The sequence below is a fragment of the Hoplias malabaricus genome, chromosome 2 (assembly GCF_029633855.1).
Source record: "Hoplias malabaricus isolate fHopMal1 chromosome 2, fHopMal1.hap1, whole genome shotgun sequence".
Taxonomy (NCBI): Eukaryota; Metazoa; Chordata; class Actinopteri; order Characiformes; family Erythrinidae; genus Hoplias; species Hoplias malabaricus.
The window spans coordinates 25,569,009-25,630,949 of NC_089801.1; the positions used below are offsets into that span (position 1 = coordinate 25,569,009).

Consider the following 61,941-nt stretch of genomic DNA (forward strand, 5'->3'; position numbering starts at 1 on the left):
GTCTATTCACATCAAACAGACATGGTCCTCAAATACTGCAGGAGTTTCTCATGAACTGTAACATCTGGTGGGAGCCTCTAACACACTAGATGTAAACAGGCATTGCGGATGACGGTGAAACCAGCTCAGCCCTCATTGGGTTATGGTCTTTCAGGAATGACTTTGATGTCATGTTTCACACCTGAGAGTCAGTGTCCACCTACACTATAGGATTTTGAACCATGTTAAAGATGGTTTATATTTACGGTTAACAACGGAGGCCCTTCTGACCACATTGGGAGAAGATCAAATGAGTAAAGATTGGATTATGGACTCCACACACTACAGGATAATCTAGAAATTTCGATATTCATGAGGAACAAATTGGTCATAATATCTACCAGATTATTGTGTAGTGTGGGTCAGACATTATGCCAAACTTAGAGGAAATAAGTCAGCTAGGTGAAGCAGTTCAGGTTGCATTTTTACTGGCGATGACAAAAAAGTTACAATGGGTTTTGTTATTGCCAGTTGCTGGCTAGAGTTAAGTTGCAGTCATAGTTGCTGGAATGTTGGCTTCAAAAATGTAGGCCATTTTAAAACACTATTTCATAAATCCCTTATTGCCTTGAGAGTACTGACCCCTTTACACATCTGCTTTGACGTCCACTTCATAACCATATATTCCAGCTTTGGATCTCACATGATGAATGCAATTGTCATTCTCACTCGGTCTCCTTGTCTTGGTGTTCCCTTAGACTCTCATTCTTTGTTTCTTTGACGGCATTTCCTTTCTCGGTTCCCCCCAAAATTTCACTACGTTCCCTTCCTCTCTTACTCCATCATTTTATTACTTTGGGACCTGTATTCAAAAAGAGTGAAGGAGGAGGGAAGAGAGAGAGAGAGGAAGACATTGATCAAAAGGCAGCTGATTTGTCGCTGGGTCTGGGCCCTCTTCTTGGATTCAGCAGGTTGTTTCAATTACAGTATTTTTTCCTTTTGCAGTTTTACCCTCCAGCACATGGTTGGGCTTAGACCCCCCAAAGCTGTCTCCATGGCAGCCAGAATTTACTGCAACACTGAAAAAGCTTTAATTACTCTTCATTTGGACACAAGATATTTTTTTTCTTGGTTTGTTTGAAAGGTACCATAAAGATGGAAGCACTCTTCTATAGCCCTGACCTTAATCTCTCTCTCTCTCTCTCTCTCTCTCTCTCTCTCTCTCTCTCTCTCTCTCTCTCTCTCTCTCCCACAGAGTTTCACGTGTTCCCTCTGCTAACATTACAGTGCCTGTTCATTTGGCTGGTTCCCTAAGAGTGAAGGCCTTGATGAGTTCAGTTCAGAGTGTTAGCAGAGAGAATACTCTGTGGAGCTGTTTACCTGCAGAGCTGCTGTTGCTGATCCACTCATGTCAGCACCACACACATTAACACATCACCATATCAGTGTCACTGCAGCGCTGAGAATGAGCAACCACCTAAATCATGCCCGCTTTCTGTCCATGGATGAACAGTACGACAGGGGCTAGCCAAGTATGCAGAGCAACATATGGACAACAGTCTGCAATTGTAGAACTACCATGCACCTATATGAGTACAAATATGGTCAGTGTAGGTGAAATAAGGTAAATATTTTAAATACAGACAACTTTTGCATGTTTTAGTGTTCACCGTTCCAATGATGGAATGATTAAAAATACTGCTCCATGTTATACATGTTCATTTGACAAATATTGGATAATCCGTTTTGCATCTGTTCTAGGATTCTTGCGGAAAAACTTCAATTGATGGAGTTGCATGGTAGAAATGAGTAGAGGGATGTAGGTAGAAATGTCCAGTTTTGACTGAGGACACAACAAATATGTTCTTTGGATTTGAGCAAAGCAGATGACAATTTCTTTTATCTCTTTAAACTGAGCTTTAAAAGACGCATCATTGAGATGATGTGCCGTATATTTACACTTCACTAATAGAGACCATTATATATACTTACCTGTACCTGCTGATACTCACCTGCAGATGGGTCATGTGAGAGGGAAAAGAGTACTAGTGTTGCCTGAGCTCCTTCTGGTTTCCCTCCTCCCAGTCTGTTACAGTCAGATCCGTCACTACACTAAAGAAAATATTCACATGCTCTTATTCTCTGCTGCACTCAACTCAACTAACTGCTTCCCTTTTACTGTTTTACTGTTTTCTGAGAGAATGGTGGCCCACTGATGGAAGATTGTTTGCTGGATTCTCCTGCAGACCAGACCAGACCAGCTGCTCACCTTATTATTATTATTATTATTATTATTATTATTATTATTATTATTATTATTATGTAGCATAATGACACTTCATTGGTGATCATTTAAAATTCAATCTATAGTTTGATCAGAGGAGGATGGGTCCCCTTTGTGAGTCTTGGTTCCTCCCAAGGTTTCTTCCTCCAGCCTCGAGGGAGTTTTTCCTTGCCACTGTCGCCTTCGGCTTGCTTGCATTGGGCTTTGATTTAAATGTTCTGTTTTGAAACTGTGAAGCTGCTTTGTGACAACGTCAGTTGTAAAAAGCGCTATACAAATAAATTTGATTTGATTTGATTTGATACTAGCCCCAGACACAGAGATTTACTTACCTGGTTGAATCCATCCTCCATTACAAGGAAGGGGGAATTAGAAACTGGATGGAGGAAAAATGTATTGGCAAATAAACATTGAAGTTGTGGAAGAATGTTAATCATGTCACCGTTATAACTGCATATTGTGAATATTGATTATTCATTGTTAATTATACTGATTATAAAGCCTAGGTACGTGAGATGTTTTGGTTTTTACCAGTGTTGGAAATTGTATATTCCAGGGGGAGGGGCTACCTGTATATATACCACACAGGGGTAAAGAAAAAGAAGAACCCTCTGTAGAAAGTAGCATGAGACAATGAACCAGCAACTTAGAATTCTAAATTTTGTGACTCGTATTTTCTCTGCTCATAGACTTTTTGTTTAGTTAATTTCAAGCTATAACGGAGTGCTCATGTATATAATGAACATAGCTGTAATGACGTTGTGCAAATAAAATTGAAAGGGTCTCAAAATCAACCTCTTGTGTTCCATCAAGCCGTCCTTACAGTGCTACAGATCCCTTGCCCGACTCTACCCATAAAGAACACGTTGTGGTGGATGAGGGGTGAGCTTTATCACAATCCTCCACAGACCAAATTTAACTGGTTCATGTAAATCTTTATTAGGGGAATATATTTACAAATGTATTTCCCAGCTTCACTGGTTTCTCCAGATGCATGTCTACGTCATGATATGCCCAGTTTCTCAGTTTGCTAATGGTCATTTTACACTTTTTCACAGTAGTCCAAATGCCATTTTCACTTGTTTTGGGCAGCCCTAAGTTAAACTATTCTTTTTTTGTTGTTGTTGTTCTTTAATATAATTGGATGGATAAATCTTTATGAAACTATCTATGTGCTAGAACAGAGAAGTTAGGGTATTATTCCTGGTTTGAATCTGGCTTTAATCGGTTATTACAAATGATACAGTGGTAATTTAGTGCCCAAGAACTTGACCTTTATTCATACACATCTTGAAAAATGTCTTCATCTGTTCATCTGGGGCATCTAAAACTGCCCTGCCTTTGACCCTTTGTCCCTGAGTTCATATGGAAAAGTGTTATAGGTTAGACAGGGTGTGGAGAGTGCTTATGCTCTTGATTTATGAGAGGGAAGCAGGACTTGAGTATGTCTGGAACATATGGTAACGGCGGATAAAGCGATTACAGACGAAAAATCAATGAATATAAGGCCATTCATTTTATGTTAAATGTTTCCTTATAGTCCCCATTGTAGACCTTATTGCTCACCAGCAGCTCAACACAGAATGAGAGTTAATGTGTGTCCATTTCTTATCTGCAAGAAGAATGACAACACAGGACCCCAGAAAGAAGCAATGTATTCATATATAGAAAAACAAAGGCTGTCAAAACACATTAATTAGTGTACACCATTCTTTAACTTACACAATAATACACACAGACCTTCAATTGTGCACACAGCTTGCATAATCCCCACTTAAGGCTTGAAGTAGAAGCAGCTGCATATAAGTTTGCACACTAGAGTATGAATCCACATATACTGAGAATTGGAATTTCTCGGAGCGCCATTAACCACATCACTTTATTCAAAACTAAAAATTTTACATGACCTCACTTAAGCCCTGGTGCCTAAATGCCATTAAATCCTCAAAGACGTGTTCTGAAATATAGTCTAAATCATTCCTAGAATAGTAAAGGCTATCGCTGCTGCAAAAAACCCTATAAACACATTTAAATATCTTTATCTCAGAGGAAATTAGATAAAAAAGATGTCTTACAGAAGCTCAGTAAGCTCAATAATTCATAAAAAAACATCTTTCCTAAAGATTCCTAAATGGTGTAGGCCTAGAATAGGTTTGACATCAGCTTGTCACACAGAGATGGCTTTATTTGTGCATGGACCTATTTAAATTATAAGGTAAAACCTTTTGTGTTTACCAATGATATTCATTGCATGCCTATCTTGAGCTTTTGATTTGTCCCTCAGTACCACAGACCTAATACCCTGGCTCTGGGAGACGTGCAAAAGCTCAGCATTCAGGTTTCTGTTATACTTTCATAAGATTTTGAATATGATTTTTCTTCTCAAACATCATCTGAGTGTCTGTGAGGCTTGTAAGAAAAATCTCCTTGCTTAACAGACTCTTTCACTAACATAACCTGATAAAAGTGTGACAAATTTATCTTTGTAACCTTTTATTACAAGATATTAGCTTCCCCAGAGGGGTTGGCTGTAATGAAAAACACCATGTGAAGGATTCAGCTCCCAAGTAATACAGGGAGGCCTACTCTGGGTTACCGAAAAACTCAAGAGCAAATAGTGATGAGGAAAATTAGTGGTTCAGGAAGTTTGTGCTGGGAACAGCTAGAACAAATGTACAGTACATGTAAACCGACAGGGCCTTACTGACTTATTGCCTACTGACCTTACTGCCTTACTTACATATTTATTCATGTTAAATCTGACGAAGAATAAGGTCAAGTTACAGAAAATTTCCTTAAGCCAAGGACCTTGTTTATGTAAAGTTTCAGTGCCATATTCTGTGTACTGAAGTAGCCTAGTAGTTAAGTCTAAATTTTATACAGACAACCACTGAATGCCAAATTAAAATTCCAAGTACAATTACAATTCAATATATTGCAACAGTATTTATTATCAGTTTTCACAGAGAACTGGATGAATTAAACATTACTAATATTGTAAATAAAAAGTTATTTTCTAATTTTAAAAATAAAACAGGAGGCTTTTGTAAAATATTAGAAATGCATGTCAAAATAAAGAGCTTAATTACTGGTCTGGGAAGTTATTCGTGACCATCAAGCTGATTGGCTATGTTTGCTGAAGGGTGGGAGTTTATCCATAATCAGCTCATTCACTCATTTAGATGAAGGGCTGGAATTTATCTGTAAACAGACACCTTGTTGAGGGTTCTGATTGGCTGAGTAGCGTTACATGTACAATGCAGGCGATTGGTCTGTGTGTTTCCTTGCCGAAACCTGTACCGTATAGTCTTGAATACTTATCTGTTTAAAACAAACACTCTGTTAAAAGTGGAATAGTTCTCAGTACTTTATCCTGCTTTAGGCCCAGGTCCAGATAGGACAGTGTCTGAACACTTGTTACCCCTGGACAAGAGGATGACAAACACACGCTGTACTGCAAAAGGTACTGTCTGTGACATTAAATCTACAAAGTGTCCAACAAGATAAATGTGTTTTAGAGATAGGACACAGTATAAACTCGAGCAGTGCTGCTGTGTCTGATCCACTAGCACCAGTGCAACAAATCGTGCACCAACACGTCATTGTCACTGTGTTATTGTCAGAATAATTCAGACTATATTCTCAGAACTTTATTCGTTGAATATTTTGACATTGTTCTCTCAATCAAAAAAAAACTTTTTCAATGCAGAGGCCCTAAATGTCCATCGAAGGACTCCTGCAGAACCACCACAAAGCAGGTTTGGGTGGTGGTCATTCTCAGTGCTGCAGTGACAATGATGTCAATGACGTGCCCCCGAGAAAAGGTAAAATGGGGTAATTAAATATGCACTGCATCAGATGGACTACAGTCTGCAATTGTAGAACTACAAAGAGACAATTTATGGTCAGTGGAACTGATACATTTACATAGAAATAATGAGGTCATTTTAACATTATGGCTGAAGAGTTTACGTTCAGTTCAAACTTATAGGGGGGAAAAGTCTACTCTGTATGTAGGACGTATATATATGAAGTTAGTGCCACTGTTTTCTAAAATGGCTCCCTGTTGCATTTAGGGACATAGTTAAGGGTCTCTCTCTCACTCTCTCTCTCTCTCTGTCTCTAAACAGACCTCTAATGTTATTGAAAGCTAGTGAGGGACTGATTGATTTAGTGATGTAATATACAGATGAGTATTTTTGGACCACAATAGCCACTCATCCCAGAGGTATTCCGTGGCTCTCTATTGTACCAGACAATACAGTTCCACTATTCCATAGCCTACTGCAGTGGGCTTTATATCTCTTTACCCAACACTTGACATTGGGCATAATCACATTAAGATTCTGCATGTGCATCTCTACCAGAGTCTCCCATTTTATTCCATGCTTTTTTACAGAGGTGATATAAAATGGTCAAATGCATATGAACATCTGTTTGCACAATGGTTGCATCCCTGTAGCTGAATTCATTTATTACAGGGGTTTTTGGACAAATAGTGTGTATAAAGCCCTAACTAAAACAAACATGAATGTACTTGTTCAAACCACCAAGTCGTTAGCTGTATCCAGACGAGACTTATTCATCCCAGAACTGTGCTGAAAGGGCTATATAATCTAATATTGGTGTAGCAATACATAATAAAAGGTGATGCCATGATGTCATTGTTTTCTGGCACAGTTTTTCAGTGCCTTTAGAAAATCCTGCATAATATCGCATTTAACTCACATGGAGTAATCAAGCCAGGCCATCTCTGTAATATCAAGTGCAAATTAATGGAATGATCCAGAACCCAGTGCTAATCTCGCTTTGTAGGCATTGGCTAATGGACGAACATGGTCCATGGTTCACGATTGTAATCAAGGGTTACAATCAAAGGATATGGGGTTTTCAAGCGCTCTGATTGGCCACACATGTTTCTCATAAAATCTGTAGTGAGACTATTATTCATTTTTCCAAAACACAATTTACCATACGGCCCCTTGTCTGTTGTTTCATACTGCAATGCTCTAACATGTCTAAAATATAAAGTTTTATGACATCTTTCAACATGGGCCATGTGAGGATGTTGTTCTTGCCATATCAGATAAAGCAACAAAGCCTGGAAGAAGTCTGTCTCAGGATAGATATATATTGTATAATAAGATAAGAGTCTGTGTGGTAAGTACAGCACTGCTTTATTAAGGTATTACAAATGAGGGTTAATACAGTACTTTGCGAAAGTCAGATTTCCAGATATATTTTATTTCCCATCAAAATAGCCAGGTTTATTTTTAATGGTCAGTAAGAAATCCTCTCCAGCAAAAATCAAATTTTACACTGATACCATGCCTCTGTTGTGTTGTTAATACACTTGAAGACATAACACAAGGGATAAAAGTAGTCAAAACCATCCCTGAGTATGTCCACTTTGAAACTGCAGTGTCCTAAAAAGCTAATTAAGACAGCTTGGATTTCTTACATCATATACCTAAGAAACCAATCCCATTTGAGCTGCAGGTGATCAGTTGAGGCGTAAGTGGTGACCTAGGCAGAAACTAATTGTGCATATGCATTGATCAGAGCAAATAAAGGCAGATTTATACACTGAACAATCACTGGATTATGAACACCTACCTAGTATCTAAACACATTGTCCATTTTATCAACTCCACTGACCACAGGAGCACTTTGTAGATCTACAATTACAGACTAGTCCATCAGTTTCTCTGTATACTTTCTTACCCCTATTTTACCCTGTTCTTCAATGGTCAGGACCCCCACAGAGCAGGTATGATTTGAGTGAGGGATCATTCCCAGCGCTGCAGTGACATGGACATGGTAGTGGTGTGTTAGTGTGTGTTTCACTGGTACAAGTGGATAAGACACAGCAATGCTTTTTGAGTTTATAAACACTGTGACCACTCACTGCCCACTGTAAGATGCACCTTTGTGATGTTCGTCTTCTCGTCCTTTGTCAGTGGACAAAGGCCATCCACAGAATGCTTTTGGTTGGCTCGACTATTCTCGGTCCAGCAGTGACACTGAGGGCTTTAAAAACCCAAGCAGCACTGCTGTGTTCACATCAACCCAGTGTCACTGCAGAGCTGAGAAGGACCCCCAACCCAAATCATACATGCTCTGTGGTGGTCCTGACCATTGAATAGCAGGGTGAAATGGGGATAAAAAAAGAATACATAGAAAAAGGTGATTTCCAGTCTACTCCTGTATGGCCAGTGGAGCTGAGAACATGGGCAATGAGTGTAGCTGCAAGGTAGGTGTTCCTAATCTAGTGACTGTTCAGTGTATCTAAACACATTTTAAGGCAGTATGGGCCTATTTTATTGAAAATAACTTCCAAATATGACAATTTTTTTGACAATTTGGAACAGAATTGTAAAACCTGTTTTTCAAACTCAAGTCCAAACAAAGGAAATTTGATGTATATTTTTTTCAACTTGTGTAAGCAGTCAGTTTATAACAGCAGGCTACAATGGTTGAGACATTAGAAGTGCAGATCATTGGCTTTTATTAATCTTGGGTACCATTCCACTGCTGAGTAAACCTGCCAATTAGGCCATGGTCAGGGTCCAGTTTGACTTACCAGATTCTGCTCCCTGTCCGCGTTGTAGTGCTTAGTCGCAGCTAAATGTGGATCTAGAGCACAGTAAGTGTTGGGTAGCTGTGCTCTGAATGGGATGACCATATAATTAAAGGATTTCATGGTTGCAGCAAAGGGGCAAAAGGCCTGAGTTGCAGTCGTCTGGGTCTAAAAGCAGCTTGAATGCAAGCCTGAGGCAGAGGTTATTTAAGTCCAGCTGGGTGGGGTCTAAATATGACTTTCTCTCAATCAGATTTTGGAATGTGTTCCATGTGTTGTACTGATTCACAGCATTTACTTTTTGAGTGCTTTGATTGGTGTTGCAAGGTTTGTAGCAAAATTTGCTTTGTGAAATTCCACAATGAACTATATACTGTAAAAATAGCTTTACATACATAATTAATCCTAGTTTGAATATTTCCATTAAAACCAGATTTTTTTTAATATTCAGTTGTTATTGCTTTTCACACATTAACATCATAACACACACTTATTAGAGAACAAGTGGGGAAAGAAAGGAAAGAGGTCATAAAGAAGTGGCCATTCTCCCCATGCGTATAGTTCCCTGCAAATTTTATTATCATCTTCTCACAGGAGACATGTTCAGTCAGAGAATTTATCCACTTTCTAAAAAAAAGGATGTGTCCCACCTTTCAACACAAAAGATACTGCCACATTGCTGTTACAATTCCCATTGCTATAAGGGAAAACTCAATATTTTTAATATAGGGGATCTACGTTTTGTCTCCTCAAAGACACAGCCTTGGTGAAACAAGAATATCATGACTGATCCCATTTCCAAGACATGTTATCACTGTTTCCCAGAACCATAACAACACGACCACCTCCTTGTTTCTACGCTGACTGTCCGCGTTTACAGACTGTAGCCCATTTGTTACCCCTTTCACCCTGTTCTTAAGTGGTCAGAACCTCCAGAGGACCACCACAGACCAGGTATGATTTTCATAGTGGATAATTCTCAGCACTGTAGTGATTGATGTGGTGGCAGATGTGGTCCTCAGTGTCACTGCTGGACTGAGAATAGTACACCAATCAAAAATATCCAGCCAACATCATCCTGTGTCCACTGACAAAGGACTAGAGGACACCCAACACAAACGGTGCAGCAACAGATGAGTTACTGTCTCTGACTTTACATCTGCAAGATGGACCATTGAGGTAGGTGTGTCTAACAGAGTGGACAGTGAGTGGACCCATTGTTTAAAAACTCCAGCAACACTGCAATGTCTGATCCACTAGTACCAGAACAACATGCTAACAAATTACCACCACATCAATGTCACTGCAGCACTGAGAATGATCCATTACCCAAATCACACCTGCTCTGTGAGGGTCCTGATAATTGAAGAACGGAGAAAGGAGTCAAACAAGGTATGCTGAGCAAAAATGGACAACCAGTTCTACCTAGTTTCAAAGTCACTATGATTCTTCACTGACCTGTAATAGAAACTCTGTCATTTCTACTTGGGTCTCAGTGTTGCAGAAACTGCACAAGGTAACTTTTAAACAAGGTTAGAAAATAATTGGCTGGATTCACAACTGAGAGAAAGTGTGCTAATTGTATTTCTCCCAAATTTGGCTAACATTATGTGTTTAGTGGATCTAGTTAGTGAATTGTTCATTCATTCATTCATTGTCTGTAAGTGCTTATCCAGTTCATGGTCGTGGCGGGTCTGGACCCAGCCCAGAATCATTGGGCGCAAGGCAGGAACACACCCTGTTACACACACACACACATATTCACTCACACATTCACGTACACTTTTTGAGTTGCCAATAGTTAGTGAATTGGATTTAAATAAAAAATCAAGAAGCCCATTCAAATATTTAAATCTGCAGTACTATATTCTTAGAGTTTCATTGATGAACATGATTATTTTCCTGTGCTCAGATTCATACTGCATCCACAATTTTGGATCCACTGACTCAGAACGAGTTCAAAGATGATACAATACACAACCGTCTGGTACATGCAAAAACAAGTCTCTCGAGTTTTAAGCAAATGGCTTTCATTTGGGAAAGATGCTACAATTATGTCTGGCTACGTGGGTTCTTGGAGAACCCAAAGCACAGAGTGGATAGAGCGTCCCTGATGTTCTAATCCATGCTGTAAATCTGCGGCCTGCTGCCCTGGACAGAACTCTGGCATTCTGCACAAGAAGGCCTGGCTGACCCAACGGCACGAGCAGTCACATTCGTCAGTATGTTTTTCAACGACTCCCAGAGATGTATTAGCTGTTCTGGCTTTTTCATAGGCCTTGACAAAACCGCAGAATTTTAAAACCAAGTTGCTGGACAAGCCTTGCGTGAGATCACTGGGTAGATATTTAGAAGAGTCCAGGTCTTGAATACTGTCAAAAGGGATTTTATATCCAATACTGAATTGTGACATGTGACTTAAATATCACTGAACAAATCAAATTATGGAATAATAAGTCTACAAACACGCTTCAGTCGTATTTATGAATTTAAAACAGCTGTTGAATTAGGCCATTAAGGAGACGTGTCAGAGACAAGTGGCAATAATTAAAGCATTGTCTGACCAAACCCAGTAATATCCATGAGAACATTCTCCAGACTTCAGACAAAAGAGCCGGAGTCTGTGATTTTCTTAGTCAGGGACCTATGTGGCCTCTGTCTTTAACTGAAGACATTTGGTCAAAAGTCTGATGCGTCACTGTTATTCTTTAATAAGGAGGAAGGTAACTCATGGTTTTATTGGCCCATGTTATAGAGGCAGAGCTGACTCCAGTAAATCTCTTCATTAGCTGCTTATGTCATCCAGTTCTGAGTTCAACCCAGTTAACTTTTTTATTTATTTATTTTTTTTTAATGCAGTTTGCTTCTTGTCGGGGAGGGGAGGTATATTCTTAATGTACAATATACATATATCAACCATACTTTTATGACCACCTCCTTGTTCCACTGACCATACAGGAGCACTTTGTGCTCTGTTTATTTTAGTGTCCCTCTTTCACCCTGTTCTTCAATGTTCAGGACCACCACAGGGCTGGTATGATTGGGGTGGTGGATCATTCTCTGCACTGCAGTGACAGCGACATTTTGGTTATGTGTTAATGTGTGTTGTGCTGGTATGAGTTGATCAGACACAGGAGTGCTGCTGGAGTTTTTAAACACTGTGTCCACTCACTGTCCACTACCTACATTGTTAGTTCACGTTGTAGATGCAAAGTTAGAAACTTTAGATCAGTTTGTGTTGGTCATCCCTTAGTCCATCATATTTTGGTTGGTGGAATATTCTTAATCCAGCATTGACACTGAGCTAAAAACTCCAGCAGCACTGCTGTGTCTGATCCATTTTTACCAGCACAACATGCACTAACACACCAGCATCGTGTCTGTTCATATTTCGCTGGTATTAATATTGTTTGCTGAAACAGTATTGTTTTTGTCCGTGTTTACAATTGACTTCTTAATGTTCAGTGTTGTCTTCACACATCAAAACACATCCAAGCGACAAACACAGCATTTTATTTTGGTGCAGGATGCTTGAGTTGCTTGGTTGGCCTCTGTGTTTTGGTTCTCCTCCATGTTGCTTGAGTTTGAGGGAGTTTAAAAAAGTAGTGGACAGTATAAAACTGTCAATATGTGTTCACTTTTTCACTGTTCTGCTTCAAGGTTTTGTTCATGAATGTTTACTGTGAAGCTATGAAGCTTTTAAAGTTGTGGTGTTCTAAGGAGTTCTGTCTAATTTTTATCCTTTTTTGAGAACGTTCTGCTTAGAGAAAATTATGATTGGCTGAGAGGCGTGTCATTTACAGTGTTGCAAATAGTCAGCTATCAGTTGTATCAGAAATTTATCCATGCATCATTATATGAGCCAAGTATTAAGATTTTCCATTCCACGTGGGAGAGGGCCTTGCCGTTGGTTTTGAGTGACCTCACATGAACTGTAGCACGTTTTTTGAGGAGAATTCTCCCCGAAAGAGAAGCCAAGAGGCTTATTTGCATGCACAATCATATGGAACTAATAGAGTTTCTAAATTCTATGCAAATGGGGCTAAGGCAAGCAAGGTCATTGGCTCCACTTGAGAGACCACAGTGAACCTCCCTGTCCATTTGTATGATTTGTAACTGTGCTTAGACTGCACTTTTTTTTTCTTTTTTTTTTTTTTTGACGTTTCATATATTAACTCCAAAGGGAGGATTTCCTGCCTGCTTTTTTGAGGGTTTTTAACAAGTTGATATTCAAAATGCTCAAATGAAATTAAGTTTTTCCCCCTTCCCTTTTCTGTTCATGAGTAATAGGCCTGAAAATAATTAGGCTTCCTTTATGTCTCCTTCTCCACAGTCCTCTCGTGAAATTTGTTTGTGTCTTGGCCTGGAATTATTTGCAGTTTCTTTGTGCTCCATACATAAGTCATAAAGTGAGCATTACATTGCTTGATTAAAGACATATTAAAATGAACCAAAGCTATAAGTCCAGAGATCAGGGGATGTGCTTTGTTTTTGCCATTGGCAAAGCTGCAGGAACTTCATGTTCTCCCCACGTAGAGTTTGCCCAAACTTTTATAAATATATACATTTGCAAGTTTGCTTTGTGTGTTATTATTATAATTATTATTTCTATTATTATTATTATTATTATTACTTACATACAGACTCTTTGACTAGCTTGGTATGTTCTCCCTGTGTCTGCATAAGTTTCCTCTGAGTGATCTGGGTATTTCCCACAGGCAAAACAAACAAAAACATAGGTAGTGTAGGTCTGAGTGTGGGATGCCCTGTGAGCAACTAGCGCCCCAATATAGGGGTTCCCCCTGCGACTCTGAATTGGATAAGTAGTTACAGACAATGAATGAATGAATACACAAAACCTGGCATTTTATGGATTTTTATCCTTACGCAATTTCTTTTATTAGTAACACAGGTTTTCAATTGTAGACTAACCACCTTTATGCCAACTGTCTTTGGAAGAGTGTAAAGTCCCCCAACACTGGGCTGTGGAGCTGCAGTGGAACCATTTTCTTGAGTAACTAAGCAGTATTCAGTACTTTCAGAATGGGTTGGTGATCCACAACTAATCAGCTAATATCAGCCCATGACCTCAATAATGCTCATTAGCATGTGAACACAATCAAATCCTCACAGAAACATTTCTAATGCAGAAATAATGGGCAGTTCCTGCATCAAAGAGGGACAAATTGCTTATTAATGCCCTTCATTTTAGGATAAATACTGGAAGAGCAGGTCCACAAACCTTATTCGTCATTTTAGTGTTTGGATGTATAATGTTTTACTACATTAATAACATAATGGTGTGTTGGAATGCACCCTCACACATCCTTTTATATCCCCTTGGCTTTAATGGAGTATTACATATTCCATTGGTGTGTGTTTATGATGGATTAAGAGTGCTGTATTTTCCATGGCGTTTTTAATGTTTGAAGAGTGTTTGAGTACAGCAGGTTTACATTAGTTCAATCCACGTCTTGATTGATGTTGTTCTTGGAAACCTAGCTGCAAAGTGCCGTATTGGCTAAAGAATAATCATTTCTTATTTGGTATAAATTAGGGACCACCTACATTATTAACTCCTGTAATTAGATGCAGTGAACAGGACTTTCCATAGGACCTTGACGACTAAGTTTTCATTCTCTCTTCCTAGATTAGTGAGACCGACTTTCCTGATCAGTGCAGACATGTTCCAGCTTCTATCCCTCTGCGTCAATGTTTAATCTAAGCCTCCCCTCTTTTACATTTTCATTTGTAGCATTAGCTGTGTTATGGTAGATCCAGACTAAGGCTGCGACTAATTATTTTGAAATTAATAAGAGGGTCTTTATATTATCGTGCTTTCTTATTAGACATATATTTATTACTATACACCAAGGTCATTATTTTCATCAACATGTACTTAAAGCGGAATCATGTTTTATAAGAACCTTTAATGTGGGGGGGGGGGGGGTTGGGGGAGGAGTATACTACAGTATTAACTTTATTCAGGGGCCTAGCATAAATCCAGAAACATAGACCCAGACCCTTATTCCTCCTCCACTGTTGGCATTATGCATTCTGCCAGTGTTCTGCACTAAGGATTCTGCTAGATTTGTCCCTCTGACCCATCATTAAAGTGCTTCAGTGCACATTGATCTTTGTGGTTGAGCTACTGATGATTCTAGATGCTTCTGTTTTTCAAACATGGCTCTTACAGTAAGCCAGGGAATAAAAGGATAGGCATTTCACATATTGGCATCCAATGGTAGTGGCAACCTTTATAGTCAGAGATCTTCAATGAGGCCCATTCCGTCCTTCTGACAGTGTTTGTCTGCAGAAATTGCAGGTCCATGTGCTTTTATACACCTGTTAGCATTGGTTGTGGTTGAAACACCCGAACTGAAGTAACTGGTAAGTAGTGTCCATATACTTTTGGCCATATAGTGTAAAAATATAGTAAAAATGTATATTTTCTTTCTTTTCCCAAGAACAAAATGTATTGTGCAATAGTAATGTTCTCATCTGAATGAAATTAAAATCATAAAAAGGTCTTCTTATATGAATTATAAGAGTAAAGAACCAAACTTTAGCAACATCAGAGATAACTGACTTTTAAGGGTTAATAAGTTGGTCTTATTGGGCTTTTTTGAAAGAGCTTGATCCAAATGTTTAATTAAAACTGCATGTTCTCTTCCCTTTACAGGGCAGTCTTAATATAGAGGGGGTGCAATGAACTCATGCAATAAATCCTCCAGAAGCAGCTCAGAATTATATTCTGATCTGTAGTTAGGGTTTCCTTCTCTCTCTCTCTCTCTCTCTCTCTCTCTCTCTCTCTCTCTCTCTCTCACTGAATAATGAAGTCAGCCTCAATGGAGGGCAGGCCAGCCTGATGTGGCCAAAGCCCAAAACAACTCAGCCTACGAGCTGCAGTAGGCCACGGTGCAGGGGAAAACCCAAAAAAGCAAACTCCACAAACTCACAGACCATATGTTTATAAGCAGGCCTGGGGGAGGGTACTGCCCCTAATGAATATATGCACACAAAAGCACACACACAATGCTTCAAAATGACGGATACCTGGACAGGGCTTTTCAACCAGCCTTGTCTCAAGGTGAATTCGTACATATTTTACTAAAAGATCATTCTCAGGATTTGTACAGTGAGTATAAATTATAATTGTCACTCATAAAATGTGCACAAAATGTATTTCTGGATGTTCATGTGAATGTGTCTACCCTGCATAAAAAATCAGCCTTAAAACTTGCTCAAATCCTAACCCTAAACCCAGGGCTTGGAGTGGGTCAGAATGATCTGGAACAGCGTTACAGCAACACTGATTAATAACTAAACAAATCTGATTGATAGTTTCATACATAGCAATAAGAATGCCAGTTCATTTTCATGTACTGCAGCCATTGTTCCATCTGAGGATGCTCCCTCAAGAAACCCCTGCACTCAATGCAATTTTATTCAATTCTCATGTGTCCCTTCAGACCAGTACACCAGATCCCCAAAGAAATTAAATGAAATAAAATGTCTAAACATAACCGTAAATATATCCATAATGCTAAAACATAACCCTAAATTTGAAACTACACCATTTGGTGTAATACTCTCACTACAACGTACTTCCTTAATGTACTCGTAATTTTAATTAATAATGTGCTGAATATTGAACAAAATGCACTGCAATTGCATTGTTGCTAAGAAGTAGATAATGAAAGTTTTCAAATTCACTTGTGTTTCTTATTGCTACTTAGTGAACTCAATAGTGCCCTATAGCACAATACTAATGAATGAGTAGGGATCCATTTCGGTCACAGCCTGTATTGTTCAGATAAATGTGTATGTGTGAGTATGTATGTACAAATCAGATTCCAAAAAAGTTGGGACACTAAACAAATTGTGAATAAAAACTGAATGCAGTGATGTGGAGATGGCAAATGTCAACATTTCATTCGTAATAGAACATAGATGACAGATCAAAAGTTTAATCTGAGTAAATGTAACATTTTAAAGGAAAAATATGTTGATTCAAAATTTCAGTGTCAACAAATCCCCAAAAAGTTGGGACAAGTAGCAGTAAGTGGCAGGAAAAAGGAAACTGAGCATATAACGAACAGCTGGAAGACCAAATAACACTAATTAGTTCAATTGACAACATGATTGGGTATAAAAAGAGCTTTTCAGAGTGTCAGTGTCTCTCTGAAGCCAAGATAGTAAGAGGATCATCAATTCCACCATTGTTGCGCAGAAAGATAGTGCAGCAATACCAGAATGGTGTTACCCAGCATAAAATAGCAAAGACTTTTAAGTTATCAACCGTGCATAACATCATCAAAAGATTCAGAGAATCTGGAACAATTGCTGTGCGTAAGGGTCAAGGCCGTAAAACTCTACTGGATGCTCGTGATCTCCGGGCCCTTAAATGTCACTGCACCTCAAACAGGAATGCCACTGTCAAGGAAATAACAGAATGGGCTCAGGAACACTTCCAGAAAGCATTGTCAGTGAACACAATCCACTGTGCCATCCGCCGTTGCCAGCTGAAACTCTACAGTACAAAGAGGAAGACATTTCTAAGCAAGTTCCACAAGCTCAGACGTTTGCACTGGGCCAGGGGTCTTTTAAAATGGAGTGTGGCAAAATGGAAGACTGTTCTGTGGTCAGATGAGTCACGATTTGAAGTTCTTTATGGAACACTGGGACGCCATGTCATCCGGACCAGAGAGGGCAAGGATAACCCAAGTTCTTATCAACGCTCCGTTCAGAAGCCTCCATCACTGATGGCATGGGGTTGCATGAGTGCTTGTGGCATGGGCAGCTTGCATGTCTGGAAAGGCACCATTAATGCAGAGAACTATGTTCAGGTTCTAGAACAACATATTGCTCCTATCTAGACGTCATCTCTTTCAGGGAAGACCCTGCATTTTTCAACAAGATAATGCCAGACCACATTCTGCAGCGATCACAACATCATGGCTAAGTAGGAGAAGGATCCGGGGACTGAAATGACCAGCCTGCAGTCCAGATCTTTCACCTGTAGAGAACATTTGGCGCATCATAAAGAGGAAGGTGCGACAAAGAAGGCCCAAGACGATTGAACAGTTAGAGGCCTGTATTAGACATGAATGGGAGAGCATTCCTATTTCTAAACTTGAGAAACTGGTCTCCTCTGTCCCCAGACGTCTGAGTGTTGTAAGAAGAAGGGGGGATGCCACACAGTGGTAAAAAATGGCCTTGTCCCAACTTTTTTGGGATTTGTTGACGCCATGAAACTTTGAAACAACATATTTTTCCCTTAAAATGATACATTCTCTCAGTTTAAACTTTTGATCTGTGATTTGTGTTCTATTCTGAATAAAATATTACATGTTGGCACCTCCACAACATTGCATTCAGTTTTTATTCACAATTTGTTTAGTGTCCCAACTTTTTTGGAATCCGGTTTGTAGATTTAGTGCTACAAGTGGATGCAAGCTCGCTTAGTGAAAAACTCCAAATGATAATGATGTACAATGAATAACCTACAGATGTCAAATATCAGAAATATCTGTCTCTGTTTCTCTGCAGAATGGAACAACTGCCCATTCTGTTTATACACCGATCAACCATAACATTCCAGACCAACAGATCAACCAGATCACATTCAAGTTCCATTCTCTCAGTTCCACTGACCAGACAGGAGCACTTTGTAGTTCGACAATTACATGCTGTAGTCCATCTCTTGTTCTGCATGGTTTTTTTTGCTTCCTTTCACCCTATTCTTCAATGGCCAGGACCACCACGGCGCAGGTATGATTTGAGTGGGGGATCATTCTCAGTGCTGCAGTGACACTAAAGTCGTGGTGGTGTGTTAGTGTGTGTTGCGCTGGTACGAGTCAAGCAGGCACAGCAATGTTACTGCAGGGTTTTGTGGTTTGCATTTGCTGGGGTTTTTCTGAAAGTATGCGGTTTCCTTTAGAGAAGGGTTTGGCGATGTCACAAGCTCCATTTCGCCGGGGAGATGTGCTAGTGGAAAAGCGACCAGCTGAAAGTGAGTCGGGCCAAATTCAAACCGAGCTGAGTTGAGCCAATCCTATGCAATGGAAAAGCACCGTTAGACACACCTACCTCATTGGTCCAACACATGTAAAGACAGTGACAGCAGCTCATATGTTTTGTGTTGGTCATTCTCTTGTTCTTCATCAATGGTTACTGAACGCTCCCCATAAGATAATAATAATAATAATTTATATATATTTTTTTATTATTATTCTTAGTCCAGCAGTGACACTGATGTGTTAAAGACTCCAGCAGCACTGCTGTGTCTGATCCACTTTTACCAGCACAACATACACTGACACACTGCCAACACATCAATCATCCACCATGATCCACCATGAAACTCATACCTGCTCTGTGATGTTCTCTGGGGGTCCTTACCATAGATCAGTGGGGTAAAAGGGGGCAGACAATTATGTAGAACAACAGATGGACTCCAGTAATTGTAGAACTGCAAAGTGCTTCTGTAGGGTTAATGGAGCTGAGAGAATGGACAGTGAGTGTGGAAACAAGGAGATGGTCGTACTGTTATGGTTTTATTTATTTATTTGGTTATTTCCAGTGTCAAAAATAGGGGCATTGGTTCCGCTTTTTCTTAAGGTTTCTTCCTTATGCTCTGAGTGAGATTTACTTTGCCACTGGGCCTCATCACTCCAGAGAATGCACTTAAGTAATGCTAGTGGGCTTTTTACACTCTGAGCTAATGCCTGGCATTGGTGATGGTTACCTATGTCTTACCTGTTGTGGCTCCTGGGCATCCCATTTTGTTGGTTTCATTCCAGCTCCAGAGGCAGTTGCAAGTCTGCCCCGTCGCACTCTATATTTTTTCCCCCACATGTCCTCCCTTGGGTCAGCCTCATTCATCTGTTGTTCCTGAAAGTGGTGGACCATGGTGACCTGTTATTCTCAGGTGCTCCTTGTTCCATGTCATGTAGATACACACCCTCTATCTAAGTCCTGTGGTTAGGCTTGCATTTTATTGTGCCATGTTTTATACTAGTGATGTTAATGTTGTGTTTGAACTTGTGTCAGGAAAAATATGTCAGGTACAGGTATATGTACAGGAATATTGTTGTTTGTTAAAGGTAAAGATGGTATAAATGCCCTTTAGAGTTCAGTTGGGCAGCTTAAAGTTATATTATTCACTTCAGACACTTCAGAAGGTGAGGTCAATATGTGTGGTTTCATAAGAGAATGGTTTTAAATAGGAAAACAAAATAAAAGTTTAGAGTTGAAACAGAATTTATGAAATCTTTTCCCCTTATATTACACCCCTTTTTCCACAAGATAATACAGTTCCCTTTGGTCTTTATAAATGCCTGTGACACACATTGTTCAAAATACAACATGGCACCGTAATATACTATCTAAACAGCCCTGTTCAGAACAACCAATTTCAGCACTTGCTGACAATGAGCCTCTGTTTACTTCAAATGCTAGGTGCCCAGGAGTGAGTTGTAAGGAGCAGAAATGCTGCTTTTTAGCCATTTATTCTCATTCTTCTCTGTTCTAATTATTCCCATGTTTTTGCTTTATTTTACCTCATCTTTGCACTCTCACATAAAGCTGGGTCTAGTGAAGTCTCAGCCATAGACTCTCTGCCCACAAATTAACAGGGAATCTGATACATTCAGTGCACTAACATGGCCTCACTCTCAGGATTCTGCCAGTTGCATTGTTGTTGGTACATCCGCATATATGCACTTTATTGTATCGTTTTGTACTGGCTCTGCTACTGGCCCGACGTGAAAGACTGCCTCCGCACGTCATTGCCTAAAGAGCATCCTTTTGAGTGTCAGTCAGATTTTGTTTTTTTTGGGTTTTTTTTGCAGTGGGAGGTGGTTCTTTGCCACCTTAAGTGGTGAAAGGTACCAGACTCTCAGTAGGTCTAGTGCAGTGATTGGAGAGTCAATTCTGAAGCATCTGCTACATAAGAAGCAGCATAAAATCAGAACAAATGCTTTAACCCCATGTCTGCACTCAAAAGTACATGTTTTCATAATAGTTTTTTAATCTACAATTATTAGAAAATATGGGACATTAGTTTTTCCAAATCTCAGGTCCTAAGTCTTAACTTTGAGGGTACCACCATAGTGAGAGTGAAGGGCACCAGAGGGACTGTTTTCCTGGGAGTGTAATGTCTGTTTACTAGGCATACTAATGCCTGCTATTCTTAACCCACTCCTAAGTTTCTTAGTCCACTCTGTGGTCTACTTTTGTTTTGTTCTTTTTTGCCCCTCATGCACATTCTGAATAAAACTTGCATGCACTTGTATCCTGCTCAATTCTCTGTATCCTTATTACAGATACATATTGCATAGTACTGCTTACATGGATTACAGAGCTAGGGAATGGGACAGAAAGAAAACTGCAGGCAGTCTGGTAGTCCCAGGGGACCCCAGTGAAAAATCCCTGTGCTGGGACATTTTATATTTTATACTTGCCATTCAGCGATTCCTTTAAGTGTGAGGTAGTTGCCAGCATTGTTCTTGGATAAGGTTAGCAAATGTGTGCTCTGGTCACTGGTCACAATATTGGGCATTTTCATTGTCCAGGGGCTGTATTTATTCTACTGTACGTGTTGAGAGAAAAAACAAAATGTGTTCACACTGATCCCAGAAGAACCTGAGGAACTGACATAGACTAATGCTGGGTTTTGCTTTGGTCATTACACCAGCGTTCTGGATAAAGCTCTGCAATGTTGTCATATGTTGCTCAATCGGTTTATGGCAGCCACATGGTAGAAACTCACCTCCTCTCTCCAGCTGTTCCCCCTCACAACAGCTGGCATGCTTCAGATCATACTGTCATTAGCCCTGCACTCCTTCTGTGGACATCCAAATATGGCCAGCCTTCATTCTGTCATATACAAACATCCACTGCCCTAAAACAGCCCATACTAATGCATGGTGGTCCAAATGAGCAAGAGTCTCTCTCTCTCTCCCTCTCTCTCTCTCTCTCTCTCTCTCTCTCTCTCTCTCTCTCTCTCACACTTCACACACATACACACAAACACTGCACTTTGCAAATTTCAGAGATCACATTTCATTATACAAAACAATCTACAACTAAAATATATAGTGGCATTTAACATGATCCTCAAGAATCAGTAGGGAATAAAGGGCGGGGTTATAGAGAGCAACTCCCATGATGTAATTAAAAATTTGAGTTACCACTTAAAGGCAATGTCTGTGATTATGGGAAAACACTGTTCTCGCATTTGTTTACGTTCAGAAGCCTACCATACTGGGCCGACACACTTTTTGTTTTTTTGTTTTTTTTCTGTTTACTGACAATGGGGCTTCGTAAACACATTAGACAAAAACCGACAGGGAAGCTAGCAAACTATTTTTTTTATTGAAATAATGAATAGGGCGTCACGGTGGTGCAGCAGGTAGTTTTGCAGTCACACAGCTCCAGGGACCTGGAGGTTGTGGGTTCAAATCCCGCTCTGGGTGACTGTCTGTGAGGAGTTTGCTGTGTTCTCCCTGTGTCCACATGGGTTTCCTCTGGGTGGTCTCTGGTTTCTTCCCATGGTTCAAAAACACATGTTGGTAGATGGATTTGTGACTCAAAAGTGTCTGTAGGTGTGTGAGAGTGAGAGCAAATGTCGCACTGTGAAGGACTGGCGCCCTCTTCAGAGTGTGTTCCTGCCTTGCGCCCAATGATTCCAGGTAGGCTCCAGACCCACCGCGACCCTGAACTGGATAAGGGTTACAGACAATGAATAAAATGAATAATGAATGTCACCTTCAGTATAATGTTCACATTGTTAGCATATAGGATTTTTTCCTCGTTTTATTGCCATAAGTCTTGCTTTACCTATACTGCTATAACACTATAAATTTTCCTGTTACAAGACTATTAAAGGATTAACTTATCTTTTCTCTCTCTCTCTCTCTCTCTCTCTCTCTCTCACTCTCTCTCTCTCTCAGTTTTTCTATTTTCTATCTGAGGGCATTCTGACCACATCACCCCTCCTTTAATGCGATCTTTTTATTGGTTTTGTTACCATCACCTTTCTCTCTCTCTCGTTCTCTCTCTCTCTCTCTCTGACACCTCCTCTTCAGTGACTCCCTGTTCTCTTTGTTGATGGAACTCTTTTTTCAGAGTGCACTGAGTGAGGTAATTGGCATTAACTTGAATGACTGCTCGCCGCCTGTAAGACAACACCTTTTCAGATAAAAGTGTCAGGGAAAGCAGAGGAAAGCAGCCTTTCATGAGGGAGGGTGTGTGTGGCCTGCCATTTTCCTGGGACTTTATTGAGCATTGGGAAAGTTTGCTACTGACGTAGTTTCAGTGTCTCCTTTATTTCCCACGCCCTTCCAGTGCCTTTATAAAATACAGGGAATTAGGAGGAAAAAAGACTTATAGACGAAAACAAGACCTGTGATAAAAGAGTTTACGTCAGAAACGAGTGCATTTGTTACTCTCTTTAAAGTGTTTCCTGGTTAAAATGATGCTTCTGCCAAAATTCTACACAGTTAACTAAAGTTCTCCCCTTAGCATCAAGAGTAGTCAATCAGGCAGTAAATGGTGTCTGAAGTTTTCTTAGTGCTCTGCCATCAGCTGATCCTCTTGAAAGGGAGGTGGAAAACTGAACAAGTCCTGTTCAATAACTTCTACTCTCCTCCAAAAGTTATATAGTGCAGTTTCTGAAGTGATAAGCCCAGAGAAGCAACAACAGAGACTTTGTTCTCTTTGGTCAATGAAGCATCACAATTATTTTGGGAAAAAAAATCTGACTGGGTGCTGTTGTTTCACCATTTGTGGGTTGATAGTCTCTAGATCCTGTGCAAATACACTGAATTTTTTTTTTTTTGCATATGTCCCCTTTAAGGAGGGTGTCTGCTGAAAGGGTAAGAGATAATTGTGGTCTTACCTTGATGATTGGTGGGATTGTTGGAAGTAGCTCCTGCAGCATTGCTGTGTCTGAACCACTCATACCAGCGTAACACACACTAACATGCCACCAACATCTCAATGTCCCTGTAGAGCTTAGAATGACCCACCACCAAAATAGCTCTGTGGTGGTCCTGTAAGGCTCCTGATTATTGATAAACAGGGTCAAAGAGAGATAAAGTATGCAGAACAATATAAGGACTGCATTCTGTAAAAGCAGAACTACAGACTGCACCTGTATTTTAAGTACAACAAAATTGTGCTATTGCATTTTACCCATGTGTGCCAGTGAACACACACCGTCACAGCATCCAGGGAGCACTTAGGGATCTTGCTCAAGGGCACTTCAGCAATTGAGGGAGACAGTCCTTTTTCTTCAGTCTGAGAGTCAGGAGAGCACTAACTGCAAGAAAGCAAACGCAGACGGAAAGTGCTACAAACCTAAACAGCACTAATTCAAGTAGCGAATAAAAACTTAAACAAAACTGATCCTTGGCTTTAGGCATGGTAACCTTAAGCTCATGTGCAGGTTTGTGAACTCTTTTGTCCACACTGAGTGCACTTTAAAATAATTGAATTCACTTATCGCTGATGGATACTGTTAGCATTTATCCAAAACTAATAAAAAGGCACAAATATAAATCCTACAGGCATGGGGTTCCAAAGCAATTCCATAATTTACACCTAAACAAAGCCAAGTAACCAAGGAAAACTCAGGATACCTCCGGAAACCAAATACCACATGGTGACCTAATATACTTTCAGTTAAATGATGTGCATGTGTATTTCATTTAGAAAAAAAGGCAAATGCTGGATCAGGAGACTAGGAAGAATGTATTTTTTTTTTTTTGTTTTTATATGAATTTCAAGAGTTTCCCCTGTGTGATTCTTCCAACAGTACAAAAATATGTTAGGTGGATTGTCCACAGGTGTGTGTGGCAGTGACAAGGTGATGCGCTACGGGGGACTGGTATTCTGGGTAAGCTCTGGACTCATCACAACCCAGATCAGGATGAAGGGCTTAGAGAAGATGAATTAATTCATTCATTCATCTAAACCTGATGTGTGAAGTATCTAAAATTTCAATATGCTGCCTAATACCTGATATATGTTTTTTTTCTCTCTTTCTTTCTTTTGATTTGTAATCAATTTTAAACAACTATTTTCAGGGCAACAGTGGGCCAGTACATGTATGTCCTCCAAAAATGGTTCGGTTTTCAAAGTAGCTACAATATTACACATTAAAATTCATAGATGGCATTTGTGAGTTCATCGGTCATATCTGTGTTGTAGGCATTAGCCTGCTTCATATCACCACTTTTACAAAATTATCTTGGAGATTTTCTCTGCAGTTTTCAAATTCTAATTATTTTATTTACATCTTAATGTTTGAATTAGAAGAAGAATGTATCTGAAAGTCAGCAAAATTATTATTAATGCTGTTTACTATTATGAGAGCGTAAACTCTACGCCAGGATATTGTGACATTGTGAGGACATTAGTTAGGCATTTGTATACAATAGCAAACTGTGAGAACAAAAGTTTTCACATGCAAAAAGAAATTTGAATGTACTCAGTCAATGGTAATATAATGGAGCTTTTGGAATGGGCAAAAGACCAACTCATTACTGGGTTTGACATCTTCAGCCAATTTCTCTATTTTCTGACAAGTTCAAAAAGTCAAGCATAAAACTATGCAATCTCTAAAAACATTGGCAGGAAAATAGGATTTATGATCCTGTCACTGTGCACCTTACTAACAAGTTCATCAATTCCCTGGCAAGTTGCCATAGTCAGTTGTAAACGCTGTTAATGTGAAGTGTAAAGGCCTAGGCTCATAAAGCAAACGCTCATAGAGCAAAACCTGAAAGTTCTGAAGCATGTAGTGTGTAAAAATACTCCATAAATTGTAGTCTGAATATCTACGTAGTCAATAAAGACTTATTTTTGTACAAAATGAAGCCTAATTTGTAATGTTGTCAACATTATGGGTCTGTTCTTTGTGAGCTTGCCTAGTTTCTTTGTACTGCAATACATTTTTGGAGACGTTTTGAAGTTTTGAGACTTTTTTCCTTGATTTTGATGACTTTATTGAAGTCTACACACCAGAAAATATTTTGACATGTTAGAGGCTATGTAGTTTTTTTAGCCAGCAATTGGCCTTTTTTTGCTGTTTTTATATTGTACAAAATATATTGTTCAATATACTGTTGTTATTAATATATTTAAAATATAATGAATGATAATGAATATAAAGTACAGAACATTTTTTTTTCTATTTTCTTCATTTTATTTTTATAAGATGAAAGTTACCTTAATTTGGTCTCAATCTCTACCAATGCCAGTGTCTGCTTTGACTCTGACATGACTCCTAAAATCTTGGTCTTGATTCTGACTCATTGTGTCCCGCTCTTGGTTTGATTCGGCTCTAGCGGTCTTAGCTACAACACTAGTGTTTAGTTGTGGAAGCATTTGAATTGCACAAAGCTTTGATCGCAGGTTGATTTAACAAATTGTTAATCCATTGCAATGCTGACTGAGAGCCAGGTCTTATCACTCAGCCTCAGTAATGTTCCTCTAGCTAAACTGAAGAAAATCCCAGTGCAATATTTCAAAATATGGTAGAAATTATTTCCAGTGAAGTGGCACACTTTATTTTAATGCCAATTTTCAACAAGCACATATGAGATGTCCAGATTGTTTAGATACGTCTGTCCATTTAGTGTATAAATCCCATATGCCTCAAAGCCAGAAAATCTTTTACCAAGCCTGTAGGCTTTCTCCCCACTCGCTCCTGTGACGAGAGCTCAAAGACAGTTTGCCAATGCTGGTTTTGTTATGATCGAGGTGATCTGGCAATGTTTTGGCCAAATCCCTTGTACTTTCCATGAGAAACAGCTTCCACACTTCCTCTCATAGCTATTTTAGTGCCTCGCATTTTCTTTAGTAGGCCACAAATGCTTTTTGAATTAGTGTGAAACCAAGCCTTGGCCCATTAAGTACGGATGGAATAAATCACTGCTGATTACAGAGACTTCATAAAGAATTAGATCTGCTTCATTTAATAAATAGTACTAACGCTACCACATTATTAAGGAATTCCACAAAGCAGAACCAGAACTGCGGAAACCATGTGACTAACCAAACTATAATTGTGAATGTGTGGCGCCTTCCTAAACACATTCTCAAATCAAACCTTGACCATAAACACTACCAATAAGCCATGAACTGAGTCATTTATTAATATCATGTCTGACATCCTTAGGAAATGTGAAACAATAATATTTTTATTTTTTCCATTTGATCGACAAAGAAAATATGCTAAACAGATATTGATCAGATATGGATGAGATATTCTTAGCATATATACACTATACACTTAACAATCACTGGATTAGGAACACCTACCTTGTTATCTATGCTCAAATCTAATGCTGCGATTACAGACTAGTCCATCTGTTTCCCTGCATACTTTCTTACCCCTAATTCACCCTGTCCTTTAATGGTCAGGACCACAACAAGACACCTACAAAGCAGATATGACCTACTTCATTGGTCCACCTACCTCATTGGTCCACCTTGTAGAAGTCAAAGGCAGCAGCTCATCTCTTGCCACACAGTTTGTGTTGGTCGTCCTCTAGCCCTTCATCAGTGGTCACAGGACGCTTGGCTGTTTATTTTTGGTTGGTGAACTATTATTTGTCAATGCCGAAAGCTTTTAAAAACTCTAGCAGCTACATCCACTCATACCACCTGTAGAAACTTCAATGTCACTGCAGTGCTGAGAATGATCCACCACCCAAATCATACCTGTTCTGTGGTGGTCCTGTTAGGGTCCTGACCAGTGAAGAACAGGGAGAAATGGGGATAAGAATGTATTCAGAGAAACAGGTGGACTACTATCTGTAATTGTGAAACTTCAAAGTTCTCCTGTATGGTAAGTGGAGCTGATAAAATGAACAGTGAATGTAGATACAAGGTAGGGGGCGTGTGCAGTGGCATGGGAGAGATGATGTCATGTTAATGTGTTTTGTGCTGGTAAGTGTGGATCTAACACCACACTGCTGTGTCACTCAAATCTAGATTGTTGGTCTACCTTGTATATACAAGTCATATGCAATGAGTGTTGAAACAATGTTTTGGCTGGCAACACTATTTTTATAACATCATATTTACACTTACAGTTACATTATTTAATGTCTGATTAGGAACGAGCAGGAACAATAGTGAGAAAGACCATTTAAAACTGTATTTATTTCATTTAGGAGGATGCATAAGCAGGAAACATGTAGGTGCAGGAGTTGGTGGAAATCTTCTAAACTTTCTAATTGTTTCTCTGAAACTCTTGACTGTTTCTCTGGGGCTGTTGACCTGGATCAGTGCCCTGTCAATACCTCAGCAACAACTGCTTCTGATCACTTTTATCTCTTTCATACAAAATTGATTAACCCTTGCACATGAACAAAGAGTCAGAGCTGCTTTGAAGAGAGTGTTGACTCCAGCAGATCTCTCCTAATGAACCTAAGAAGCTCTGCACTCTGATCTTGACTTCAATTGCGAAAGCAAGCTGGAGGGATTGTTTGAGGAGCGGCAGATTTGTTTCTGCTAACACTGTCCATTAAAACCATCTTCTCACTTCTGTGTTGTTTGCAGACCACCGGTGTGGAAGAACGGGGAATTTTATGTTTCATCTTTTTTGGCATAATTTGTAAACCAGGATGCGGTGAAGAGGCAGAACATTGTGTACTCTTCGGCACACCGCTTGGTTTTGTCCTTTGGACCACACACAATTTAAAATGTTTTAAGCATGGTTGTGACCCCATGCCAAGGGATTTTCCTGCAGGTCAGCCATTCTCTGAGGTTAGGAGGGAAACAGAGCTGGAAATCCCTAGAGCCGAGGCCAGTAAAGCTGTGAGGATTCACTGGCACGGCTTAGTGGCTGAGGTGGATCTTTTAGAGACTCCCATATCCCTTCATTTGGTAAGCTTTATGGGAAGTGCAAGCCTACAGCAGCTAAGCAGGATGAGAAAATCCTCTCACTAATGGCCACTTTGTTTTTATTAGATTGGAGGTATTTGTGCCTGATATGCTTTGTTTAACTTGGCAAGCTTATACCTGGTAAATCTTTAAGGCTGAGATTGCCTTGTGAAAATGAATAGTCCCCATCTTTTACTGACAGTGTCAAACAAAGTGAGATGTCAATATCAAATTTTAATGCCATGCCTTCACATTGCACAAAAGCATTAGCCCAGGGGATAAACCTGAGTTCATCTGTGGAAATTATTGAGAGTTTGGACATTTTGCTAGGGAAAATTTTGAACACAATATGATTTATGTGCAATAGTTTCTAATAAAAATCTAAGAATACACCATCTCTGAAAGATTGGGACATCTCTGATTTTTGTTATGAGCCAGTTTCTATTTGACCATACCTGAACTTTACTGAAATGAAACCACACAATTTAGGGAAATGGGTGTGAATTTCAACCACATAGAAGCCATGTTATTAGTTAATCAAGTAACCAAGTGATGAGAAACTACTGCAAATAAAACCTTAGTCATATGTACACGGCACTGTCTTCTCTGTTCCAAATTCATTGTGGAACTCATGATGGCTAAAATCGAGAGTGCTGAATGGGGCTTCATTAGTCACTTCTGAGAGTCTTCTGGGCCTTTCCACTCCAATAGCGCTAAGAACAGGGCTATTAAAGCATGTGAAGCAAAGAGCAGAACAGCATGAAATGTCACCAGTGTTTGGCCACCTGTACATCAAATGGACAATGAAACTTTAGGTTTAGCATAAATTTCAACAGAATCTCTCCTGGGATCCGCCCCTTTCAATATTCTACAGTATGGAAGCACAACCTAATAAAATAATTTACAAATATTATGGGGATACTCTGGGGAACACTTAGTCTGAGGCCAATTAAAACTTTAGCTTTGTATCTCTAATTACACATTCACTGAGTTTGGATTGCTGTAAAATTAATGAAAATATTGGTGAGAGAACATTAGTCCTTAACCTTCTAGTGACAATGTCAAACAAAGTCAAATGTCAACATTCATTCATTCATTCATTCATTATCTGTAACCGCTTATCCAGTGCAGGGTCCGGAGCCTACCAGGAATCATTGGCCACAAGGCAGGAACACAACCTGTAGGGGGCGCCAGTCCTTCACAGGGCAACCCATACGCTCACACATTCATTCACACACTCACACCTATGGACACTTTGAGTCACCAATTCACCTGCCAACATATGGTTTTGGACTGTAGGAGGAAACCGGAAAACCTGGAGGAAACCCACATGAACACGGGGAGAATACACCAGACTTCTCACAGACAGTCACCTGGAGCACCTGGAGTCACCAGAACTTGAACCCACAACCTCCAGGTCCCTGGAGCTGTGTGACTGTGACACTACCTGCTGTGCCGTGCCCCAGATGTCAACATATTAATTTAGCCCAGGGAATAAGCCTCAGTTCATCTTTGGAAACTACTGAGAGTTTGGAAGCTTTCGCTGGGGAATTTTTCCATGGAAATATGATTTATGTGCAATAGTTTCTAATAAAAATCTAAGATTGCACAAGCTTAGCCCAAATATTGGGACATCTCTGATTTTTGTTATGACCCAGTTTCTATTTGACCATACCTGAACCTTGCTGCAATGGAACTACACAATTTAGGGAAATGGGTGTGAATTTCAACCACATAGAAGCCATGTTTTTAGTTAATCAAGTAACCAAGTGATGAGAAACTACTGCAAATAAAACCTTAGTCACATGTACACGGCACTGTCTACTCTGTTCCAAATGGAACTCATTGTGGAACTCATGATGGCTAAAATCGAGAGTGCTGAATGGAGCTTCATTAGTCACTTCTGAGTCTCTTCTGGGCCTTTCCACTCCAATAGCGGCATGTCAAGCAAAGAGCAGAACCGCATGAAATGCCACCGGTGTTTGGCCACCTGTACATCAAATGGACAATGAAACTTTAGTTTTAGCATAAATTTCAACAGAATCTCTCCTGGGATCTTCCCCTTTCAATATTCTACAGGCTGGAAGCACAACTCACTAAAATAATTTACAAAGATTTTGGGGATACTCTGGGGAATACTTACTGAATGTACGATTGGAGTTACAAGGCTAAGATTTGAACTGGCCTGAGACTCCATTTGGATTGCTGTAAAATTAATGAAAAATATTCTTGAGTTCAGAACCTGCTGACGATCCACAAGCTGAAGTGAACAGACGGCTGGGTCTTTCTTACCCAAAATGGATGTGTTCTGTTTTCCTTTGCAGATTTCCAAAGTGTATAAGACACAGAGAAAAATGGGAAACAAATGCCGACTACATAAGATGACCTAACAGAAGTACAACTTAATGTTGTCTACCAGTTGGGTCATCAAAAATGATACAATTTTCTCCTTACTCTATATACCACGCAATGTTTAGAGCTTTAGTTTTGCAATGGAGCTATTAGGCTAATGTATTTGCCAAGTAATTTGGTAGTTTATACCCTACCCTTTAAATCTTGACATATCTTGGCTGATGCCTGCATATGAAAATTAGATTATTGGAATTATCTCTTTAAGCATCAGGCCCAAAAATTGTAGAAGATCAGATTCATGAGCTGGACTTTTTTGAACAGGAAATACAGGACAGGACGGCATGAGTGAGGTCGTATTTTCCTTTTTTCCCATCCAGTGCCTCCCCTCTTTCCATTCTGTCATCCCATGGCAGCCATATTCTGGCTGGATCCCATGTTTCCCATTGTCCCTTGGTATGAGTAACATACTGGGTCATGGAGAAACCGATGGTAGTTATGAGGAAGAACTGCACTGAGAAATGGAGGGAGGGAATCCCACGTCTCATCCTGTTTCTTCCCAAAGGAAGCCACGGTTCAGTCTGGTCTTGCAGAAGACAAGCCTGTCAATCTGGGTCATCCTTGCCAAAGAGTAACTGTAATAACACCATAAATACTTTAATCTATAGTAGTTTCACTTTTAAATAACATACTTGTAATAATACTTACAGTATAATGGGTAAGCAACTGATTCCTATGCAGTGAAATACTATGTACTCTTTGTACAAACTTACCACAAATGAATAAAATTGTGTATCAGAAATATTGTAACTGAAGCAGCTAAAAGAGCACAACAACTCAACACAACTCTTTCGAAAGGAACACAAGTAGACATATAAATAGGGGACTTTGTTGTTAGGTTATCACTACTGTGTCCTCCACAAACTTGTGATACTGTAAAAGAACCCTGTAGGTATCAATTCAACCTCTTTGACACCAAATATTATGGCATCAGAATAGAGCAGAATATTTTGAGAACCAAACATCAGAATCCACAAATCACAAATTTAATTTTGTAAAGGAGTTATTAATGACAAGATGCTCTTTTTTCTTTATTTAAAGGAACACTACATAATATTTTTCCTTAAACGTACAACTTCAAAACCATTGTGATACCTCACTGACCTGTAATAGGAAGAAGAGAGCCTCTGTCACTGCTACTTGGTGCTCAGCACTTCAGAAACTGCACTATGTAACTTTTGCAAGTGGGGTAGGAAAGGAATTGCTTTTCTGTTTTGGCCCCATTTTGATAAAAGAGTGTGATATAGTCAGATATTGGCTGTTGGAGATTAGCCCTGCATGCAGTTTCTCACTGGCTCTGGAATTTGTACTTGTCCTGCAGTTTGAAGATTTCTCTTGTATGGGTTTACATATAGATGTCTGCATGGTGACATTTTTGAACCAACAGTGCCTGGTTATATATACCTTGTATGGAAGAATTATTCCAATCTCTCAGGCAAACAACAGATGAACATGTGTTAGTGCCAGAAAGAGAAAAACAGAGAGTAGGAATTTGCCAGAGAGAGAGAAACAGAGAATGGTAACAAAACAACAGAAATATCAGAGTGAGAGAGAAGTGCAGTGAGGTTAAACCCACCCCTCAGAATGGGTTAAAAGTGTGTGTGTGTGTGTGTGTGTGTGTGTATGAGAGAGAGAGAGAGAGAGAGAGAGAGATAAGGCGGGTGAGAAAAAGCAGGCGAGACACGAGAGAAAGAGACAATGACAGACAGGTCAGAGGAAAAAGAATAAAACATTAAAAAGTTTTACTTTATTTTGATATTCGCATATGGGTCAGCTGAAAACCATTCACTTTTTTCCCCACTGACACAACGATGCTTTCTGCTTGATGTAATATTCCCAGTCTGCTCCTGGTCCTGACACTGTTCTCTCTACGGCTATATATACCCTTCATCTAATGAAGCCTAACTGCCTTATAAGGCCTGGGAGAGTGAGCATACAGCTGCTGCGTTCTAGCGCTCGAAATTTGGTCCACATGCTCTTTCTCCCACTTTCCAACCCTCCCTAACTCCCTGCTTCTCTCACTCTCCAACAGTGAAAGAGTATACTTTGAAAAGTCTCAGTTTGTGAAGCAGAGAAAAACAAAACACAATGTGACAAGAACAAAGTCATTTCCATGGAAGCTTGGTTCTGCCACTTTAGAAAGTTTCTTACTGCCACCCTATCTCATAAAAACGACGTAGCGTCTCATAATTATGACTTAAAGTCCCATAATAATGTTTGACTAGCTCATAATAATAAGTCAGAATAGTGTCTTAGACCTAGGAAGGCTCATTTAGGAGAAGTTAGGATCAGTGTTATGAGATAACAGGTCTATGGCAAGCATGTTATACTGGAATTCTGAATGGGCTTCTACAGCATTCTGTCCATTAAAGCTTAATAAAATTGAATAAGCCAAAAGTCAGGTATCCTTTATTACATAAAAAAAGCTAAAACATTGTTCTGTAAGACATTTTATCAAGTGTAGATATTTATAAACCAATCACTCCTTCACAAGAAGCTGCTTCTTGTTTTAAGTTCACCAAAGGGCTTTTTACTGCTGATGAGACAGTAAGTAAACAACAGACTCAGACAAAACAAGGTCTTGTTTGTACATGTTTTATTTGGAATAAATACCTTTGAAGTCAAGACAGTTCAAAATGGCAGCGTAAAAAAAATAAAAAATAAAAACATATACATATATCAATAAAAGACATAAAAAGGTATTTACATGACTTATTTGTGCACAGCCAGATTGATGTATACATGGTATACAAAGCAGCCCATGCAGGACGTTGAAATCTTTTGCTGTACTAAAGCGCAAAAGAAAAAAAAAGAATATAACATTCCAAGTAATGCAGGAACCATCTTTTAGATGGACGATATGGTCGCTCTGAAGAACCTTGCGCATATATGTTTCTTGCTGTATGATTTCATTACAGGAATTTACACAGAGGAAAAAAAAAAAGCTCATTAGGTCGGCATCAAAAACTACACCAAACCTCGAGCCACGAGCCACTCAAAAAGTAATAATAACTTAGTTAATATGGCAACTGTACCAGACAGGGCTTGATCGTAGCAGCTGCACCTCTGGCTCAATGGAAAGAGAGGAAGAAGGAGGATGACAAATGAGTAAACAAAAGACAAAAGAGCTGGATGAGCAATCGAGATGAAAAACTGGTTTCTGGGGCACAGCTGGTGGGGATGACATGGCAAGATGATTGGAAAGTGTATGTAGAAACTTCTTATGAGTTGTGGATTTGGCTACTTTATAGATACAGTTGCACACAAAGTATAAACTCCATGAAAAAATAAAACAGGGTGCATTTCTGCAACTGCACATGAGAAGAAAGTCACCACGTTCAATGCCAAGTGCCGGCTAGAGTGGTATAAAACCTCCAGACACCATCTAAAATTGTTGGCTGCGCTGAAGTGGCCTTTGTGGTCCAGAAGTAACTCATCCAATGTCAGGATCTGACCTCACTAATGCTCTTAAGAGAAAAAGCTGTTAATACAGCAAAAGGAGACCAACTAATATATTTCATTATATAATGTATCTTATTTAATAAAGTGTATGACTTCATTTTTCTCCCACAAGATAAGGAAAGGGACACACGGTAGTTTCCCAACACCTTAAGATCTTGCAGATGGAAGATACTGAAACAGTGCTTCAGCTCCAAATGTATCTGATACGGGTTGCAATCAGAATAAATTTTAGCACACGTTGGAAGCATTCTCTAAACAAACTTTCCTCATAATACTCACATAGAAAACTAGGAACATGTCAGTGGGATAAAAATGGTGGGAGACATCATTCATGATAAAAACATTAAATCATTAAGCTGTATTTGTAATTATTAACATCTTGAATATGTACCCCTGGCAAGTGTAGCACACTTGACCCTGTTAAAGTCTAACTTGACCCCAGTTAATTTTCACCAGCCCCTCTCAACCATGTCTTTAACATAAGAAGGACTTAAAGAGGATATTTGCAGCCAGATCCATGCAGTACAAGGGCATTTTGTGAGTGTGCTACTTTCCTATCTAGATGTGGAATGTGTCTTCGTGACCCAGGAGACCATCAATGTTTGAGTTGGCCTCTGAGGCAAATATTCCTTGGAAGGTATCAATGTGGTCTTTAATCAATAGTTTAGATTTTTTTTCACAAGGGAAAAGCTCACGTACAGTCACATAAGACCAGTTAGGGACCACAATGTCAGCAGCTATTTCACACGTTCATAAGCCTTTCATGATTACTGACATAAACGTACATAAACGTCTATGTAGGCGTATGCCAACAAGCATCAACTCTCATAGTTGGTTGTTTGCAAATGGTGACAAATCATTCTGTGAACTGCAGCGCTTATGTGCAATATCACTACTCAGTATGGTTCTGGAGGCAGTGCTGCCTTCGAGACAGAATAAATGTAATTGGTTGCTAGCCAAGAGGCAGAAATGAACGTGATTCGCAGATGGAGGGCAGGATGTGATTTTACACACAGGGAGCTTTGTAATAAGCTCTCAAAAACCATGTGGTTTGCGTCGATTATAGTTGCTCAAAATCATTTCAACTGATAAACCACAAGGAGCTTTTCAAGTACTAAATGTTGTTGTTCATGAGGGAGAAAATGCTACTATTTGACAGATAAACGAGCCGCGGATACAAGTGCACAGCCATGGCACCAACAGAACTGTGCAAAACACAAAACTCACTTCTCATAACTGCAAGTCAGCTTTTTATACCAGTGTCCCGTTCCACTGCTGCGCAATTTAAAGTGGAAATGGAAAGTTGACTTAATTGTGCGCTCTATGAGGAGTGAATGTTGTATTTTGCTCAGTTCTGTGGGAGGCCAATGGTGATGGACTATGTGAAATAAACTATCGTAAAGTTGAGTGTTTTTGTTGCTAGGTTAATCCACAAGACAATAAAAGAAAACCTAATCACAGTTATCATGCAGCACCTTGATAACAAGATCAACACATCTGCTAAAGACAACATATATGCCTCAGTAATTTTATGCACTTTCATTAGTGTTCTTAATTTAAAGGACATCTGGAAAAGATACTCTTATACTGCCTCGATAGTTGCTAATCTTAAATTTCAGTTAAAAATTGTTCTCCTTTACATAAACATTGTTTCCAGTATACGTTGTTATTTTATATTTGTACATTTCTCATGGAATTTTGTCTAAACTTAGCACTATGCAGGCTCCTCGCTTCAGTCTCCCCCATTCTGTTTTTCACCTCCTGCCCTCCATCTGGATTGTGTGTGTCGTCAGAATCATGTGATGGAAAACAAATTATTTCTGTCTAGGAAACAGACTACAGCAGCCTTTTTGATAACTGAGACTTGCTGGAATACGTCTTTAGAGATGCATGTGGAGGTTTATGATTTTGTATTGTAGTGGTTGTTCCACATAAAAGGTTCTGTGATTGGAACACTGCATTTCAGACATGGCTGACATGGGGGTTGTGGGTTCAATCCCACCTGTCTGGTGTGTTGTCTCTGTGTCTTTGTGGGTTATCTCCGGGTGCTCCAGTTCTCTCCCACAGTCCAAATATACACCGGTATATGTACTGCCTATACAAAATGTCCAGACCTGTGTGTGCAAGACTGGGAGAGTGTGGGATGCCCTGTGATGGACTGGCGCCATATCTAGGGTGTGTTCTGCCATTCTGGGTATGCTCCAGATCCACCGTGACCTTGAACAGGATGAAGCAATTGAAAGGTAGGTTTATGTCACTTGTCATGAAAGGATTACTTTGGTGTCATTTAGCCTTATGAACAGTTACTTATAATATAGTATTACCAAGGAAAGTAGATATTTTATATTGTATCATATTATAAATCCATGTGGAATTATTGATTATAGCTTTGTTTAAACTGGGACATGAAAATCTTAAACATTTGGGTTACAATTAAGAGGTAGAGCACTGTTTGCAACTGTGTTTAACCCTGTCTTTCCACCTCTTTACTTTTGGTTTCTCTCACTCTCCATATCAGTTATTTGACATTTCCTTTGACCGTTCTCTACAGTTTTAATTTTCTTCATGTCATTTCCATTTCTCAGGCAGTATGCAAAATCTACAAACATAATGCACCAGAACGAAAACGTTCTGGATCGTTTACCTTTTTTTTCTTTGTCGAGTATTATTTGACAAAGCAAATAGTCCATGAAATGGGACAAGGGAAGTGTATGAATTGGGGGAGTCATTAACAGGGTTTTAAGGAACAGAAGTCCAGCTCCTGTGGCTTCTTCAAACCAACACAGTGCTCCCTTGGCAACAGGCCTCCCCCCTGGACTGTACAGCGAAGAGAACGCCTTTTGAAGCCCTTCCCACAGCTCTTGGAGCAGGGGGACCATCCGCCTATATCCCACATGGGACAAGGGTCCCCACACGCCCGCATGGCATTTGGCCTTTTAGCCATGTCACAGTCCGTACCAGGTCCACCATCCCCTTTCAGGCACTGCACAAGTCTCCTCTGAAGGCCTTGTCCGCAAGTGACTGAGCATTCGTCCCAACCAGCCGTTGCCCACTTTCCAGGAAGTGGAGCCACTTTGGCATAATGGGGTGAGACCTTACCCTTTGGGAGGTCAGTTTCCTTCCCATTAATCCCACCCTTCTCAGCCAGGATGTTGTTTTCAGCCCGATCCCTGCTCTCTTTCTTCAGTATCTTTTCTTCTTTGCTCTCCCGCTTCAGGTAGAAGGAATAGCGGATTCGTGGGGGAGTCATCTGGCCTACAGACAGCACCTCCACAATCAGCACCTCTCCCAGAGGCCTGATGGCCTGCACAGTCTCAGATGGACCACCAGTGCCACTGTAGCGAAGCAGGCTTCCTCGCACCAGGATGTCCCTTTCCATGGCTGACACCACATAGTTTCCGTTCAGCAGGTAATTGCCCTGGCTGTTCTTCACGGCCAGGTAGTTGTCATCATTGACCATGCCCTTGTAGCCTCGCTGGCGGATGTCAATGTTGGCAGCACCCACCGGAAGCATGACCACAAAGTTGTAGCCAAGGCTGAGGGAAGAAAAAATGGTTGATAAGTTCTGGGAATTTGTTCTGTAAGATCACTATCACCAGGTGAATTTCCACTTCCAGTGTACGTACCACTACAAACATTCACACTATATCCATCAGACATGACTCTGTATCCGTAACTAATGAGGAAACGACTGGCTTAGGCCTTCAGTGCTTCTTCTATTGTCATTTTGAGATATATCTGGTTGAAATTTAGCAACAAGATTTCATTTCACTGTAACTGAATATACCTTCCCTACAAGAGGGACAGTTTGCTTTCAGATTGTTGGCCATTTATTCTTGCGTTTTCAAACTTAATTTTTTTTTCCTTTTTCATCAACTTCACCCACTCGCAGTCTGACACAACCCTCAATTTTTTTCAGAATCAGAAGGACAGAGACATGTGAAGATATGGCTTGTATCCTGTAAAAGTGCACTAGAAGATTTTACTAGTTACAGTGACCCAAATGTTCCATGGAAAAGCGAGTTAGTGTGATCGGAATGCGGGGTATGTTTATCTTCTCTGTGAATATGCTTCAGGTGTTGATGGCTTACTTGGGTCTAGTGAAGAGGCCTGAGATTTTCTTGCAGTTCTTGTTCTCTCCCCCACACACTCCACATTTGTCGAACTTCTTGTTGGAGCCTAGTTTGCTGTCACAGCCGGCCTTGGTGCATTTGCCTTGGACACAAACCCCAGAAGAGTCTGGTGAACATGGGGTTCCATCCACAACCTGCAACAACACAAGACATAAGACACTTCATTGATTATAAAATAACACCAGACAAGAAAGCATTTGTTCATTCAAATATCTTCTGAAATGTAGGATATAAATAAGGACGTTTATTATGGTCTATTTATAGAAACAGCTTCTATTATATTTTACACTAGATGCTGGAATATTTCTGTGAGGATCTGATGGTATTCACCCACATAAACATTATTAAGACCAGGTGTAGTCTAGTTAGTTATGGATCACACATGCTACTCCAAATTAACCCAAAGATATTGAGTGCTTCCTCATTCAGACGTTCTTTTGCTCCCGATTTAAAACTGTACAGCTGAAGACCAACACTCACTGGCCACTTTATTAGGTATACTTACCATGTAGCTACACTCATTGTCCCTTTTATCAGCTCCACTGACCATACAGAAGCACTTTTGTAGTTCTACAATTACATACAAGAGCCCATCTGGTTTTAGGCTTACTTTATTTGCCCCCTTTCACCCTGTTCTTCAATTGTCAGGACCCCCAAAGTGCAGATATGATTTGGGTGGTGGATCATTCTCAGCGCTACAGTGACATTGACGTGGTGGTTGTGGTGTTAGTGTGTGTTGTGATGGTATGAGTGGATCAGACACAGTAGTGTTGCTGGAGTTTTCAAAACCCTCAGAGTCACTGCCCTGTGACGGTCTTGACCACTGAGGAACAGGGAAAAAGAGATAACAAAGTATGCAGAGAATTTTTTTTTTTTTTTGCTACAGCCAATATATGATTAGAATTTTACTCTCACTTTGAAAATATTCCTGTCCATCTTGTTCTGAAAACTTCAGGCATTTTTAAGGCTGTAGTCCAGTTTGTGTGTGTGTGTGTGTGTGTGTGTGTGTGTGTGTGTGTGTGAAGTGTCTGTGGAGACTCACTCCACACCTCAGTATCTCACCCAGATTAACACTTTCTTCCTCACTATTTTTTACGTCATTCTCGTCTTCCCTGTCTTCCATTTGTCAGCGGATATAGGACAGCTGTGAGAACCATATGGCAGTCATGCGACTCTCAGGACTTGCTTTCCAAGTTATGTTAACTCTTTAATCTTATTTTAATTTTATTGAAACCCGTTCTATCAGAACAGTCCAGTATAATGGCCACTTGCTTAACAAGCTGTTGGTGATGATATGGTTAGTGTTCAATTCCCAGCTTGGGTAGGAAAGCCACACTAAACCAATAAGAGAACTTTAGCAAGAATCCTAAAGCCAGCTATATCCACCATACAAAATTTCCAGCTGTGTTATACACCCATCAACCATAACATTAAGAGCACCTCCTTCTACATTCACTGCCCATTCTTTCTGCGCCACTGACCCCACAAGAGGATTTTTGGTTTTACAATTACATATAGAAGTCCATCTGTACCTCTGCATACTTTGTTTGCCCCCTTTCACCCTGTTCCTCAATGGTGTAGACCCCCACAGAGCAGGTATGGTTTGGGTGATGGATCATTCTCTGCACTGCACTCTCACAATCTCATGGTTAATAAATTGTGTGAAATTTTGATGATGATCACAAAGTGTGTTTATACACCTGCGTTTACAATGAATATCCCAATGTTTGTTAAACCAAAAAAAAAGATCTCTTGATATATCTTCGTGCCTTTTGCTAAAGTCTAAAATGACATGAAAGAGTAGAGCTACTTTGGCATGCCAAGGACCAACAGTAAATTAGACGGTTGATCATAATGTGGCCCTCTACTTTACATAGATATTTCTGAAGCTGTTGTGGTAGATTTTGAAAATATGAAGAGTCCATCCTCATGGGTCCATCCTCATAAAACACTCAAGCTTAAATCACAAGAGAAAAGAGCTTCTGATTCATGAGACAGGAACTATTTCCTTAAAAACAATCTTACTGACACAGAATTATGGTTCCTCTGGGTTTTTTTTCCACACAGCTACACTCAAGTTCAGCTACTGTTCATGATTTACATTTTGCATCCATAAGTTTTCTATTACTGATTTTAGAAAAGAATGACATGGGTCTGTTTGGAGCCACTGCACACGAGCCAAAGGTGCTAAATGTTGACAAGATGAGTACAAAAATCCCCAGCATTGGGCTGTGAAGCAGTAGAACTCTATTCTGAGCCCTATGAAATGACATTGGGTGAGTTTGGGTGTTTTTGGGCATGTGTGGGAAATCACTACTCAAAATGGCGCTACCTTTGAGGAAGAAGGAACTTAATTGGTTACCAGCCAACAGGTGGGGATAACATTCTGCAGCTTCCTCTGAGGCAATGAGTTACTTTATCCTCCATTTAAGTAAAACAAAATACTGAAAGTTTTGCAGCATTTTCCACAAATTATGAAACAGAACTAAGTATAAGAAAAAAGAAAGTTATATTGCACATTTATTCTCTTATTTATTTATAATATCTCTGCCCAATGAGTTTTAACCAATCACATTCATCCCTGCCTGTTGGCCAGTTTTACTATTTACGCTCCTGCTGCCTCTAAGGCAGTGCTAGCTCCACAACTATTTTGGGTAGTAATTTTGCACACATGCAGTGTACTCAGAATCCAGTACCTGATTTACTAATGATTATCACCCTGAATGCAATCAAATCCTCACAGCAATGTTATAATATACAGTGTAAAGCCTACACAGAAGAGTAGAGGTTGTTACAAGCAAAAGGGAGATAAACATCTAAATGACACTGTTGATTTTAATAGAAATATTGTGAAAATGTTGCCCACTAATGTTTGCCATGTAGAGATTTTTCTTGGCTGTTTATGGCTAATAAAACTGAAAACAGGCCTTTAACAGCTGCTCATTACACACCTTGGGCGCCAAAACGTAGAAGTAGCCAGTTCCATTAGCCCTGCATATCAGCTTGCAATGGTCTTTGGGGGACACTCCTGAATATTTGGGCACCCACACAACAGATGGTGCGAGGCGGTTGGTATTTAGACTGAGACCGTTGAAGGCCTCACACTGTTCTTCACGGAAACTCTTCCCTGTGTAAGAGAAAAAAAGCAAGAATTTAGCGGAGAAACAGCACTGAGTGGTGTTAATGAGTGAATTTACATGCTTTAAAGGGTGTTTACCAGTATCAGAGCATGGTGTGAGGTTGCAGGAACGGTACTTCACTCTCACTCCTTGGCAGTATTTGCCTCCATTCTCTGGCAATGGGTTATTACACTCCCTTTTTGCCAGCTGAACCCCACCACCACAGGTCCTAGAGCAAGTCCCAAATGTCCCCCATTTACCCCACTTTCCATCCACCTAGAGAGAGAGAGAGAGAGAGAGAGAGAGTTGGAATATAAAAACATAGTTAAATATATGGAATAAAACAAGCAAATCAACATAACAGGCCAGAAAAGAGAGACCAGAGAAAATCAGAGAACAGAACAGCATGATTGGCTAAAATATTGGTAATTTTCCTTCTTATGTAGACAAATACACAAGTAAACTCAATAAGGGATACTGAGATCAGCAAACATTTTGAGGAAATTTCCATATATTGTATGATAAGTCAATAATATAATTATTGTGACAGGCCTACTTAAAGCCCTTACAAATCTAGAATTATCACTGTCATTCTCCTGTACATTAAAAGGTGACGTTCACGATTTTAATCAAAAAACACTTTTTATAAAGGTTTCCTATTTACAAGCTTGAAACCAGTCTAATGCGTTAACAAAGCCCTGTCAGTTAATGGATTTAAAAAAATATGGTATGCTAGAAAATGGAGAGAACTCCAAACATTGAAAAGCGTGAACTGAGATGAGGATGTTGCTTTATTCCTGCTCCATAGGTGGCGTAATATAGTAGATTATAGTACGGTAATTTAGTACCATTCCACCTTAAAAGACATGGAGCTTCTTAATGTAAACAAACCAGAGAAAACAGCATTTTCCCACAATCGCAGACATACCCTTTAGTGGAATTTATTATCATTTTAACTAAATACAGTGTGTACAGTAGAGAGTGTAACAAAACAACGTTCCTACAGGATCAAGTTGTTACAAAAAACAACTCACACAGGTGATGTAAGTGCAGTATATTCAATTCATGTCTCAAAATTATTTGGATTTAATTCCATAATTCAATTCAATTACAAAAATACATTACATAATGCCATACTTTTACATTCAAGTGTGACTTTGTTGTGTTTATCTGTCACGACAACAACAAGGCAAAATGTGAAGTATAGTTTTTCACTCTGCAAAGCAAAATGTTGCACTCAGCATTAACTTTTTATCAAATTCAAATGTTTATTAATTAAAGCCTTTCCAAACTTTGATGCTGGTGTATTTAACTTGTTTAAATTTGTTGCCATTATAGTTCAAATATGCAGGTGTTCACTGTGGGCAGAGAGAAATGATATCAGTGTGTAGAATCTGCACTTTCTGTATGCTTTTGTGTTTTCTATTATTGTATAAAAGGCACAGAGGTTTCCTTTATTGTTGGATGCATTTTACTGTTTCCAAGTGAATGCACAAGCTTAAAAAGCCTAAATAAATTCAACAATATTGACTGATGGAGGTGAGCAGAATAGTTAACCAAAAAGAGTATTTCTCTGTTCTTTTTTGTTTTCCCTACTGTCGCGTCCAGTTCACATCAGGAAAGGCTTATTAATTGGTTCTTGTGCAACACTTTTGATAATCAAAAGACTAGTTAAGAAAATGTTAAAATCTGCAAGTTGCCGTGATACCCTCAGACTAAAGATCCCAGTTGAAAACACTTCTATGTGTTCATGGTCATGTTACTTGGCAGCAAAACACAGGAATGGAAAGGATCTGTAGGATCTGTTTAAGAGGTCTACAATAATATGCCAAATGCCTGCAATCCGTATGTATCTTATCACAGCTGGGTGAGACTTCTTGGAGATATGAGAATATATGACTGTAAAATAGAATCCCACTTAAAAGGAATGGCAGCTCCAGTGCAAAACTAAAGAATCAATCTTCAAACACCAGTCTTTGCTGCACTGTGTCCAAAAACACACCTTAAAGTTTATTAGTGAGTTCAATGTAAGCTGTGTCCATTACTAACACAGTTATTTAGCTGTGCACAAATGATGTCTCCCAGTTCCTAGTGAGGTCTCTACATGCACTGTATTTTACATCATAATACGCTCAGAGATGTTTCTGGGTGTGAGAACTGAGTGAAATAAAATTTTCAGGTTGTGTGCAATGGGGAGAGTGAGCAGTGACATCATAAATGCCTAACAAGGCATTTGTAAATTTGCTACATGGTTCTATTCAGTGTGTCTCTGTTCATGTCTGTGTTGTCATTCACCTTTGCCTTGGTGAGTTCTCGCTTCTCTATGCAGACACCTCGCATGCAAACCATGCCATCTCCGCAGCTGGTGCCATCTGCCCAGGGAAAGTGGCGTGTCTGGCAGACGGGCTGCCCTCGGGTCTTCCCTGTGCACCAAAGGCGTTGGCATGGAGCCTGCATCAGTGGGCATGGCTTAGAGCCTGTCCCAAATGCCAACTCGCATTGCCTGTCCAGACTATAGGATGCTCCAGGTAGAACATCAGGGAGGGCCAAGGGCTTCTGAGGCTGGTCAAGTAAACACTCACCTGTGGGGAGGAAGCATAGTGATACATCACATATAGACTGAGGAAGCTGTAGAATCTTATAATTCTCTGCTGTCTCTGAGGCAGACTCCGAGGAAGCACATTCCTGCACATTTGAGTTATGACTGCTGCCTTTGAAGGAGCTACAGAATGTTATACAATAAATGCTCTGCTGCCACTTAGCTTCTTCAGAGGCAGCAGTCATAAATCAAGTGTGCAGGAAAGTACTTCTTCAGAATCTGCCTCAGAGGCAGCAGAGCAGTATAACATTCTGCAGCTCCCTCAGAGGAACCATATTACATACAAATTAAGATTTTATCCATCTGTTGTATAGTTACAATGTATTGTGATGGAAGTGGCTAGAATAAACATTTATCAAGAGTGTCAACAATGGAAAAGTTGCAATTAAATTGCAGCTAAAGTTACAGAATACACCAGAGCAACATACAGTGCACCAGCATCTGGGGTTCCTTTTGGAGATTGAAAAAGCCAAATTAAAATACATTAGAAATATTCAAAAAAGGTGTTACTATTTTACTTATGTAAATCAAAATTAAAATTGTCAATCATAAATCTAGGGTTTCTGACTCTTCTAAGACCTAGGCCGTCTTGTACGAGAACCATGATACACGATGAAAGTGAATCCTGACTAAAACTTTAAATGGACATAATATAAACATCATACTAAATTGTCATCACTCCAAAGCAATAGGGATCTTTTAATTAGTGATGTTAATATTTAATATCTCTGCTTTGGGAAAGGTTTGACCAAATGTCAGAGTTATGGCTGGGAGATGTTTGTTTAACTACCATCTTTAGCTTCATCACGTCTGCATTTATTTGTTTAGAATGAGGGCGTCTGGAAGAGTGTGAATGTTAGTCTGAGACTCTGAGGGCTTCAAAGATCCTACTATAAACGTCCTAATCAGTGTAATCACCCTGGGCCCTTACTCAAACAAACAATTTGGTCAGAATGGTTTGGTAGTTCCCTTGTTATTTCACATAATGTGTGTGTGTGTGTTTGTGTGTGTGTACTTGTGTCATCTGTCTTGTGAGGCTGAATAGAAAAGGCAAAGTATGTGGCTTGAGGCTACACACCCACCCACACAGTACTGTGCAAAGGTCGGAGACCACCAACCTTCATTAACTACCTGACAAATGTTTTTCATTATGTATAAGTTATTCCTTTTTAGGAGCTATTGTGTAGCAGATTAGACATCAGATAATCCACATGCACAAAGAAGAAAACAAAGTTTCCAAAACTGGAAAAAAGACTCTAAATAACCACACAAGATCTAAAAACCCACCAAAATTGTCACTATCAGATAAACAGTACTTTTGTCAGATGGAGGAGAATCGAGTTATACCCTTGCTCCAGATTAAAATACCTACAGATGTTTCTGTTCAACCTTCCACATAAAAAAATGGTCTGGCCATTCCATACTACTGTATATATGCAGATTTTTAGACATTTCTTAGTATATTTTATTATCCTATCATTATATTATACTATCATTTTTATATATGTGATATAGATCTGCCATTTGCTAAAGACACTCACGGGTTTTGTGTGCTAAACTACCACAAGTGAATCGTAAATCTGTCACAATCTACAACAAATCAATGTGACTTATTATTAAATGCACTCTTCCATTTGTGTCATATCATAAAAAAGTAAACTGGGTAGTCTGTGATATATTACAGACATTAGCATTACAGCTTTATTTAATATGCATAAAAGTCTTATTCCTATTTACCTGCTTTTTCTCTAAATTGTTTTAAATGCATAGCTACACATTCTATATTCAAGACATAATAAGAGAAAAAAGTTTCTATTTCAACCTGCATGGGAAAACTAGGTTGGCCTACACTTCCAGCCAGAGAGAGCCAGACCATGTTGGGCTGTCCTAAACCAGTCTACTTTCAGACAAGTGGTCTGGACAGCTGCCTGTAAAATGCTGCTGTAAATTTGCAAACCTTATATTGTCATTTAGTCTGAGGCAGTGGTTTGCCCTGATTGGCAGAGATTTGTGGCCCAGGGCTTACCCCTGAATTTTATAAGAGCACAGCTGCCATCCAAAGGACTTCTAAATGCATAGTTTGGAAGGATGAGAGAGACTCGTGTGTATTTGCACCATTTTTGGAGACTTTCTAGTAGATGAATGGTCTTGATGGATGAGTCACTCGTTGCTGCTTTGTCTATTACACTGTAAAAACACTAACAATGGCCTGTAAATGTTCTAGGCTGACTCCATTGTGGTTAGCATAATTCTATAATTGATCTGCAGAGTTAGCACAAGCTGGGCTTCAGAGAACATGAGAAACCAGACAGCCATAAGGTAAGGTTCCTTGGCAAATTCTGAGCTTCTTAAAAGGAAAATTAGGCACTCAAAAATGGAGACTTGAGTGCAGGAATGGTGAACTATATTTCAAACACATTGTACATGTTTGATCTATGTTTCATTCTAGTGCTTAAATATCATTATTAACTGAACATTTTACCATGATTATTTATTTTTTGTTTATTACAGTGATAATTTTCTGATGTTTTCTAATGTTGCTGGGAGCTTGTTTGTCTTTGTTTATGAGCCATGCACTCTTCATATTTGGTAATGTGCTTTTGCTTCAAGTGTTGAAACAGACTGGTGGTAGTAACTGAAGCTGTTTTTTGTCAGTGTTTACATTTGACTTATGTTCAAATGTTTGACTTATGACTTATGTTCAGTCTTGTCTTCACTAAAGTCAAAACATGTCCAAACGACAGACACAGCATTATTCTTTGGTACAAGCTGCTCAAGTTGCTCAGTTGACCTCTCTGTTTAGGTTTTCCTCTATGTTGCTTCCATGTGGTAGAAGGGATGGAGCAGAATCATGTGACTAAATGCGCGGTAGTGTGGATGTAAGGGGATAGTACGTGAACGCAGAGTGGGGGACATATTGACAGATTTAACAACAATAAAAAAAGTATGAACAGATTTAAAAGAAAAATCAAATTAATTAATATAGGCAAGATTATGTCGATAAGAAGTTCTGATTTCTGAGTTCTGATTTCTTACACATGTTGTATAAATTTTACTACTCCCAAGATTGGTCACTTATGAACTCACACTGAGACTAGGCTGCAAAATTTTACCCAGTAAACAATATTTTATATGCTTTACTTATTTCTCTGGGTTAAGAGGTAGCAAAATGGGGAACAATAGATAAAGTTTGAGATTTGAGATATTTAACTGCCAGAAGATCAGACCCAAGGTCTGTAGTTAAGAGACTTAGAGTTAACACAAGTTCAGCTCCAGAGACAATCACCAGCTGGGAGTTTAGCTGTAACTCAGTGTTAGTGCAACTGGAACTTTTGAGTTAGCGATGCAAAAAATAAACTGGAGAACTGTAATATGATGTCTAACAGTTTGTGTCTAGACTCAAAGCACCAGTTTTGATCTGACTCACCATGCCCACTGTCCAAGAACTCTGTGATGATTGCAGCACTACAAGGAGACCAGGGGCTGGTGCGGTTTATCCGTATCAGTGTCGGAGACATCATGTGATTGTCCTGCAACTTTCCAAATACATCTTCACATGCCTTCACATTGTCATGTGGCATGTTGAAAACATGACCTGTGAAGAAATGATGCAGTGAGAAGAATATAGAAGAGAAGAGAATGACATTTTACCACGAGTCCTTTCTTGCTGTTGAAAACCTCATACTGATCAGTTTCAGATTTTTTTCCCCTTGAAACTACCACTATGTTGGATTTGTGTAATTATCTTCTCAGCGATGATACCACAGCTATGTGAGTCACTCCTCCAGGACCTCCAGCAGCTCGTCTCATTTCCTTCCCTAGCCTTGTAAATGCGCCTTACCAAAACCCTAGATCAGACTTCCCGCATGGACAGCAAGTAGAGCTAATCATCTTACTTAGGAGGTTTCCCGTATCTTTGCAAAAGAGCCAGAGGCAGCCCACTTACATCAACCAGCAACTAATTAAACGAGAATTAATGTCATTTTTGGGACATTTGGGAGCATTTTGAAGACAGATGTTGTACATTACCTGTATGGTTCTAACCCAGTTATCAGGGTTAGTATGCCATTGCCACCCAAACTAGTCTAACTCCTTAACCTAGTCTTTTTTATTTAGTTAGTAATCTTGAGACTTCATAAAACTAATATGCAACATTTTAGCTATAAATGAAGTGTTATAAATAAGTTGAAAATAAATAAATAATCTTTTCATTGCATGTGCATATTAATTTGGGGATCTGGAGCCATCTAACCCACAAACAGTGAAATAAAACTACCCAGTTGAGTGACTCCAAACACAGGGCTGGGCCCACACTTTTTTGAGAGCACCAAGACAAAGCTAAACAGTGTAAAACAGACAAAACAGGCATAGTGAAATACAAGTACTGATTAAATATGGTGTAAAAATAAAAGTAAAGAGTGAAAGGAACCAAGCGAATATCGCAAACTAATGCTCCTCACTCCTCACTGATGAGATCTCATGCTAAATGGAGCTATGGCTCATTGTCATTTAAAGGAACAGTGGAAGAATGGAGCTGTGTTGTATGATCCTTGTGGCTTTTTGACCAAAGCACATCACAGATCTTTCATAAAGATGCCAAAATTGAGTTATGGGAAAGAGGTATGATACGATATATTTTAAATGAAAATCTTGTAAATATTTTGAAAGAAAATGTTTAAGGAGGTTGGCATTGCAGAATACAGGACGTAAGAGTGCCTAAGAACAATGCCTCCTATAACAAATTTAAATCTCTTCCAAAATAGAAGGGCCACATGTATGTTCACACTTTGCTGTAAACTGGAACATCATGTGAAAGTGGAGTTTTTCTGTGTGCTGTTGTGTTTTTATTACTGTATAAAAAAGCTCCATGCTGCCTTTATTGTCGGATAGACTGCAGCAGTCAGTGCACATATTTAAAGGGCACATATTGTACCACATTTTGACATTACAACAGTTCTGTGGGGTCTTAATGAAATGTCTGTTACAAGCACTGTTCAAAATACCACTAGGATCAGCACCATTCGCCCTCTGTCTAAACAGCCCTTTTCAATTGACCGGTCTCAGTGACTTTTCCTTTAAATGAGAATGAGCCACAGCTCAGTTCTGTGCAAGTGCCCAGGAGTGAGAAGCTAGGAGCAGAAGCTATTTTGCTTGGTCTTCTTTCTTCTTTGCTCAGTTTAAACTCTTCTTTGTGCTCTCACATGAACGCAGGTCCAATGAGCACTTGCTATTGATTTTTTTTGTGTACAACTATAAAATCTGAATGAATTATAATGTTCATACCCTTTATTTATTTATTTAAAGTGATAGCTTAAGAAAAACAAAATTAAAAAGGCAATCAGTGGTTACCATTTTAAAAGTGGGATATTCAAATATATACAAATAAACATAACAACAATCTTAATAAGAGTTCTCATGGTGGTAAATGCTGATTTAGAAAATGTCAGGAATGGCCCACTCTGTTAGGGTGCCTTCCCAGCACATTTTCATATGAAACTCTGTATTTCACAGAGTTCCTTGACTCAAAGTAAATTTTTCCCAGGGCATACTAACCAAGTTCATGGGCAGTGGTGAATGCGGATGGCAGCCCATCATCCTCGATCACAGAGCAGCTCCTCTTAGGGTCACACATGGTGCCAACGTCTGCCATTCCCAGAGTGTCACATGTGGAGGCTCCACAAAGGTCCTGCATCAGATAAAGAAAGACAGCTGAGCATGGGCACCATGTGTCAGACCACACAGAAGTTGTACCAGATGAAAACTCCATCTTGTACTTTAACCCAGAAGGATGTTCTAACAAAACCATAACTGGTCATTGGACGACTGCATGTAGACCAGCAAATGGTGCTAAGGCATGCGTAGGCATGCAGAAAGTTACTGAATGTGGTGTTCGAAATTTTTAAAAGGAGCTGCAAGCTACAACCACCTTAATACACCATAGCTACCGTAGAACTCAAAACTTAAAGTGCACACATTGTGTACACAGTTGTTTAATCATGCACATGCAACTTATTATGTGTGTTATATGTACATTTGCAGCCTGGGTTCCTTCTACAGTTGCAGAGTGTTATTAGCTTTTACAGCTCTTTTTGTGGGAGGGGGGTCCTACCCTCCTCTGAAAGTTACATAGTGAAATTTCTGTAGTGTTGAGCCCAGAATAGCAACATCAGAGGCTCTGTTCTGCATATTAGATGTCAGTGGAGCATCACAATAATTTTGAAGGTGTTATTTTGAGGTAAGAACACTACCTAGTGTTCTTTTAAGGGACAGTTGCAGTGCATACGCAGGAATTGATTGACAATTGATGGATTCACAGCACTAGGCTTTTGTTATTCAAAGCAAATCAACAAATATGGGTACCAGAATTAATTCTGACAAAATGCCATCAGATCCTCACATTATGCTCCAATAAGTCCATAGCTTTCCCACAAGGGTAAACTGCTGCATTGTTGAGGGTGACAAACTATATATTAAAGTCCTATCCTTGATTTGAGAAGAAATAGTGGATCAACAGGTGTCCACAAAGTGCAATGCAGTGCAAGTTACAGGTTGCTGATATATGAATGTATGTGTGATGCGTGAATGTAAAAAAATGGTTAACTGTGCTTCTCTGTGTCACACAAGCATTTTAACGAATTGGCTTAGAGAAAGCTTGTATGACAATAAACAGATCTCAGGAAAGCGTTCAGAAAACTAGGCTCTTTACGACTTCCTTTTTTGCGCTTATATGTTTAAACTTGGCCGATCTGTGACCATTGAAGCAATTAGGCCTAATGGGATAATGACAAACACACAGGCCCTCGAGAAGCTTGATTGAGTATTGAATGTCACTAAAAGCTCACTTTCTTCCAGGCTCCATACGTGAGAAATTATTAGAGATTTGGCACAATCCAAAAAAATCATCACTGAACTGGTTAGGCTGGTGATGAAGTAGCCATGAGGCATCTTGAGGAGTCAACCTCCATTTCTCTTTCTGGAATCTCTACCTAAGTGGTTTTGATTCACTGAGAGATATTCCAGATGCCCTGTTAAAAAATTTCTCAGAATTTTTTTTTTTCATTTCTACATGAGGTAACCATTGATGTGAAAATGTGGGGTCTTTGGCCAAGGCGAGGAACTTTCCAGCTGACCTATATTTTTTTACCACACTGTTTAAAACACATTTGCCTGAAATATTCCTTGATCCTCAACGATTGTACATCATAATAACAGGGATTTTTTTTTCTGTCAGCGCAATCCCAGGATGCAGCACCCTTACTGTCCAACCCTAAAGAAAATGGCTGGTTGACAGGCGTATAACACAGAAGAGCACATAAAAGATCGGTGTCTTGTGCTGGCACTGATGCACGTAATACGTCAAAACTGGGAGCTTATGTCTACGTGGAACTATGCAGTAGAGCTGTTCCAGGGCCTGTTAATGTCTTACACTGCATGTCAAAATATTAGTAGACACCTCTGTGTGAATTCAGCTCCAGAAAAGCTATTGCGAAGGAATTCACTGTGACCCAGATGTCCAACAGTGGATAAAGGGACACTCTGGAGCAGCTGCACATGAGTTTACAATTACCATGCCCAATACCAAGAATGGGCTAGAGGGGTACAACCCCCCCACCAACCCCCACACACCGCAATCATTTCGCTGTGCTGCAATGGAGCCATTTTCTCTAGAGAGATGCAACATCTGATACTTTTGAGAAAAGTTGGAGCAGAACCCTCAAACATCAAACATCAGTACCCCAAACTGACTAATGCTCTTATGGTTAAATAATGCCATCATATTCTCACTGAAATGTTCCAAAATCTAATATAAAGATTACCAGATCACAAATTATCAGATGTGGATTCTACTGCAGCAAATTTGGACAAACTACCTCATTATTACAATTCATTTCAGAAGAAATGTTTCCCAAGCAAGTGTCCACATTTGGCCATATAGTGTGCATAATGAAGACTATATGAACAGCAACTAAATGCATTATACGGCTATGAATCCAAATCCCAAGCCTTGATTCTGGTGCCAAGTATGCAGTCTTGTTGGAAGGTTAAAGAGCGTTATCTAAGGCAAAGTCCCAAACGAGTGTGACAAATTGTTTATGTGCCGCAGTTGTCAAGTGTTGAAAACCCAAACCAGATGTGGCAATGTGAGAGGGAAAATGGCTATTAACAAAAGCACAAAGACAGCTTGAGAGAAACAAGCTTGTGTTTTTAACTGTGACCTACTTCTCAAATCTGCTATACCCTTTTTTAGTTTGTGTGGACCCAGCTGCAGGGTCATGAGGACTTGTGCAGATTAACTGTAAATAAACCCTCATTTAACATTTGTTGCTTTATTTCTGTTTAAAGTTGTTCACTGCATCAAGAGCTGACCCTCCAAAGCCCCTATTGCCACCACAAGGGAATCCGGGATGAAAGTTTTGTGAAGATTTGGAGGCTTTGCACACCTACACAGCAGCTGTGATTTAGTGCACAAGAGCAACTCTTCCGGGACATCATTTGCAAGGGAAACCAATGTGTTTCAATATGCTATTGTAGTAGGAAACAATGGGATGCTCTGGTGCATTCCAGAAAAAATGTGTTTTAGTAAACGTTCAATAGTGTATCGTGAAAAGAGATTTTACAAGCGATGAGTTTGTGCTGGAGCTCTGCATTTCGTGGTGATTGACAGGTCACGATTTAGTACCTACTCTGCTCGGTTGGAACTGTAAACAAGCAGTAGTAAAGTACCATTATAGGTGAACTGTAATTTTATTTGAAATTTGATTTGACATTCAGCTGTTGACTACATAAAATGTTTCTTTAATTGGGCCTGACTGAATTTTAATTAAATAGATGCTACGGGTGATCTGAAGGCTAGAAGTGGCCACGGTTTTTTAGCAGGACCTGGAGGTAACACCCTACACTTGTGAAGGAAATGCCTTTTTATGGTCTCAAAGTCAAGACCTAGGCTTTCTGTGTCATCTGAAGTAGAGGGGCAGTGCGCTAGGGTACTGGGTTCCAACACAGACCACAGGGACAGTGCCCCATGTTGGCCCCACCAACCCCACTTCCAGCAACAACCCAAGCTTTCACTGGAGGACAATCAGGCAAGTACAAGCCAGTACCAAACCTGCCTAGCATTAGTGGATTTCCAAATTCTGGTGTTTAGGTGCTATGACTGTTGGGTGAAAACATGATATTTTGGAGTCACACCAAAACTTTTAAAGAAAAGTTGTGAAGCTGTATGTGTGTGTGTGTGTATGTGTGTGTCTGTGTGTGTGTGTTTGTCTTTCTCAATGCTAAGCACAGCATTGCCTTCATTAGCCGCTGGATGTTTCCATCACCAACTTCTAAATTTGCACAAGTGAGTCAGCCCTCCCACTTGGTAACAAGTACATACAAAACATAGGACCTTACCTAATTAATTACTAAAGCACATGAAGCCTTGTGGCTATTTGCTTGTGTGTGGTGCTACATCCTCGGAAAAGTGGCTAGCTAACAGAGTAAAGCACACCTCCTTCAGGCAAGTGTTTGATGACATACAGTACTCACAAAATAAGCTTTGGAGATTCCCCTTTAGCAGTGGGTGTCCGCCTGAATTTAACAGGGTGTAGCTGGCTTTGACACGTTCAAGTTCATAAAGTAAGCTATAGGCAAGAACTCCCTCAACCTCAGTAGTTAGTGTCCAGTGGGCAGCTCTGAAATCAGATGCTTTTAGGCAATTGTTTAATGTTTTTCTTGCTCCCAGAAATCCCCTCTGGGTCTGGCAAATCCTGTTCATCACCAGCAACTTAGTGGAGGGGGGAGGGGCAACTTTCTCCTCTCCTGACCCAATTGGCACCCAACAGAGAAAGCATACGACTTTCATTACCGCTTTTATAAAATACAAACTGTTCCATGTGTGCAACACTCTTTCTCTCTCTCTCTCTCTCTCTCTTCCTATCTGTCCATTTGTTTTACTTGTTTCACTGTGATCTACCTAATTCCACCATCTTCTTATAACCTCCATTGTTATACATCAACACTAATATGCCCATTACTGTAGTAACACACTCATTACACAAATACAACAGCAGTAAACTGTCAAGCAGAGGTCCCTTTCTCAGCTAGGCTTTTTGCATAAACCTATTGCTGTAAATATGGCGTCTGTCCCAAAATGTTTTGAGCTGTCTACAGGGAGAGCATTTTAAGTCATAGTATGCATGCTGCAGACATAAAGGCTTTTCCAATTCTTAGACGCCTCAAGGTTTTAAAGCAGCATCGAACCATTCCTCAGCCACAAAGGCCATCCCAAGGTGCAGCGCAAGCACAACTCCCATCTATTTCGTTCTTATTTCAGAGATAAAATAATTAAAATCGTGGTACAATCAGGAAGACTAGAATCTATCACGCTGAACAGCTGAAACAACGCTAAGTGCTGAGGTAAGTAAACACCAGTCGCGTGCAGAGGGCATGAAAAACAATTGCTCTCTAACTAGGGTGTCTCAATAATCTGCCTCATGAGGATAGACGCCCGTTAGAATGCTGCCTACTAAAACAGCTGCCTACAGAGTCAGTGCCTACTTAGGCAGTTCACTAGGTTTTTGGACAGACCTATAGTCTAGAAGAGTCCATTGCTTTAGAGCTACATAGGATTTGTAGTTGTGTGAATTTGTTGTGAGTCTGCACAGTAATTGTGAGGGTCTCTATTCCATGTAGATATTGCATGTTCAATTTAGCAAATTATTTAAAAAGCCTCTCTAAACAACCAGGGAAGTCCCTTTCCTCGTAACAGTTCCTGTTCTGTTTTGTGTTAAAAGATCAACGACAGTCGCAAGACTGTATGACGTGTTTTGTGATGGATTGTATTAAGTGCTGGCCATGCTTGAGAGAATCTTAACTATTTACAGAACAGGAGGTGAGCACTATGAGAGGAAGTGCCAGTCATGTCGATATGTGTGTTTCCTAAGCTAACTTGACTATGTGCTAATCAGCTAGCATAAAGGTGTTAACGTGATAATATGTTATGTAACGAATCATCATAGTGGAGAAACCCCTTGGCAAACTTGATAAATGTGTTTACTGGACCGTGCATCACAAGATTTAGATCTGACTGGGGAAGAATCATTATCAGAATGGGTCAATTCTGTAATAACTGGATCCCTATATGTCTGCTGATTTACAATTCAGCTCCTTCCTAGGGCAAGTTTAAAATGCTAATTGATATTAGCATTTGGTTAAGACTTGTGTATTAACCTACTTCAGAACTGTAGTTCACTCTAGAAAAAAGGATTTTCCAAACGCTGTCAAATATTTCATGGTTATTTCGTTTGTACAGTGACCCTTTCCACAGTCTATCACAAACACTCCTTTGTAAAATTACATTTACACAAAACAAGCTTCCTCAGTGGGTTGTCTAGACACAATACTTGGAATTTATAGCACTTGCCAAGAACTGAAGGAGGAAATCACACACTATCCCAGAGAGCAGAGGGCACATCCTGGAGACAGCACAACTCTGACTGTGTGGAAGGATGTTGTAACGAAAAGAGAACGACTTGGAAGGAACGTTGTTGCGCCACAGAGAGAGATTTTCCCCAGGCTGCAGCTGAGAACAGCCCTTTACAGCAGGTGGGCCTTTGACGAGGTGGGATTTGGGGAAGGTGGGGGTCCCTCTTCTTATTTCCCTCACTGGTAATGGGAAACAGGGATGGGTGGAGAGGGGGAATACGAACGCACTCAGATCGTTCCCAGCTGCGAGTGTGGTTGAGGGAAGAGCCCCATCGAAATCGGACACTTCTCCTTGTTTCTTGCGTTATGCGCTTGCATCAAAGCCCCTTTTCCCCAGTCGCGTGGGTCACCCAAGCTGCAATAACTGAAGTGGAACTACACAAGCTGTTCAGGCCGGCGCACTCTGAGAACCAAGCGATAAATCTCCTTTTCTCTCCGATTAGTGGTGTGATTGATTCTGCAATGGCTATTGCAATTTCCTCTCACTGTAGGTGGTTGTATAAAGCCTTTCACTCCTAGTGCCATAAAACTAAGTCCTAAACATGACAAGACCCCCAGCGTGACATAACCTTTCCTGTGACATCATCTGAATGACATAAGGTGAGAGCTGCTGTGGGGGGCGCAGGGGATTTTGATCAGATTTCATGTCAAGAGTTCTCAACAGAGCTCAAGCTGGGCCAGTTCCCTTCTCTGTCTGTTTAAATCATCCATACAGTAATTGGAGCTCACAAGGATATACCTCGGGGCAAAATGTAGGGTATGTGTGTGGGGGGTGGGGGTGTAAACATTATTCATAAACTGAATAAAATGTACTTGGACTTACAGAAACTGATAATCCATAACATAAAAAGGCACCTCCTTGTTTCTACACTCTCAGCCCATTTGATCAGCTCCACTAACCCTATAGGTGCACTTTGCAATTCTACAATTCCAGAATGTAGTCCACATGTTGCTCTGCATTCTTTGTTAGCCCCTTCTTTCCCTGTTCTTTAATAGTCAAGACCCCTATAGGTCCACCACAGACAAGGTGGATCATTCTCCATCTTCTGTTGCATTGCACTAATGTGGTGGTGGTAGGTTTGTATGTGTTAGTATGGTACGAGTGGATCAGGAACAGCAGTGCTGTTACAGATTTTTAAACACTGTGCCTAGTCATTGCCTATTCCCATTTACAGCCAACTAGACATCCATCTCACCACTTTACTTTGCACTGCTCCCGCTGCATGCACTTTTAAGCAGTGATTTTCCAAATATTTCTATTCCATCCAACTAGTAATCTACCCAACCAGCCCCCTGTTTATCCACTATTCCTTTGCCTTACCAAAGCAGATATATGTAAAAATATTAATTTTGCCAATGTGTCTAGTCACCAATAGTTACTAGTCTTTAGATGCCCTCCACAGACTTAACAGAGTTTAATGAAATATCTGTAAAATGCTTTGGTCAAAATACGACCAAGACCAAATGACACAGCACTATTCTACCCATCTAAACAGCCCTGTTCTGAAAAAACAGTTTCAGTTCCGGTTCCTTTAAATGAGAACGAGCCACAGCTCAGTACACTGTGAGGTACCAGGTAGTGAGGTGCAGGTGCAAGGTGCACAAGCTCTGCTTTTTAGCCATTGTTGCTTGGTTTTCTTTCTTCTCTTCTTGACTTTTCACCATATTTACTCAGTACACTTATGCGTTTCTTCTTCTCTATTTAGCCCTCTCAAATAAACATGCGTCGTGTTTGGAGATACTCAGAAACGGAGGCCAGTCTATTCTAAGTGTCTGCAGTCTTCATAAAATACAGCACAAAATCAAAACAACTCCTTATATCCCATGTTTTCTAAACTAGGCCAACCACAAAAAAAAATGCTTGTAGGTTGGTTGTTGCTCCAGAAACAAACTTCAATGTGCAAATGCATGAATAAGAGAATTCTTTTTCAAAGATGTCCCTTTTAAGCATGGCCAATTTGGAGTCATGTTTGTAGAGGTGAGCTCACAAAACTTCTAACTCCCCATCACCACCGCCATCCCACTGGCCCGCAGTGGATCTCTGCACTCGAAAAACATCAGGCCACCTCTCTATCTTCATGGAGTAATGAGTGCAATAAGCAGAAGAATGCAGGGAGGGACCTTGCTCTCTGGCTCCCACACCTCACTGGCTCCTGGCAGAGAACACAAAGCTAATCCTCAGACTCCCTCTGGTACAATTAGCCAGGACTGGGCTGCTGTCCTGGGAGAACTGACCAGTTGAGATGGTCAGCTTGAGCCATATGTGACTATATGAGTGTGGGGGGGTTGCTCATATGCCGTGTGAGGGGCTGGCAGGGCGTCCACACTTGTGGGTGTTCCCAAGCAGCAGCTGACAGAGAAAGCAGAGTTCAGTTGAGTTTGTTTGGGGTGAATCAGTGCAAAGCCTGGCGTTTCTGTCCGCATTTGCTTAATCACAATAAACTACAGAGGCACAAAGTGGAACACTGGGCTGCTGTTTATGTGAATAGACAATGAAGTTTAACTCAGCACTATAGCTTCATGAATCATTGCCATCATCACACTCTGAATGACAAGAGGTCTGTGCGTAACTAGGCTTAGGTTAAATTCCAATAGCTCATGCTTTCTTTATCTACCACAACAATTTTACCCAAAATGAAGTAGCTACCCTCCTTTCCTTCCATCTTCTGGGTTCAGAAAACCATGCCCTGACTTCAGGAGGTCAGCATACTATGCCATACATCTGACCATGTGACACCAAACACATGATTTGTGGCTCTATCTAGAAGTGCGGCTCACACAATAGGGGGCAGGAGCCTGCGGACATAGATGACCCCTGACTATAACAAGAGTTCATAAACCCAAGGTAATGCCCTGGGGGGACAGGGGGGTTAACTGGGGAGGCTGCTCTTGTTGAAGCCTGTCCACTGTGCACTTAGATAGAGAGGATACATCAGTAGTCAGGCCTCACACTGCACTTTATGGGCTTTGCTTGCATGGCTTCTTGGTTGTTGTTTCTAAATGTATATAATATATATATATACATAAATAAGTATTCCTTTTGGAAAGAAAAAATGTAAAATGTTAACACACACATGCACATGCACACATATATACTTGTATATGTGAATTGTGGGGACACTCCTATTCACTTTGTGAAGACTTACCTTTCAATAAGTGCTACAAGCTTAGCCCTAACCCTAAATGTATACCAACCTTAACAGCCCCCCCCAATCCCCCCACCCCCCACACACATAAAGTGGTAGCCAGTCATCCCAGCACCCTGTGAGCACTTGGGGGTTAACTGCCTTGATCAAGGGCACCCTAACCAAGGATGTTAAGGTGAGGAGAAGGAGCTGCTCCCCTCCCCCCAGTTCCCTGCCTGTGGAGAAGGTCAAAGCCCACGTCTCTAAGCTTTAGACCATGGTTGCCTCATAAAACTTGTTAGAAGTTTGTCTTGCATCAGACCAGGTTGCAAAAAGTGGACGCTATGTCCAGACCTGTATGCTAGAGAAAAAGTACAACAGTGGTCAGTATTAATCAATATAAGACCATTTTATTGATCTGTTTTCTTAGGAGATGGGTTGTTTTTCTAGATATGGCTTAATCTGGATTAGGAGCATAAACGTGTGCAATAAGATGAAGCGCTAACACCGGAATCCCAGTTTATCAGCAGAACTTCATCAGCACGGCGTGTTATGCTTGTCTCCAGCCATCTCAAAACCCATGGACATCCCAGGACTTCCCACAAAGGGTTCTACTATGTAAAAGATCGCCCCCTATCGACGTGCTGTGCCCTTACCTGCTTAGTGAAGAGAATGGCAGTGTCCCAATACTCCGGGTGCTTGTCACTGTTCTTGTTCATCTTCTTCTGCCACGTGCAGAAGTTGCGCAGGGTCATGGCCGCGTTGCCGGTCACTTTGGGGCCTTTGTCCTCGTCGCCAATCACCATGAACTTGACCACGCTGATGCTGATGGGGTTGAGGATGCTCGGGTGCTTGTAGAGGCGCGCGGCCACCGACATAAGCGTGAGCACGTAGTGCTTGAGGTCCTCGCCATGGAAGTCGGCCATGGACGAGTCCGCGACCACCAGCGTCTCCACGTAGCGCGGCACCGAGGCGAAGCGTTTGGAACGACTTCTCAGCGCCGACGCGCGCAGCTCGTTGCCCTCCTCGTTCTCGTCTTCTTCTTGTTCCGCGCGCCTCCGCAGCTTCCCCAAAGCGCGCGCCACGTCCGCGCTCGAGCCGCCGGCATCTCCGTGGACCGCGCACCGCCGCTCGCCGTCGGCACGCCGCCGGATCACGTGCGCCCCCTCCGCGGGCTCGATGAAGTACTGCCAGCCGTCGTAGGCGAACGCTCCGCGCATGCCGCCGCACAGGCTCACGGCCGCGTACGAGAGCTCGTCCGCGTTCACGTGGCCCGCATAAAAACACCCGGTCAGGTCCGGAGCGCCGCTGGGGGAGCGCATCTCCAGCGCAGGAGCGATGAAATCGGAGTCCGGGCGCAGGTCGAGCAGGAAGTCCTGATCGAACGCGCTCACCCGAAAGGAGGCGCGCGGCGGTGGCGGAAGCGCGTTCGAGTCAAAGTCGGAGTAGTCGGTGCGCTCGGCGTCCAAGCGCACGGGCGAGCACAGCTGTGTCTCCGCGGCACAGGCTGCGAAATATAAGCTCGCGAACAGCACGGTCCTTACGCGCGCGCTCATGACTGCAGGGCACTATTCTCACGCGGGCTATAAAGGGGTCCGGTTTGTTTTTTCAGTCTCTCTCTCTCTTCTCTCTCTCTCTCTCTCTCTCTCTCTCTCTCTCTCTCTCTCTCTCTCTCTCTCGCAATAAAAAAGATAGTAATCCAAAAGGACGCGCAGCTCGCGCTTCAGTGCCGGTTCCACGGGTGCGCGCAGTCCATTCCCTTTGCCTCGTTGCACCTGCGAGCTCGAGCGTCTCTTCTGCTCTCCGCTCCGTCTCGGGCTCTTTATGCGCTCACGTCATGTGTAAACAGGTTGTGCGCTGATTGGGCGCTCTGATCTCTCGCACTTCGCGTCGTCGTCAGCTCCTGCGCGCGCGCCACGAGCACGGCCCACTGCTTCACTGTGTCTCATTCATTCTCTCACTCACTGACTAACTAACACACTCGCTCACTCACTCACTCACTCACTCACTCACAAACACTCACACGCGCTCACTCTCATTCACTCATTCACACACTCACTGCCTCACTCTCAGTCTCTCTCTCATTTACACATTCGTTTATTCACTCACTTTAACACGTTAATTCATTTATTTGTTCATTGTTCAATCGTTCTTTCATTCTAGTATTTTATCTATCTATCTATCTATCTATCTATCTATCTATCTATCTATCTATTTATCTATGGATATCTATGTGTATATATATATATATATCCATTCATCACAGCAAATACTCATTTACAACTTTAAACATCAAAATAATACTGTAAATATAAATTCTACCCTGTCACAGTTAATCTAACGCCGTGAACATCAGCCCAATGCTGTAGATGGTAATTCTACACTGTAAATATCAATTATGAAAATGATTCATAACTCAGTGCTGTAAATAGGTGACAGTACATACATATTCCTTATTTATCCCTCATTGTTAATGTTAACACAGAGATGGGCAGTCACACAGCTCCAGGGACCTGGAGGTTGTGGGTTTGATTCCCACTCCGGGTGACTGTCTGTGAGGAGTTGGTGTGTTCTCCCCGTGTTCACGTGGGTTTCCTCCGGTTTCCTCCCACAGTCCAAAAAACACGCGTTGGTAGGTGGATTGGCGACTCAAAAGTGTCCATAGGTGTGAGTGTGTGAGTGAATGTGTGTCTGTGTTGCCCTGTGAAGGACTGGCGCCCCCTCCAGGGTGTATTCCCGCCTTGCGCTCAATGATTCCAGGTAGGCTCTGGACCCACCGTGACCCTGAACTGGATAAGTGGTTACAGATAATGAATGAATGAATGAACACAGAGCTGAAATTGTCATGTAACACTGGGGATGACATCAAAAGCATGAATAACA

The 61,941-nt window shown here is 40.5% G+C and overlaps 1 protein-coding gene across 1 annotated transcript; it reads right to left on the bottom strand.

The window, feature by feature from the left end:
* Positions 1 to 33,784: 33,784 nt before the first annotated feature.
* Positions 33,785 to 60,614, bottom strand: adamts15a (ADAM metallopeptidase with thrombospondin type 1 motif, 15a). Its single transcript, XM_066660280.1, has 8 exons — positions 59,715 to 60,614; positions 50,021 to 50,153; positions 47,895 to 48,062; positions 44,164 to 44,450; positions 41,967 to 42,144; positions 41,701 to 41,876; positions 38,708 to 38,883; positions 33,785 to 38,152 (listed from the first exon to the last, which is right to left on the bottom strand). The coding sequence occupies exons 1-8, from the start codon at positions 60,612 to 60,614 to the stop codon at positions 37,345 to 37,347; spliced, it is 2,826 nt and encodes a 941-aa protein (XP_066516377.1). The 3' UTR covers positions 33,785 to 37,344.
* Between the last annotated feature and the right edge of the window lie 1,327 nt (positions 60,615 to 61,941).

What these genes read in the sequence shown, in the direction of transcription:
- adamts15a (XM_066660280.1), bottom strand. Translation starts at nt 60,614, where the DNA reads ATGAGCGCGCGCGTAAGGACCGTGCTGTTCGCGAGCTTATATTTCGCA. An exon ending in GTTCTTGGACAGTGGGCATG is followed by an intron (nt 44,451 to 47,894) that starts GTGAGTCAGATC and finishes TCCTCCCCACAG; the next exon opens with GTGAGTGTTTACTTGACCAG. An exon ending in GGCCTCTTCACTAGACCCAA is followed by an intron (nt 38,153 to 38,707) that starts GTAAGCCATCAA and finishes TTCTTCCCTCAG; the next exon opens with CCTTGGCTACAACTTTGTGG.